Genomic DNA, 67,903 nt, shown 5'->3' with positions numbered 1-67,903 from the left:
TGTCTGCAGTCATGTGTGAAAAGCCAGTTATCCTTAATATTTAGATACAACCTTAAAGTAAATAGAAATCGCCCTAAAATGTAAAGCTTCCAACCTACCATCCTTTGGTTTACTATTTATAATGTATAAAAGGTAAAAAAAAATATCCTTTATAATAGAAGTGAGGCTCTCTATATTTTTACAAAGCTCCTAACCTCCACCCTTTTATTAATACCTATTGGTGTTAAAGTGAACTAAAAACTAAAGGAAGTAGGATGGGAACTTGACAACTGTTAACGTAAAATGTTCAGAGAAGTGACAGATCATAAACACTTGTCCCAAGTTAAGACGTTTCACACAAATGACAGATCATAAACATTTGGCCCAAGTTAAGACGTTTCACACTAATGACAGATCATAAACATTTGGCCCAAGTTAAGACGTTTCACACTAATGACAGATCACGAACATTTGGCCCAAGTTAAGACGTTTCACACTAATTACAGATCAAACACTTGCCCCAAGTTAAGACGTTTCACACTAATGACAGATCATAAACACTTGCCCCAAGTTAAGACGTTTCACACTAATGACAGATCACAAACACTTGCCCCAAGTTAAGACGTTTCACACTAATGACAGATCACAAACACTTGCTCCAAGTTAAGACGTTTCACACTAATGACAGATCACAAACACTTGCCCCAAGATAAGACGTTTCACACTAATGACAGATCACAAACACTTGCCCCAAGTTAAGACGTTTCACACTAATGACAGATCGCGAACATTTGGCCCAAGTTAAGACGTTTCACACTAATGACAGATCACGAACACTTGTCCCAACTTAAGACATTTCACACTAATGACAGATCACGAAAACTTGTCCCAAGTTAAGACGTTTCACACTAATGACAGATCACGAAAACTTGTCCCAAGTTAAGACGTTTCACACTAATGACAGATCGCGAACATTTGGCCCAAGTTAGGAGGTTTCACACTAATGACAGATCACGAAAACTTGTCCCAAGTTAAGACGTTTCACACTAATGACAGATCACGAACACTTGTCCCAACTTAAGACGTTTCACACTAATGACAGATCACGAAAACTTGTCCCAAGTTAAGACGTTTCACACTAATGACAGATCACGAAAACTTGTCCCAAGTTAAGACGTTTCACACTAATGACAGATCACGAAAACTTGTCCCAAGTTAAGACGTTTCACACTAATAACAGATCACGAAAACTTGTCTCAAGTTAAGACGTTTCACACTAATGACAGATCGCGAACATTTGTCTCAAGTTAAGACGTTTCACACTAATGACAGATCACAAACACTTGTCTCAAATTAAGACGTTTCACACTATTGACAGTTCATGAACACTTGTCTCAACTGGTGGTAATTTAACATATCGATTAAATTCAAAGTTGTCATTTTGCTCTGGCCAGTTGTAGTTGAGTTAAATTTCCCTTTCTTTCAGCCTTATTTCTTTCTTGACTTGTTCAGTCTTCAGATGTTTAATTTCTCTTTCCACTTCGATACAGGCTTGCTCTTTCTCAACTTCGATACGAGACTGTTCAAGTTCGATTTATTTGGATTTTAATTGGATTATAACTTATATTTCCCACTCAACTCTGATCGGTTAGTTGAAACAATATAGTATTTTCCTGATGTTTCTGCAGACAATAAATCATCATCAACTTGTATTTCAATAACACGATTTTTAGCTAATTTCTTTTCATTTATTTTTAATACACGATTTTTAGCTAATTTCTTTTCATTTATTTTTAATCTCTAATTCTAAAATTTTGTCAATTTCGAGCAATTCACTTTTGTTTTGTTTTCTTTAGTTGTTCGAAGGAGAGTGATTCAAGAAAACTTTAGTAATCAGACATGACAAAAAATTTTTGGCACTGATAAATGAAAATTTAATCGTGACTTGAATTTTAATCTAGAAGGAATTTTGTCTCTGATTTAGATCTCGGACACGAATCCCCAGTTTATTATGTTACGTATTATAACTTATCCTGGAGGAGTCACTGATTCTTTGTTACGTACGTTACGTATTACAATTTCAAATAACCAGAAATTTTAATTTTAATTTAGAAGTTAATTAAATGTAGATATGTATTAAATTTACAAACAAGATTGATATACACAGTGTTCTTTCTTAACACAAGTATAGTTTAATATACAGACAGCAATACAATTTATAGTAATAGTTCTTACAGATAGTAATTTTATACACAAAAGTTTTACAAACTTACAAGCAATATTAAGTGTAGAACTGAATACTTTGTCGACGACTCTTTAGGCGCAAATATTGTTGATACGTAGATACATTTCAGTTGAGGAGAATGCTAGCTAGATCTATATTTTTCACATGCGACCTAAAAATATTTTACTGTCTCTTGGCGCGTCGAGTTAAGATATTCAGGCAAAATTTTCGAAAGTCCACTTGGCAACAATATTTGAATATACGTTAGTACTTTCATGAAACATTGTTGATTCTTACTCTCGAGAATCTTCTACAAATTTAGAGAACAGGCGGTACTTGCGTAGTATACATTTAACAATATTCGTTACATCTATTTCTAAGTATATATTAAACTGAAACAATCATAGATATTAAAATAATATTAAATCCATAACACACAGTATCTATGTGGTTCCGATGTAAAAATTAAACTTTTAACTTGCAATGTATTATTTGAAATATGAAACATTTCTTTATTTTCCATTTACAGAAAATCTATAACTGTATTTTCTTGATGTTTATTACATCGAAGCAATCGACTTATATTCTATATTCATCGTAATTCTATGCATTCAGTACCTTTAATACCAGATATTGTTACGGTTGTTACCTATATAACTATTTTAAAACGGAGTTCCACATGGCCGAAAGATCGCAAATAAATATACTTTAACTTAAATAAAATTCCATGTATAAATGTCCATATTAGCTTGCCTACGTTATAAGCCTTAAACAACATTTATTGGAGGCTAGTTAAACACGATGGAAAATATCGCTTACCTCTCATCGTTGCTCGCTCAATGTAAAGTGTTTTCTCAGCCCAAACGAGCCGTTTTGTAGAATGACCTTGCTCGCTCAAGAAGAAGGATTTGCATCAGTTATATTTCTTTTAACTTTGTTTTTGAAACTTTTTAAAATAAAAGTCATTATTACCTGTGCAGCGAAAACAAATTTGACTTTGTTTCAAATTAGTTTTTCGCTGCACGGGTAATAACGTTTATCTTAATATTTTTTCTGTCAGTTTGAAAATCAGAAATACAAACGAACAAATATTTAAACATGACATTTATCGCCAATAATATCAATTCTAACACTTCATACGTTTTCTAACGTTACAAAACTGTTATTATTATTAAATACTTTGTCCTAACAATTTGTTGTACCAAGCGACAGATGGCACCAGATACTTCTCTCTTTTTCTTTTTGGTTTTATAGATTTGTTTGTTTTTTAATTTCGCGCAAAGCTACACAAGGGCTATCTGCGTTAGCCGTCCCTAATTTAGCAGTGTAAGACTAGAGGGAAGGCAGCTAGTCATCACCACCCACCAACAACTCTTGGGCTACTCTTTTACCAACGAATAGTGGGATTGACCGTCACAAAATATAACACCCCCATGACTGAAAGGGCGAACATGTTTTATGCGACCGGGATTCGAACCCATGACCCTCAGATTACGATTCGAACGCCTTAACCCACCTGGCCAAGCTGGGCCTGGTTTTATTGGTATAGGGCAAAATTATACGCCCAAAAACTAGCAAAACTTTTTTCAATAAAATTAACGCCCAAGTCTAACACCCTCAGTATGCGTACAAAGTTTCAGAACACTAGAATATCTCCCCTTGGAGCTATGGCGCTAACTAAAACCCAGACTGTTTTATTAATATAGCTAAGAGTTATGAAAAATTACTTAAAGTATAATTTTGTTTTTGTGGTCATTGTCTTAATAAAGACGATATGAGTTCTTTCATTTTGGTATCCATGCTTTCATGCCCTATAAAACATATCTTTATTTTTTTCCTTGAATAACTTCGTCTATTTACGTTTATACAAATAGATGAATAAAAATATTAAATAATTGTGAGTTTAATTTATTGTTCACTTTTTAAATTTCGCGCAGAGCTACTCGAAAACTTCCTGCACTATGTTTCCCTAATTTTATTTACCGCCACCGCCAACTCCTGCGCTACTCTGTACCTACGAATAGTAAGATTGTTTGAACATTATAACGCCCTCACGGATAAGAAGACGCGCATGTTCGTTGACATATTGCGAGTGCCCTAACCACCTGGTTACGCCAATTAGCTGTGAGAACAGATTTTTGTTCTTTCTAGCGAGAGGATAAATTTGTAACAAAAGAAAAACAAAAATAATTTTGAAAACAGTTTTAGACTAATAATAATGAATGATTAAATAAATTAGAATTTTTTCTACCATGTTATGTAAACCAAATTACAACCTGTGTTCAATAAAAAGTAGCCTTAAATGACGACAAGAATTATAGTGGACAAGTTTAAAGTCCGACAAAAATGGCGGGGCAAGAACCACCACTTCAGTCACCCCATATTACATACCCTTACTGACATAAATAGATTTTGCGAAAAGGCTTAACCAACAAAGAGGCAGAAAAGTGGAACTTAGGCAATCAAAAGTCGATAAATTCTTTCATGAGCCAATCAGAATTAAGATCATTCATGAAATGAATTCATGGTGTATTCATAGAATAATTATTGGTAAACATTAGCTAAATTAACAGGTTTTATTATCCAAAAAAGCTTGTTTGTTTTGGTAACGTTACGTTCTAACAATTGTTTTATGTCATGTTGCCTAGCAACAAAAGTATGATATAACCTAACATGGTTTTGAGTCTATGAACTGACAGTATTAAATTAAAGGTAGAAACAACTGAACGGGAAAATATATCTGATAATTTCTTAATTTAAAATCTCCGTTCATTAAAGGTTTTTATATAAAAAATGGTAATATAACATAGAATAGCTTAATTCAAAAACAACTTAAGTTTAAAATTTGAATTGATGTTTTAATTTTCATAATTTTATGCACTTGGCTCTAAGCTAGGTGATCCCACACTACGTCTTTACTTTAGGCTTTTTATACAAACACTCACTACACTTATAACGTTTCATATCACCTCGCCTCCTAACGGCCCCATTACAATCCCGCCCCTAAAATTGTAATGGGCAGACAGTTATTGAACTATTCTACCTGGATAAATGTATTTTGGCTTTTATGACTCTTCCTACCTCGAGAAATCAAGCGTAAAGTGACACCCACAATCCACACTGGCTTGTATATAGGTTAGAATACTTCAGTTTAGGAAGCTCGTGCGAACGACCCTCTGTGAGCCAGTATTAAGTTCACAAACTTACAGCGTTAAAACCTCGAGTTCGATTTCCCGCGATAAACCTGGCAAAAATAGCCAATTATGTTATATAGTTTTGCGCTATAATAAGAACCGCACATCCTATTAGAATTAGTAGAAAGTATTGATATTCTTGTGACGGACTCTGGTGTCTAATATTGAAATTACTTGTTACAGGAACTCGTTTTGAATGATTATTAATTATAAAAATATGAATTATCATTTTAATAATAGATATTTTTATCATACAAGTGTTGTATCTTCTATCATAAACATCGTATACAAAACATGCGTGTGTTTTCTTATAGCAAAGCCACATCGGCTATCTACTGTATTCACCGGGAGGAATCGAACCCCTGATTTTAGTGCTGTAAATTCGTAGACTTACCGCTGGCCTAACAACATAAACGTTAAAACATAGATCTTTTAGTGAGTTTCTAATATAAAAAAATTCAAAAAGAAAAACATTATTAAAACCTTTTTTTCAAAATAGCATCCAGTTGACTTTTAAGATGTGGAAAAATATTTTAAATCATTTTGGCAACATTCCAGCCACCTAGTGGCCTAATTTGAAACAAAAAAGCGAGGTGAATGTTCTCTAATTGCCTCAGTTCCCGCCCCCTTCTTATTTTATCTCTCTTTGTTTCAGTGCTTGTATTTTTAACACATCTTAATTGTCGTCATTTTGTGTCTGTCCCTTTACGCTCTTTCTGTAAATTCTTTAATATCAACTAAAATAATTCAACTTACTTAATAGCCAGCTTTTATATACTGAGTTAAGTTTCCTCTATATAAATTGAAGTAATACATTTTTATGAAATATTAAAACAACTATGATCATAGGTTTGGAAAGATTAACGTACCTTTATATATACATGTATAAATTGTATCAATTATTATTTATAATCTGTAATACACACACGGTTTGGTTGTCATTAAGCGTTCACCTACATAATGAGCTGTTTGTGTTCTGCCCACCACGAATATCTAAATTAAAACTATAGCATTGCAAACCCGCAGATTTTCTGCTTAGACACTATGGAAAGAAGCATAATATGTAAGTCATTTTATTAATGATAGGGTTAGTAAAGTTCGTATTTCACGCCTCGTTATTGGGGCACATGACAGCAATCCGAGATCCGCGGGTTATAATCCTTGTCGCAAAACAAGCTCACCTTTAAGGTGGGCCCGGCGTGGTCAAATGGTTAAGGCACTCGACTCGTAACCCGAGGGTTACGCGTTCGAATCCCCGTTACAAAACAGGGGAAGTTATCATTTTACAGTCAATTCTCACTATTCGTTGCTAAAATAGTTAGCGGTGGATAATGTTGACTAGCTGCTTTCCCTCTTGTCTATCATTTTCAATTTAGGGTGGGCCCGGCACGGCCAAGCGTGTTAAGGCGTTCGACTCGTAATCCGAGGGTCGCGGGTTCGAATCTCCGTCGCACCAAACATGCTCGTCCTTTCAGCCGTGGGGGCGTTATAATGTTACGGTCAATCCCACTATTCCTTGGTAAAAGAGTAGCACAAGAGTTGGCGGTGGGTGGTGATGACTAGCTGCCTTCCCTCTAGTCTTACACTGCTAAATTATAGATGGCTAGCGCAAATAGCCCTCGAGTAGCTTTGCACGAAATTCAAAACAAACAAACAAATCAATTTAGGGCAGCTGGTACAGATCGCCCTCGAGCAGCCTTTCGCGGAATTCAAAACAAACCAAATTTTATAATCTTGTTATGATCAAAACTAACTTCAGGGGTTTTGACCCTTGTATACAAGAATAAACATTCCTACCGGTGAACTCCTTTTCTCCCCCTTTATTATCCTTTCCATCGCTTAAGGTGAGTAATATTAATACTAATACTACACGACCAGAATACCTCAGTTTATAGAACACTTTTACCTTATTTGAGTCTACTTTGTTGTTGTTTTTTGCTACAAAAGTGTAAGTTGCTTAGTTTATGGTCCAGTTTGTTGAACAAAATTTTCGAAACTTTCTACAGATCAAATATTCCCTTAAAGATTTGATACAGTTCGTGTACCCTCTCACTCAAACCTTATTTTTTATATTATTGGTATTTTTAATTGCTTAATTCAGTGGTGGTCATAATAAGTCACGAGCCTCATATCAAAATAATAATTTGAGCCCCGTTTACAACTCTTTGTTGCCATTTAACCTCTGACCAATCAGTTAATGTAGCATTGTGTCACTTTTAATAATCAATAATTTTTAACTTGATCACAACACGGAATATTTTGATAGTTTAAATGAACAGCGTTAGAAAGTTATAGAAATAATACATTACTGTATAGAATCTAAAACTATTGTTTCTACGGCGACATACGGGGCGAATATACGTACTATTGTGGAATTTTCACTGACGTTTGACAGTTGTTGACAAATGAAATATATTGACGTAATGAATAGAGTGGTCTCCATAAAGTAGGTCTGCTAAGCGTATGTTTAAATATTGTGGGTGCTTTAGGTGTTTGTTTATGAAAACGGTAATTTACAAATGGAATATTAATTTACGATAATAAATAGACCAATAAACAGCACCCTCTAGTGATTTCCTTTTATTCAGTGTTTTTTCCGCAATCATTGAAGTGACCTGTATTCCAGCTATTACCTATTGCTGATCGCTATAGGTAACTGTGTGTCAGTGACCACCACACGTGTACCATCATACTCTGAACCTAAATTCCCAGGTGAAAACGTACATCTATTTGGTGTAGGAAACCATTAGGTCTTGTGGATTGTTTACAAAGAAGGAAGTCAGAGTTGTGCTTCCGTACCAATTAAACATTGTCGATTTTCAGCAATCTACACAACTGATACTAACCGATAGCGAAGATTCCTATGGAGCTAAGCCTACAGTAACACTCAACAGTGTATCGTTTACTTGAGTAATTAAATTTCGAAAAGCAAAGATAGAAAAAAGTTAATAAACTAAATTTATAATAAAATGTTTCAAATTCTTCTAAACATAAAATGTTAGCGTGAACAATTCATAAAAAATAATAATAATAACAATAGTTTTGATAATTTATAATTTCTTAGAAAAAGTATAAAACATTAAAGGTTTACGGAAATTACCACCCGAACGCCAGCACTTACCGCCTAAAGTGGCCATTTCTAAGAGTATAAACTCAAGCGTGGCCCGTTTGGCAACGCCCTGAACTATGGTTCTATCAATCATGCCCCATAACCGCCCAAATTTTAAAACTAATTCTTGCTCTGTACTTTGAGGTCGTGAGTGCATTATAAAGTTAATGGTTATATCGTATTATTATATATGTAAAAAGACTGGTATGGGAAGAGGAAAACTCTAAGTAGAGAAGCGAACAACGTTTCGACCTTCTTCGGTCATAGTCTGGTTCACGATGACGATGACCGACGAAGGTCGAAACGTTGTTCGCTTCTCCACATAGAGTTTTTTTCAACCCAAACGAGCCATTTTTACATATATATTTTTTCTCTACAAGTGGGTTTTCTCGTCATCACGGATTATATCGTATTATTTTTCGGTCAGAAAGAGGATGCTATTGGTTGGCTGCCTTTTCACTGGTCTAGTCAATCAATTTATATCTTGGAACGTCTAACGGAAATAGTCCTTGCGTAGAATTGCGCGAATACAAACATATCTATAAAATAGAGTGAACTTTTAAAACAAATTAGTTTATCAGCTAATTTGTTTGGAATAAAACCTGATATTAAATTTTGCTCACTGAGAAGAAAAACAAACAAAATACGTAACGTGTGAATCATATTTATGAAATTAATCAAAACCTTCACTCTGTAAATATTTAATGGTCGTTCAACTTACAGAATAATACTGAAACTAAACGACAAAGTTTTGAATGTTACACATGTGTTATTAAACATATACACGTGTGTGTAAAACGTGCAAACTCTTCAGTCATTTTATGTGTTAAAATCACCAATCTGTAAGCTTTGTGAAAAACCCAACCAAACTTACTTTTCACAACAATTGTTTTTCAAACAGTTTGTAACAGAAAGGTACAATAATAAACCACATCTTGACAAACATCGCCGACCTTACTGTTTCTGACCTCGTTCGTTGATCAAAGCAGGTTAGAAAGTTTTCTATTGTCTCACCAGTTTAATGACCTGTGTGACAGAGTGGCACATATGACGGTCAGCAACACGTGCTTGTTAACCCTGGAAACGTGTTCTGCAGTGCTGGATATATCTTTTAAGCCTAACATACATTTACTCTTATACACATTCATAAATATTATCATTGTTGTTTCTTTTATGTTAATATTAATTTAGATTTGTTTAAAGGAAAATCCTATAACCTGTTACATTTGACCTAACAATCATTAGTAATCAATTTTTACTGAGTCAAAAACATTGTTGTGTATTAACCAATTCCTAACTTTCGACCTCTTATATTTAGACACCACGGAAACTAGATATTAATTATCTTAACCCTTTAGACGAGGAAAGAAACGAGAAGTACAATATATGTTTGTTTGTTTGTTTTTAATTTCGCGCAAAGCTACACGAGGGCTATCTGTGTTAGCCGTCCCTAATTTAGCAGTGTAAGACTAGAGGGAAGGCAGCTAGTCATCACCACCCACCAACAACTCTTGGGCTACTCTTTCACCAATGAATAGTGGGATTGACTGTGCCATATAACGCCCCCACGGCTGAAAGAGCGAGCATGTTTGGTGTAAAGGGGATGCGAACCTGCCACCTTCAAATTACGAGTCGAACGTCTTAACCACCTGGCCATGCCGGGCGTATAATATTTAAACGGTTCATTAGAAAAAATTCTTATAATGTTTTTAAAGTAACTAATAAATAAATGGAAAATATGATTAACATAAGAAAATGGCTACTTTCTCAATATTATTGGGTTGCAGGTATCATAATATTTGGTAAATAAATAAAACACGGTGTAACTTCAAAACAAAAACCAATATCAGCAAATCCTTAGCATGCGCAGAGAAGAAGGGCATATAGAGAGCAGTTTTTAAACCCGTTGTATGTAGTGTCAGTTTTAAACCCGTTGTATGTATGTGTCAGTTTTAAACCCGTTGTATGTATGTGTCAGGTCAGTCAGGGGTAAATCTAAACAAAAGGCTCCTTTAAAAAATCCTACACAACTCTACTGACAGGATACGACCTCTCCTATACTTGAAAGAGCTTTATCGACTTTATAAAGGAATCTCTATTTATTTGTTGCAAAGCTCAAACCTGCACTGTGGGCTATCTGTGTTCTGTCTGCCAAGGGTATCTAAACCTGATTTGTAGTGTCGTAAAACTACTGACTCTCCACTGAGTCAGATGGGGTTCAGAAGAAACGAGACTGATGGGTATCAGAGTACCGTATAGTGTAGCTAGGAAAAGTAAACTAAGGTATATCGATGGTATAGTACACCACCAAATGGCCACTTATATAACGTCAGTAAAGAAACTATTTTACCTTCTGCAAGGAAGCCAGTATCCACATGAGAAGTCAGCAACCTAATAACGTTTGATTAATACACAAGTACATATACATAGTTGTAGACATACAAACAGATTTGAAAAATGTCTTGAATAATAGCAACAAAAACATAATGAAAAAAAAGATATACAAAATGTTTTGAGATATTTTCTAGCATATCACGACACTTACTAACAATACAAAAACATATTTGTATATTATACAGCAATGCTCTTCGCTGTTAGATACTGTAACATACTTTGTAAAAGAAACAACAACAGAGGCTTATGTAATTCAAATTATTCAGTTAAAATGAACTTGAAGTTTCTATATCATTGTATTAGTGATATAACATTACATATCTTTAGAAGATATAATTCACGGTCGGTCTTTAAACTCACTGATGATAGAAGGAAATCATGCTTCAAACTTCACAAAAGCAAATAAATTCAACCTTGTATTTTTCAGTATTCCCAAGTTGTTACTATAGTTGTTTTCGTTATATGGCAAAATGATTTAATATCCCTATAATTTTAAGCCTAATCTTTGAAATACTTCGATCTGCCCAATTTATAATATTATTTAACTTTTTAGTGTACAAGGGTGGTACATGGGTGTATGTGTAATTGTTGGGTGGGTGGTTTAAGCTGTATTGGTGGATAATATATTTCTTAACAACTTTAAATAGGTGTAGATTGTTATGGTTAAGCCTCCCAGTGGTGAAGCGTAAGTCTAGAAGCTCATAACGTTAAAACCAGGTTTCCATACCTGTAGAAAGTATAACATATACAGCAAATTGTGTAGCTTCGTGTTTTAAAGACAAAAGAAAGGAAATATTACAATTTTGTGATTATGTATACGAGGTATCGCACTCACTTTGAATAAAGATTGGAAGCAGTTCCTATAGTAGTTTTATTTGTGTTATTAAAGGTTACCTAATATGCCCACAACTAGCTGCTGATAGTAAGTGTAAGGACAGATTAAAAGCATCGTGGGTCGAAGCACACGAGTCTTACCTATTAATTGAGCCACGTGTGCAGATCTACTCTGCTACCAGATGACTTTTGTGAACGACAGCAGGTAGTACTGACCAATCATACCCTACCTGCTATGCTATCACGTGATCATTACTATTTACAGTAAGGTAGCACTACTATTCAGTACGTTTGAAATTATTTCTCCATACAAAAATAGTTTGTTTGTTTTTAAGTTAACAAAGCTATTTTTGGGGAGCAACCCAATTTTAAAGAGATCGCGGTGTTAAACATAATACTTGTGTATATAAAATTAAACAAGCAACAGAGTCAAGCAAATACAAGTTGTGGGAAACATGCCATCTAACTCATCTAATGATGCGAACTCAAAACAACCAGGTTTTCTCAAAAATGTTAAGGGGACCAATAAATTGAAAAAGCTAAAATTGGTCTAAAGTTTTAATAAAATGGTCATTAAGATAAATCAAATTAAATGTAATAGTAAATAGAAGTTTTATTTTTTATATTAAACGATACAAAACGAATTTGTTATATATAAAATTTGAAAAATAATGTGTGATCAATATGCTTAAATTTTTAAGGGGGACGAGTCCCCTTGACTACGTTATCTTTCCATTATAAATAAAATAAGGCTCTCTCTATTATCAAGTGAACATAATATGTAATTAATATGCCGAAATTTTGCATGGGGGGCAGGTCCCCTTTACTACGCTACCGTTCCATTATAAATAAAATACGTCTCTCTACATTAAGAAGTGAATTTAATTACGGCAACGCTGTAATGAGGCCATTCTTGATACACGTACGATCAGTCCATAGTTATGTTACGCTTGTACTTAAACAAAGGCACTAAAGGAACTTTTCACATATGAAATATACATCACTTAACAACTCTGATAGATTTGATTAATCACTGCTAACCCCATTATATCTCTTTAGATGGGTAAGCTAAATTATTTAGTTAACAGCCTAATCAAAATTAGTTCGGTATTTCTTCAGTAGGTGAGAACAGAGTTCTCAGACAAAAACAGGGAAAATGTCGGTGGCAAATCTATAAAAAATAATACTGCAGCGATTTTTCTTTCCAACTCCAAAGTTTACGGTGCCATGAATGATTAATCGTTGGATGATAGTTTTACATAAGTTACTAGACAAACGGCTGATAGAGCCACAATAATACTGGACAACAAAATTATCTAAGCCTTTGTTGCTCAACCTTCATTTCAATACCAAGGACCTCCCTAATCTGTGGGACACTAAAATGCAAAAACAATAAAAAAAAACATTACGATTTACATATAAATCTTCTATCATTGAAAGCTTAACTGAACCAATAAACTTGAAACTATAGTGATAATACAGAACATCTCAAAACGAATATATCGAAAAAATGAAAGCTGAATATTTTTTTTTCATTATTTGAGATAACAACAAAATACCTGAAGGTTTGTAAGCTTTATTTAAGTAAATATTATCTCTGTTACTCGCACGATTTATATTTATTAAATACTAGGATATAACCTGTCAAAAATGACGGAACAAGTACGACCATTCCCGTATTATACCATTACCTCACATTTCGTAACCGACTGAAATAAAGAAATTTTGCGAAATTAATCTTGGCCAAAGAAAAGGAGGTTTTGTTTTCGGAATTTCGCACAAAGTTACTCGAGGGCTATCTGTGCTAACCGTCCCTAATTTAGCAGTGTAAGACTAGAGTGTAGGCAGCTAGTCATCACCACCCACCGCCAACTCTTGGGCCACTCTTTTACCAACGAATAGTGGGATTGACCGTTACATTATAACGCCCCCACGGCTGGGAGAGCGAGCATGTTTGGCGCGACGCGGGCGCAAACCCGCGCCCCTCGGATTACGAATCGCACGCCTTACGCGCTTGACCATGCCGGGCCCCAAAGAAAAGGAAGAAACGTGCAGACGAGGCAGTGAAATGTCAGTAAAACAGATAAGAACGTAGAAAAACTTTTAAATAGCTGCCTTATTTTATAAATAGTCTTAAGTAAAGACGTGATGCGAGATCATCTAGACTAGAGCCAAATTTATACAGTTTATCATAAATATAAAAATATTGATTCAATTTTAAACTTAAATTGTTTCTAAATTAAGCTACTTTATATTATATCATCAACGTTTTTAGTAAAAAATGGAAAATCTCTTTAGTCAATAGAGACTCTAAATTAAGAAATCAACGAACAGTTTTTCCAGTTTTGTTGTTAAACTTTGTCAAATATAAAAGACTGTTTGGTGTACGTAGTAGTATTAATTGATTTATTTCGTGTTTGTAATTAATTATTGGGCTCGGCATAGCCAGGTGGGTTAAGCCATGGAGACGTTATAATGTGACGGTCAATCCCACTATTTGTTGATAAAAGAGTAGCCCAAGAATTGGCGTTGGGTGGTGATGACTAGTTGCCTTCCCTCTAGTCTTACACTGCTAAATTAGGGACGGCTAGCGCAGATAGCCCTCGAGTAGCTTTGCGCGAAATTCAAAACAAACAAAGGAACAATCCTTAAATTAATAAGTAATGACAAGTGGAAAAGCTGTTCTAATTGTCACACTACTACATGCATCAATTTTTCTACAATAATTCTGTAATAATTAATCTAAAGTCTTAACTATGTAGTATTTCTGACAAGAACTCTTAATTATCCTGTGGTTTTAACTAAATGACGTACAAATAATAGTAAATATAGTTCAGGAAAATTCCTATGGATTAATTCTTCCCCCAATCCAAAACATTAATGCGCAATCAGAACTGGAAAAACTTCTATTTGTTACATTTTCCACTGTGTTAAATCATACCAACACTCATTACACCTATAAGGTTTCACGGCACTCTTTTCCCGCTATGGTCCCCTAGCAGTCCGTCACTAAAATCGTAATGGCCAGATAGTAATCGAATTATTTTATCTGGATAAATAGATTTTAGCTTTCATGTCTCCTCTTATTTCGAGAAATTAAGCGGGGCGTAACACATACTGGGTTCTATAAGGTTATATGAATGTTTTGTATCTCAGACCAGCTCTCTTTTTGAATTAAAAAGAGTTCCCACTTTGGACTCTTATACTTGTGAATTTTTAAATATAGACGTCTACCACAACAAACCAAGGGATCTTGAGAAACTTGAACTTCATATGCGTGATGCTAGCTTATCCTTTCTTTTATTTGTGTTGGAAAACACGTTCTCAGAATTTGAACACAGAATTAGTAGATTGATTACAACTAGTGTTGAAAGACATGTAGGAGTTTGTTAATTAGATCACATAAAACTTACAAGCCTTCAGAAGATATTTCGTCCTGAATATTGTTGTTATCTCAAGTAATAAAAATGTTGTTCAAGTGTGTTTTTGGTATATTCATTTTGTGATATTTTGTATGTGCAAGGAGCATACTTTGCTGTTTAGAGCTTCGAAGAAGACAGGTTGACCTTATTAGAAACAAAAGTGTCACCAGTTTTCGAAAAATAAAAACATCTCACTGGAAAGAAAAACTGTTGGATGAGAGCCCATCACATTTTCAGTTGAGACAGAAAGAGCCAGAGAAACAAACGGTATGTAGAACAACAAAGTTCAGATACTTTATCAGACCTGAATTACTTTCATACGTGATTATATTTAGTACAGACTTTCGGTTTCGATTCACCGAATCAAGGACGCCAGTAACACAGTGCTTATTTCATTATTTTGCTTTCTAGATCGCCCCCATTAGCTAAGCGGTGAGTTTGAAGGCCTATAACGCCAGAAGTCAGGGTTTGATAGCCGTGGTGGGTACATCCTAGATAGCCCAATTTGAAGCTTCGTGCTGAACAATAAAACATATTTCTCTAGTAAGAAACGTTACAAATGTTCGTGGATGTTACAATGATCTCATTACTGATTAGATGTTATTGTTCATTGTTAATCACAAAGCTACAAAATACATTATCTGTGCTCTGACCACCACGGATATCGAAACCCGGTTTTTAGCATTTTATGTCCATTGTGTTACTGGGGAAGGCTTCAAATGTCTACGTCTCTTAACTTGGTACGAAACTAAGGTAAGCCTATGATTGTCAAAATAAAAATTCTTACCTGATATATCTTTTATAATGATCAATTATTATCGTATTTCTTATTTACACAGTTCAGAGTCTACATAATAAAATAAAACTAAAACTGTCTTTTGAGTGAACAATTTTTTTTTTTAACTTCGCTAATCTTTTTTTTTTTTTTCCCCTTATAAAAGTTGTTTACGCTGATAAGACAGGAAGCGGTAAACGTGGTAATCTCGCATCAAGAAAGATTCTCAAAGAAAATAAAACGTCTTAAGCAAGAAGGAGTTATACCGATAATGAAGGTCAAAGTGTAAAAAAAAATCCCATGGCAAGTGTTTAGTTTCAGAGAAAGATTAACTTTTCACCTGGGTTGTTCAGGGATATTGATATACCCCCCTTCACCCCGAACACGATAGAATTTTGATGTGAACATTGAGAATTTGGATTAAATTTTCGGTCAGGCTTATTTTTGTTTAACTCGATTGACATCGAAGATTAAAGTAGTTTCAGAGAAGAACGAACGTAGGAGTCCAATCGGATCAAGATGGTGGGCCTCCCGCTAGTACAGCGGTATGTCTCCGGATTTACAACCCTACAATCAGGGGTTCGATTCCCCTCGGTGGGCTGAGCAGATAACCCGATGTGGCTTTGCTATAAGAAAATGTATGTATACCGATAAACTGTGATCTAATATTTGGAAAGTTGGTGATGCTAAAGTCTACGAACTCTAAACAATTGAGAACAATACCAATATATTGACATCAACACTCCTGTGTGATTCCAGCTTCCTGTACCGTGCAGTTTGTGAGCTATGATGTGTTGAACTTTCCTTGCATTCATCCTTTACTTTATGGTAACTTTACATTTTATATCCTGGCAGCGACATTGGTTATCTCACTAGAGCACTGATCCTGTTGTTAAGGCGTCATCTTTCATTTGACTCTAATTCTCTACGTTTGTATCTGTCGTTGACCTTTGGTGTTTGTACTGTTCTATAATCTACACGCTGTTCATACACAAAAGCTGCTTTCGTCCAAGCAGTGAGGATTAAAAAGAATGGGTTTACAGAGACAGGACTATTTTATGTTGAACTCTAACACAAAAGGAACTGTATACGTGTCATGGAAAGGTCATGAGCAAGTGGTAGCTATACTATCATATTTTATCATTGGTAACTTTATGGTAACTTTATTTACCAAAACGTTTGTTCGTTTGTTTTGAATCTTGCAAAGCTAAACCAGGACTATCTGCGTTAGTCGTACTTTAATTTACCAACGAATAGTGGGAGTGACCGTGACATATAATGACCCCACAGCTGAAAGGGCGAAAATTTTGGTGTGACTGGAAATCGAACTTGCAACCATCATATTACGAGCCGAGCGACCTAACCACCTGGCCATACTGGGCTGAGTTGTCAGGAGATTGACGAGTAGGTTAATTCTCTACGTCTTGAGTGCATTGGATAGAATTTGATACCCACTAAGACACCTTCATATAATACATATTTGTATTTCAGTCACAGGAGCTATCACGTAGCCGGTGAGGAAGTGTTCCAGCAGTGGATGAAATTTTTGTGAATGTTGTTGCTAATTGGCCAGAAGCAAAAGTGACGCCCTCATATGGAGAAACTGGAGACTTTAAATAAATTAGAAGATGACCACATTATTGGAGGTGTTCATTAACCCCACTCCAAGTCCAATTCCAACAAAGAGATTACAAAAAAAAACAGAATATGTTCTTGATTCGGTGTATGGAGGTCACATTCATTGTGTCTACATATATTTGGTGGATCTCTTGTATGTATGCCAGAATATCATGGCATTATTATAACTGATATTTTAAAAACAACTGCAGAAACCAAACTGTATTTGTGTTTATATCAAACCTACTAAGGCTATCTGCCCTAACGTTTAATTACTGACCAACAGGAAGGCAACCAATCAACAATGCCCTATCAGCCATCATCCACCCGAAGAGATTCACTTCGGGTCGTTAACTGCCATGTGGTTTCCTTTCTAATAATAAAACACAATAATAAACCTAAGTTGATACCTTCCTTTAGCTGTGGTAAACAACAAGGCTAAATACACAAGATCATTAATGACCTTGTGGTTCCCATTCTAATGACTGAAATCATACAACACAGTAATAAACCTAAGTTGATACGTTTTCTGACTGTTATATACATAGATTCGTTCAACAGATTCAAGATTCGTTATTCATTACAAACTGTGAACCGAACATATTAACAAACAGCACCAGCCTCCTACATGGCTACTCTTAACTGAATAAAGAAACTGGCTAGTTATTTTATAATGTATTCACATTCCAAACCTTGTGGAGCATGTCCAGACTGTACCTTCCAAACCTTGTGGAGCATGCCCGGACTGTATATTCCAAACCTTGTGGAGCATGTCCGGACTGTACAATCCAAACCTTGTGAAGCATGTCCGGACTGTACAATCCAAACCTTGTGGAGCATGTCCGGACTGTACATTCCAAACCTTGTGGAGCATGTCCGGACTGTACAATCCAAACCTTGTGGAGCATGTCCGACTGTACAATCCAAACCTTGTGGAGCATGTCCAGACTGTACATTCCAAACCTTGTGGAGCATGTCCGGACTGTACATTCCAAACCTTGTGGAGCATGTCCGGACTGTACAATCCAAACCTTGTGGAGCATGTCCGGACTGTACAATCCAAACCTTGTGGAGCATGTCCAGACTGTACAATCCAAACCTTGTGGAGCATGTCCGGACTGTACATTCCAAACCTTGTGGAGCATGTCCGGACTGTACAATCCAAACCTTGTGGAGCATGTCCGGACTGTACAATCCAAACCTTGTGGAGCATGTCCAGACTGTACAATCCAAACCTTGTGGAGCATGTCCGGACTGTACATTCCAAACCTTGTGGAGCATGTCCGGACTGTACAATCCAAACCTTGTGGAGCATGTCCGGACTGTAAATCCAAGTATTCATAGTTTTCACCTGTTAATTGAGTTTCCTCTGTTCTTTAACTTCAAAATCAGGGAAACTTAGGTGCAGATTTTCCTTGTGTAGTTTTTTACAAACTTCATAAAGCGACACTTAAACTAAATTCAATTATCTTCCAATATTTTAATCCACAAGGGAACAGTTTAAACAAACCAAAACTTGAACTGGTGGCCCGATGTGACGTATATATTTACTATGATTCACAAAGATAAATTCAAAAACAATGTTTACGTAAGTCTATTTTATTGAGCAACGTTTAGCACTTGGGATAGTTCCCTTTATGTGATCTTAAAATTTTGTATACACGTACCACATGGTATACATATCTATAATACTGGAGAACAAGGTCAAACACTCTGATAAATCCGTGTATTTAACAAGAAGCTCTTCTCACTAAGCTGAATCTCTTCAAAGGTTATATTTATATTTCTGATATTCTGCAGGTACGATGTGAAAGTAACCATTGTTTTATTAAAGAGAAATGTACTGCAAAAATATTAATAACTGTCATATAAATAATTATCTCTAATGCTATCACATACATTGAAGTGAATGAATAAGCGCTATCAAACAATAATGAACTTAATACAAATCAAACGTTACAATGAAACTAAAAAATAAACAATTAGTTTTCTATTACCAATCTTTAGTGTCTTGTCATCATTAAGTGATAATATTTGTGGTCAAAGAACCGAAACTCACTGGGGATATTCCATCTATCAGACAAGATCTAGACGACGATATCCAGCAACTAAGAAGAATCAGTTACTGGGGATATTCCATCTATCAGACAAGATCTAGACAACGATATCCAGCAACTAAGAAGAATCAGTTATCCTTGATATTCCATCTATCAGACAAGAACTAGACGACGATATCCAGCAACTAAGAAGAATCAGTTACTGGGGATATTCCATCTATCAGACAAGAATTAGACGACGATATCCAGCAACTAAGAAGAATCAGTTACTGGGGATATTCCATCTATCAGACAAGAACTAGACGACGATATCCAGCAACTAAGAAGAATCAGTTACTGGGGATATTCCATCTATCAGACAAGAACTAGACGACGATATCCAGCAACTAAGAAGAATCAGTTACTGGGATATTCCATCTATCAGACAAGAACTAGACGACGATATCCAGCAACTAAGAAGAATCAGTTACTGGGGATATTCCATCTATCAGACAAGAACTAGACGATATCCAGCAACTAAGAAGAATCAGTTACTGGGGATATTCCATCTATCAGACAAGATCTAGACAACGATATCCAGCAACTAAAAAGAATCAGTTATCCTTGATATTCCATCTATCAGACAAGAACTAGACGACGATATCCAGCAACAAAGAAGAATCAGTTACTGGGGATATTCCATCTATCAGACAAGAACTAGACGACGATATCCAGCAACTAAGAAGAATCAGTTACTGGGAATATTCCATCCATCAGACAAGATCTAGACGACGATATCCAGCAACTAAGAAGAATCAGTTACTGGGAATATTCCATCTATCAGACAAGAACTAGACGACGATATCCAGCAACTAAGAAGAATCAGTTAAGGGTTAGGACTTGAGTGCCTACAACGTCTCAGTTTCTGGTGCCTTTCTGTGTCTAGAGCCAGTTATAGGAAGACAGTTACCCTTAATATTTATATATAACCTTAAAGAAGATTTAAGCCACCATAAATATTTTAAATGCAAAACTCCAAACCTTTTTTTTTTTATATGATGAGAGACATACAAGAAGGCGTGTGTGTTTTTCGTATAGCAAAGCCACAAAGGGTTTTCTGCTCAGCCTACCGAGGGGAATCGAACCCCTGATTTTAGCGTTGTAAATCCGGAGACATACCGCTGTACTAGCGGGGGGCTACAAGAAGGCAAAATATTCTTTTTGTAGAAACAGACCATCCTATACACAATCCCACTCTCCACCTTTTAATTTAATAATTAGAAAACAAAACTAAAACCCAGAAACAGACCATCCTATACACAATCCCACTCTAAACCTTGTAATTTAATAATTACAAAACAAAACTAAAACCTTTGCAGTAACTTAAACCTCTACCCCCCTTTTCTCTTTAAAACTTGTCGAAGTATAAACTAGAGAAGCAGAAACAAACTAAATTACTTTAATTTGGTCTTTCCGTCCTACTATACTGAATAAATACTTAAACATTTTAAAGTTAGTTCATTACAAGCCACGGAATTTTATTTTTTAAAATAAAAAACCTGAAATGTTATTGTGTACAATAAGTCAGATTTAGTAAGTGTATTTAATGAGTTTATATTAAACCTGAACTCAAAAGGAGTTTCATGTAATTTGTGAATTGCACATAAATAAGAACAAATATATATTATATTTTAATGACTTTCTTTAAATTAATAAAAACTATATTTTAAGTGTTTTTCTACAGGTGTTTGTGGTATTGATTTCATTAAATACAATTTTGAACATAAGTTTTTACATACAAAACCAAAATTAGAAACAGTCTTATCAGTAGGGGTCATAATAAATTGTTCTTGAATTTCCCTTATTTTATATTTAGATACGTTTAAAGTTTTAACTGGTTTTCTATGGATTAATACAATAGTTTCAGTTGCAAAAGGAAACATGAAGGATAATGAAAAGTTTTATTTATTTTATACTCATCAATATTTTTTCCTAAATATTTTAAGATTTCACTTTTTTATTTTATCTAAAGTCCTAAATTTAGTATCTTTTTCCTAGAAGCGATCTTAAGCCCTTATTATTTATAATTCCCTGGAACCATGTGATTATGGTAAAAAGTAAATAAAATAATTATTGGTACAGTTACAAAATAATTTTTCAATTTTTTTAACTTTAGTTCTTGAACACATTTTATAGTTAATGAAAAGAGATCATATAGGTTAATTATATTTAAAACTAATTAAAAGTTGTTACGATGTCATGGAGAACATTTATTCTTTAATACCGTTACGAACTAAACAAGGCAGAGATAAATCATCATGTGTTTTATTTTTAAATATATTACCATACAATACTTTTTGACCAAAATATTCATTGAATTTCTATTCCATTTTCATCAAAATTTAATTGAATTTGCAATTATATCTGTAGTATAAATATGTTTAAATTCAAAGTTTAACGTATATTTTCACAAAAATTTAAGTTTAATGTCGTTTAATTCAAAATGACTGTTCTATCATAAAATTTAAAATATTAACTGGTCTGTCAAAAGCATAACTTAAATGTTTACAGAAATTCTCAAAATTATTTTTTTTATCTTTGCTACTATAATTAATTTGTTTAATGTTATAAATATTTATCTGAAATAAGCGTCTAATACAGATATATTTACTTAAAACTTCAGCCTTTCTTCTTTAAAAATCCTGGTTTAATCCATGAAGATAAAGATATTATCTTTTAACATGATATTCTTACTCCGTTAATAAGTTCACATCGTGTATTTTTTCTAAGATACTAAATTTTATATCAGCAAATGAATTTAATTAAAATGGTCTACTTCAGAAAAGCGAGGAAAAGCATTATTAATTTGACATCCATTTATAATGAGATGGAATATTCCCAAGGTGCTAAGGTGATATGGCTAGACACCATCCACTATGGCTTAATTATTTCATTGAGAACTGGTATTGAAAAATTAATTGTTCAATTTTTACTTTCATTGTAATTTTGATTTATATACACATACATATATATTTGATTTGTTTGAATTTCGCGCAAAGCTACTCGAGGGCTATTTGCGTTAGCCGTCCCTAATTTAGCAGTGTAAGACTAGAGAGAAGGCAGCTAGTCATCACCACCCATCGCCAACTCTTGGGATACTCTTTTCCCAACGAATAGTGAGATTGACCGTAACATTATAACGCCCTCACGGCTGAAAGGGAGAGCATGTTTGGTGTAATAAGGATTCAAATTCGCGACCCTCGGATTACGAGTAGAATGGGTAACCACCTGGCCATGCCAGGCCCACACGTACAGAAGGGTTGCCTTTTTCGCCCAAAAAAGCACATGATTATATGCAGTTAGCACAGAAATTTTTTTTGCATAGAAACATTACATTTTTAGCATGTTGTCACTGTTGTTTATAAAAAAACATTCATTTCTATCCTCTTGTAATATTATGGTGTTTATTTTAAATGTATCACTTTTTCTGTATAGGTACAGTTTTCACAGTGGTTGAACAAGCTGTTAATTAAGATGATTTCTTTGTTCCTTTGTTGTTCTCAAGTAATTAGTACCTGTTCTGTCAGAGGAGGGAGATACTGCTGCAGAGATGTTCACAATAATGTTCTTTAGTAATATTTCAAGTAAATATTTCGAGGTTATAGCCTCAGTTTTGTTTGAATACAAGCATCCAGTCATACAGTTAGCAGTATTTACTTGCGCTAAATAGAACATTTAGCCAATAAATCCAGAGTTTAGTCAACCTGGTGTATGAATTCCGATTGTACATTTGCATTAAGATGTGACTGTTTTATAACAAAAGAATAAACCCACAAACTTTGTGCTTTAAATGATATACATAACCATCGCTTATTTTGTGTTTCATTTTATACCCAGTAGACTTATTTTTTTTGGTATTAAGAGTCCAAAAACTAATGTTTTTTGTGTAACTAAATATAAAATATTTATTATTAGTTACCATAATCTAAAACTTAACACCTGTAACTGATAATAAAACTTCTCCTTTCGTTGTGCCAAAAAACGTCGTTTTTTTGTGTTTTTACTCTTAATTTAGTGGCACAGTGTGCCTTGGAATAATTATTTTTTCCATATTCTAAATTCGGTCATTCAAAGATATAGCATTACTTCGTAAGCAGTACATTGACTAAATATCCCTTTATTAACTACACTTATTCCATTGATGTAAAGGTGATGAAATTTAGCGTGACCAGGTGGTTAGGGTGCTTGACTCGTAATCCGAGGGTCGCGGGTTCGAATCTCCGTCACACCTATCATGCTTGCCCTTTCAGCTCTGGGGGCGTTATAATGTTACAGTCATTCTCAAAATTCATTAGTGAAAGAGTAGCCCAAGAATTGACGGTGGGTGGCGATGACTAGTTTTACACTGCTAGGTTAGAGACGGCTAGGGCAGATAACCCTCGTGTAACTCTCCGCTAAATTCAAGAACAAACAAACAATACCTGGACCACCCTTGTATGTTAAACAAGCATCAACCCTTAATATTAAATATTAATATTAAACTGGAAGAATATAAACACTGAGAATGAGAATATACACCTATGAATATTTAATTTATTTCACAATGTTTCATCCTATTATACATATATATATATATAATTTCAGCTTTATCATTACTTATATATATATATGTATTATTTCAGCTTTATCATTACTTTTATATATATATATTATTTCAGCTTTATCATTACTTTTATATATATATATTATTTCAGCTTTATCATTACTTTTATATATATATATATTATTTTAGCTTTATCATTACTTTATATATATATATTATTTTAGCTTTATCATTATTCTTATATATATATTATTTTAGCTTTATCATGACTTTTTATACTGTGATCATAGTAATCTGATGTATATATATGTTACTTTGATTTCGACTAACCCACTTGTTATGACCCATTTCTTGTACTTTCGTGGAAGTGGGTTACATGAAACTGGTGCTCACACTCACATACTGAACGTAAGACACGATAAACTTCCAATAATTTATTACTCTTGGACTGTTGGTATATTTCTTTATCGTCACTCTTCTTGCTAACCTATTGTTTAACTTAGAGGAAAGATAAACATCACAATAACTTCTTCAAGCACAGAGGGCGTAAGTTATCTTATGTTATTCATTATTTGTTTATATTTTGTGTGAAAACTTTGTTATCACCGTTGCGTCGTACAAAGATAATTTATAAAAACATGGGCAAATCTAACTATACAGAGGAAGTACTAAAGAGATGGATAAGCTAATAATAGTAGAAGAAAATTCTACTGAGTACAGTGATGCAAGTTTCAAGTCAATAAACAAAACTAATAGATTGTGATGTTAGTTCAAACACTGTGAAACGAACAATAGTGTAACCAGTTCCTTAAGACAAGTAAACTTTTCAGAGTGTGAAAACATCAAATGGTCACTGTTTTCGTTTACAACTGAATAAAAGAAATATGCGAGGCACCAGAGCAGAACAGAGACATACATTGTGGCTAAAGCCTACAGTGGAACCATATGTCATTCGTGAGTCTTATGCTAATTTACTTATCGTAATGCAATTACACTAGTAGATGAATCTCTAAAATATGGGAACAGTGGCGAAGCACAACTTAGACCTACAAGCCGTACCAAACATATAGAGTGGTTTGGCAGATCTTCAGGTGGGGTGAACACCTCGCCGTACTCTATTACCAGATGGTGAAAACAAATCACAGACGTGTGCATAATAGGTAGCACACGCCACACAGCATGTGCTGAAGTTTGAAGATTTCTATCTAATAACACCTCCATACATCTAGTGATAGGAGACGTGAATGTCAGCCACCACCTGAGTAAACACTAATCAGAACAACTTGAGTAGATTTATATCTGAAAAACGCCTACAATAGGATTCAGCTATGCATTCTTGCTGACAAAATGTACAGAATAGGAATCAGTATGCGTAAGATGGATTGTGCCAAAAGATATATCATTAAGTAAGGAAACTGGCAACCAGATGGGAGTACCATAAACAGCAGTCTCTCTCAATAACAATCTCTTCAATATTTACATCATTAGATGTAGCATACCTTGACTATTCGATCACATTCAATGGGCTAACCTTTGTAGATGGCATTTTGATATACAACGCAGGCTATGGTAAAGATGAAATCAAAAGTAGATCCATCTATCCATCAAGTCTGCCTCAGCAACAAACATCGTGAAAAGTAAAACTGATAACATTCTTTGTGGGCACTGCCATTTCTTTGGAAGAAATACTTAAGTAACTGTGATTAATCTTCAACAGACATCCAATTTTCATCAGCCACACTAACATCATGATAACCAAAGTCATCAATACATTAAAAGATGCATCAGAAAATAGAGATGAAGAATATAACCTGCTTATGCTCTACCAAAGTTTTATTTGCTCCAACCTATACTATGCACTACTAATTACCACTATGGATGCTGGGCAGTTATTAAGAATAATAGATATGAAACACTTATTTAAGACTGATCATGAAATGAGCTTTAACATCACACTTCACAATTGAGACTCTAACTCCCAAATCTCAACATATCAAAAAGCACCAACAACACATACAAGCAGTTTTCCACTAGAATCTTGCATTATAAAGGTCATTCATTTAATCCTTGGTTCACTGCCCTTTTAATAGAGACATTTCCACTTCATAATTACTTTTCAGACATCAACCATCAATTACCAGACAATTGTCTCAGGAAACATTCATAAATGAACAGGTACCATGCAGCCACCACACCACTGAGAAAACTGGTCACCATCATCTCTCAGACATCCCGATATAAAATAAACATCCAGCGCCGCTGGAATCTGTGGAAATCATTCTACATAAAAAGCACAAAGATTGAGTAAAATGTGAAGTAAAAGAAACGTTTCAGTGACTTAAGAAACATGGTGAACAAGTCATCATAGTCACAAAAGCATACTTAAGAAACATGGTGAACAAGTCATCATAGTCACAGAAGCATACTTAAGAAACATGGTGAACAAGTCATCATAGTCACAGAAGCATACTTAAGAAACATGGTGAACAAGTCATCATAGTCACAGAAGCATACTTAAGAAACATGGTGAACAAGTCATCATAGTCACAGAAGCATACTTAAGAAACATGGTGAACAAGTCATCATAGTCACAGAAGCATACTTAAGAAACATGGTGAACAAGTCATCATAGTAACAGAAGCATACTTAAGAAACATGGTGAACAATCACCCGTCATCATAGTCACAGAAGATTCCAGCACTAAGGTCTTAGGCAGCTTGTTCTGCATTACTTTTCTCAAGGAATAAAAACATCCTACATAAGATTGGTCGATGAAATATTAAAATTCCCCAGAAGAAGCAAAAGAATGAAACAAAGTCTCCTCCATATTGCTAAAACAATAAGCCATAAATAGATAGTGCATAGAATAGAAAGTAGTTAGTTCCCAGCTGGATGGTAAAAACAAAGTAACTACATGTCAAAACCATCAGCCTGATGTATGTGTTAGGCCATTAGAGGGTAAAGCCAAACAAAAATCCTAACAAGGTCAAAAGAGAAATTCTTATATCAACTCTGGCACAACACCATGTAAGGCAAACATTGCAATTATGGAGGGCTTTCATCAACATTCAGATGAAACAAGACAGTTGGACAACAAAGTACGTTATGGTGTCGCTAAGAAAGCAAAAGATAAGGAATCAGTAGAACACATTATAGCCATAAAGCCACCAATATTATTATTCATGAAAGGTCGGTATCTGTTGTTGAAACTGTCTTGAACTGTCATCTAATACCCAACCGAACTGCAAGTGTTCAGTGAAGTAAAGCATTGATCCAAGAAAACTCAACAACATTCCAAGCAAATCTTTCTGAGTTGTAGCCTGTGACTGTGGAAACAAGATATCGCCAGTGACTTTTTGGCCAACACCAGGCTGATACGGTGCTCAAGGTAGGATTTGTGTCCAGGGAAGAGTTATTCTAGTAAATACTCCGTCCTTGTTTGTGAGAAACAGAATACCATAAAGAGCTCTTCTTCTAGTTTCATATAACAACAGGATTCTTCATGAATAACTATTATTCCAGTAGCATTTCTCCCATCCTGGAAAATCTCTTATCTATCTGATGTATCACCATCTTTATATTCAGTACCTGCAGTATCTCTTAGTGATGAGACTCAAACTGTAGACTTAGTTTATTAACAGCACCTCCACAGTATCTCCTGGTGATGATACTCAAACTGTAGACTTAGTTTATTAACAGCACCTCCACAGTATCTCTTAGTGATGAGACTCAAACTGTAGACTTAGTTTATTAACAGCACCTCCACAGTTTCTCCTGCTGATGATACTCAAACTGTAGACTTAGTTTATTAACAGCACCTCCACAGTTTCTACTGGTGATGATACTCAAACTGTAGACTTAGTTTATTAACAGCACCTCCACAGTTTCTCTTAGTGATGAGACTCAAACTGTAGACTTAGTTTATTAACAGTACCTCCACAGTTTCTCCTGGTGATGATACTCAAACTGTAGACTTAGTTTATTAACAGCACCTCCACAGTTTCTCCTGGTGATGATACTCAAACTGGCAAGCATGTCTAGCATTATGTTATTGTTTATGGATAAGAATGACCAGGGTTGTATTCAGGCTGTTTTGACCATTGACAGTCTGTGCGTCTCATACAGACATTTCCGCTCAATTTAATGAAAACTTGAAAACTACACAAAGGTTGATGGGACTATTATAAACATGTAGTTCTGGTTATAATATTACCAGGATAGCTAACTTGAAAACTACACAAAGGTTGATGGGACTGTTATAAACATGTAGTTCTGGTTATAATATTACCAGGATAACTAACTTGAAAACTACGCAAAGTTTGAGCATCGGGTCAGTTAACACCACACACAAAAATAAGCTTCGCACTCGAATTTTGTCAAACAGGGAACGCTGAAGGGGACATTACTTTAAAATCGGGAATTATCCCCAACTGTCTCATTCCTAGCCATCATCAGTTTGTTCACAACAAAAATATTTATATTAAAATGTTATTCGAAATTTGACTTCAAATAATACCAACAATTAGTCGATTGTTCTTGTTATGTAAATCAACGTTTTTATTAGTCAAGATGGCGCCATGTCTATTAGGTTTGTTTGTTTGAAATTTCGCGCAAAGCTACACGAGGGCTATCTGCGCTAGCCGTCCTAATTTAGTAGTGTAAGACCAGAGGGAAAGCAACTAGTCAACACCACCCACCGCCAACTCTTGGGCTACACTTTTACCAACGAATAATGGAATTGACCGTAACATTATAACGCCCCCACGGCTGAAAGGGCGAGCATGTTTGGTGCGACGGGGATTCGAACCCGCAACCCTCAGATTACGAGTCGAGTGCCTTAACCACCTGGCCACACCGGGCCTTGTCTATTAGAAATAAGGAACTACTGATACAAATAAATATCAAATACACTTGTGTACTCTCCCAGGCTTATCTGTGCAAGCGCAGAAATCGACTCTGGTTTTGCAAAACTGATGAATCAGCATAACCGAAAGAAACCTTATATAGATGTTAAATTATTGTTCGTGCGTCATTAAGAACTCAAGATATTATAGTTATGTCGTAAATATTATATATGAGATGCAATATCTTTTTATTTTACCCTTTTAGGAGGGTGAAATTATAGCAAGACAAGATTCTAATATTTGATAAATTTTGTGCAGTAAGTAAAATATGAGCTGTCAAGTCTCTCTGCAGTAAACAGTGTTTATTGACAACTTTGATTTAAATCAAACTATATTTAAACCAAAGGAGGCAGCAGATAAAGTAGTTTGATTCTTTAAACCATACTGAAAACAATACATGTTTAGTAGTCTATCTATGTATATAGCGCTGTCCTACAGTCTGGTGTCTCAAGTTATTCTGAGAAATTGAATCAAGTTTAAATTTATTATGAAACTCGGACGGACAGTCTTAGTGTGATAACTATGCCATTTTTTTCAGTTTGGTTGCCGCGAATAAGAGTTCAACTGAGGGAAGATGTCGGTAGTAATACAGGGTGTTCGGAAAGTCACTATGCACTTATATGTTTATTAACAGACATGTTTGAATATAGAATACAGGAGGTAAATATGAATGACAATTATAAAAAATGTTGAAAGTGACCCCCGTTGGCATCAATACAGGCCTGGATCCTTCTTATTTTGTTTCTAAACACTGCTATCAGTTGCTGACTTAAAATAGACTGAATAAAACATGATTACAAAACTGCACAGTGACTTTCCGAACACCCTGTATAAGTGAAACCGACGCCAAACGACAGTGACGTTTAATATCACGCGTAGCGCGGGTACCTTTATATTCTACTAATGATTCTTGTGATAAAGCTCAGAATAATGAAAGGGGACGACCCTCGCTCACATTAATAGCATAACCTTTGAACCCGAAATTACTGGGTTTCTTTGCTAATGCTTAAATGTTTATGAGCACGAGTGGTTTTTTTTATATTCATAAGCAAAAAAGAGGCACAGTATTCAACTCAAGTTGTTTTTTTTTACATTGAATCCACATTTTTATTAAATTTTTCAATGGGAGGTCTTGTTGGGGAAGTCATTTAAACTTTTTTTTTAATCATATTAGTCGTGTGTAATCTTAGACCTACCCAAAAAAGCCTGACTTACCTACTTCTGTTAATGGGAATGCCAGATGGCATATATTACGTATGATAACACCATATTTGATTGTTAGTTCCGTATAAATTAATACCGGAAATTAATATTTATTGTTATTAGAAATATAAGATTCTAAGTGAAGTGAATTAAACGTGTTACGTATTATAATTTATCTCGGGCAAGTCTCTGATTTATTATGTTACAAACGTAACATATTACGATTTCAAATAACAGGAAATTTAAATTTGAATTTATAAGTTAATTAAATGTTAACATGTATTAAATGTATGAAATTTACCAACAAGATTGACACATTATTCATTGATAAATTATTCACGATTTTCTTTCTTAACACAAATACATTTTAATGTACAAACAACAATACAATTTATAATAACGGTTATTACTAATAGCTATTACAAAAAATGATTTAAATATAAGAGTTTTACAAATCTGCAAACAATACCGAGTCTTCTATTCGATCTGGAACTAAATATTTTATCGACGGCTTACGGAAATCGAATTAATTCTACCTTGATACACAGACTAGTTGAAGGCTAGTTAGCTTGAAGCACACATGACTTTTTTTTTTTCTCGACAGAAGTATCTAATGTCCAAAGTTAATTCACTAAAGCTTATAATGTTTGAAATCTATAAACATTCCTTGTCAAATATCTGTAGTTTTCCGATTAATAAGCGTTTATCACAATCATAGCTTTCGAGACTTATAGTGTACTGACTGTAACAAATAAACAATATTCTATATTCTGTCTCTCGATGAGCCGATTTCAAAATTTAGGCGAAATTTTCGAAAGTTCATTTGGCCCAACAATGTTAAAAGACACGCTTGTGTTTTTGTAAAGCGTGTATTGTTAATTCTTACTCTCGAGAATCTTCTACAAAGTTAGAATATACATTTAACAATATACGTTACACGCATTAAACTGAAACAAACGTTTATATTAATATAAACGTATGACAGTAAATCTATTACAACTATATTATATACTACGAACAGAAGATGATGGTTCTGGATCACTGTGGACTTTATGTCCATTATTTTCCGTCGTAATACTTTTTCTCTGGAGCATTTTGCTAGGGGCAGTTACTATTTTTACTTTTAATACATCACTGTACCTGGAAATACCATTCTGTCACGTGACATTAGATGTACCAACTCAAATCTTAAACTAGTTTATATATCTTTATTCACTTAAATCCAGATATGTTTTTATACTTTTTCATACAGTTTCTGCATGAACTTCGACACACGCATGGCATGGTCAGATGGTTAAGGTGCTCGACTCGCAATTTTAGGGTCGCGTAATCGAATCCCTGTTACACCAAGCATGTTCATCCTTTCAGCCGTGAGAGCGTTATAATGTTACGATCAGTCCCGCTTTTCGGTGGTAAAAGAGTAGCCCAAGCATTGGCGGTGGGTGGCGATGACTACCTGCCTTCCCTCTAGTCTTACACTGCTAAATTAGAGACGGTTAGCGCCAATAGCCCTCATGTAGCTTTACACGAAATTCAAAAAACAAATTTCCTTACATCCGCATTGCGAGCTCAAGAGCACGAGGTAGCCTTTCTACACAGGTGCATGCAACATATTATAATCTGTGTTCTAAGATCTGGAGCTCCCAAGTTCGCGTTTCTGTATGGACTTCTAGTAATATAGCCTAATCAAACAGACAGTAAATAAAGAACTTCAACTAGCTTCCGATGACTTACAAACGTTTGCTTAATACTATTGAGCCTGGGTTTGGGGTTCCTTTAGATTTCTCTAACGGATTTCAGTGTACGTCCACACAGTTCTCAATCTAAAGTTTATGTGTTAACAGTCTTTAATGAACACACATGAAAGCAGTTGATGCTCTGTTTGTTACATTTTCAATTACTTTTAATAATTATTGTTTACTTCGAACTGGAAAATGCTGTATTTCATACTAGAGGTATCCTGTTTGAATGGTTGATGTTCATGTATTTATTTATCAGCACATTACGTTCTTGGGTTGTAAGTCGTATGTACGCTTTCAGAATACACTCGTTACACTTTACGATTATACATTTGTACGTCAGTATGTTTAAGGATTTAAAAAGTAATTTTCCAGTGCAATCATTTATATACCACTATCAGCTTCTGATAATAAAAGCCCCTCCCCCCCTTCAGTGGCACAGCGGCATATCTGCGGACTCACATCGCTAAAAACTGGGTTTTGATACTCGTGGTGGGCAGAGCACAGATAGCCCATTGTGTAGCTTTGTGTTTAATTCCAAACAAACCAAAAGCCGAACTGACAAGAAAAACTAAAAACTATATACGAACAAACACGAGAACTCGAAACTTAGGGCTATCTGCGCCAGCCATCCCTAATTTAACAGTGTAAGACCAGAGAGAGAAGGCAATTAGTCATCACCACCCACCGCCAACTCTTGGGTTACTTTTTTACCAACGAATAGTGGGATTGACTATAACATTCTAACGCCCCCATGGCTGAAAGGGTGAGCATGTTTGGCGCAACCCGTGACCCTCAGATTACGAGTCGAGTGTCTTGTCCACTTGACCATGCCGGGGCCCAACCATAATGCATTTATTTTCTTCTGCTCTACTTCTAGCACCTGTGTATTCAAATACATTGTTTTGATATTAATCTAACAAGAACTGCATCAAAAGTATTTCAAATACATTGTTTTGATCCCTCTTACTTAACTCATTACAGATTCTAAACGAAAAAAGTTTAAAAATAGTACATCAACTACAGTTTCCTGAGTTCATAAGCTGGGTCATGGGTCATATACTCAGAGAGCTTACGAGGTCACTGCTTCTCAATGTTATCATTGGCAGTATTCCATATACAGCTGTCTTAAGGGAAATGCTGTTCTATCTATCATATGATTAAATTTTCTCAGTTTGTAATGTATTATGTTACGTTACAAAGTTCATCTGATTGTGGTAATATTCTGTATTGACGTAAATGCCACAGCTGCGCATGTGTTTCTATTTTGTTATTGCTTTGATTTCAATGTTGTTGTTGTTGTTTTTTTATTGCTGATGGCTCATTTCTGTTTCACTAAATAACAAGTGGTTTATCAATGTCGAATATCGGTATAAAACAATCTAACATAATCTTCTAAGTATAAATATGTTAAACACAACTTCACCAATACATATTTCAACCACTGTCGTCACAATTACAGTTTTACATGGTCGAGAGCCGAGAAAGACCTATTGGAGAATGTGTCTGTGAAGCTGAAGTTCATTGGTTCGCGCACTTTTATGCGTTATAACAGTTACCGTTACATCTCACTGTTCGATTTGACAAGAGTAGCCCGAGAGCTGGCGACGGGTAGTGTTAATTAGATGTATTCCCTGTATTCCGTCAAAGTTTGAGACGGCCAGCGCATATACATTTAAAGCTCTACGTGAAATAAAATATATAAAAATCCATCGAATCAACTGAGTTTAATATGACGAATTCAAACATAAAATTGACGAGTAAAACAATAATAATAATATGTAAAACGTAAAAGTGCGTCTCTTAACTTAGAAGAATGGGCTTGTCTTCTTTATATGGATCTTTAACTTGAAAAGAATTACATTTCTTGTTTACTTTTTGTAACGGATTTACTAATGTATATTTATTTTAATATCTATCTATGTTTGTTTCAGTCTAATATGTATTTAGAAATGCACGTAACCTATATTGTTAAATGCCCATCTGTTCTCTAAATTTGTAGAAGATTCTCGTAAGGAAAAATCAACATTACATATTTTACGAAAACACTTAGCCGAGCCACATTTCATAATATTGTTGGTCTACTACAGTCAATATACTATAAGCATCGAAAGCTATAATTATGACAAACGCTTATTAATCGCAAAACTACAGATATTTGACCAGAAACGTTTATAGATTTCAAAGCGTTCAACTTCAGAGAATTAACTTCAGACGTTAGTATTTCTACGAGAACATTCGATATTTCTACCGAGAAAAAATCTCATGTGTGAAAAATATAGCTAGCTAGCATTCCCTTCAAGTGAAGTGTACCTGTGTATTAACATAAATGTAAATTGCGCCTCATAAACTGTCAGCAAAGTATTCTGTTCCATACCGGATAGAAGACATAATATTCTTTGTAACTTTATAAAGCTTTACCATAAATATTAGAATTAATTCGCTCTCCCTGAACAGCCGATGAAATATTCAGTTCCAGACCAGATCTAAGATTCAGTATTGTTTATAAGTTTTGAACTTTTGTATGTAAATCCTTATTTGTAATAATTGTTATTATAAATTGTATTATTGTTTGTCTATTAAAATATATTTGTGTTAATAAAGAAAACTGTTTGTATAAATCTTGTTGGTAAGCATCATAAATTTATATACGTATCGACATTTAATTAATTCTAATGGCCCGGCATGGCCAGGTGGTTAAGGCCACTCGATTCTTAATTCGAGAGTCGCGAGTTCAAATCTCCGTCATACCAAACATGCTCGCCCTTCAGCTGTGTGAGCGTTATAATGTTACGGTCAATCCTACTATTCGTTAGTAAAAGAGTAGCCCAAGAGTTGACAGTGCGTGGTGATGACTAGCTGCCTTCCCTCTAGTCTTATACTGCTAAACTAGGGAAGGCTCGTGCAGACAGCGCTCGTGTTGCTTTGTGCGAAATTCAAAACAAAAACCAATTAACTTCTAAATTAAAATTAAACTTTTCGGCAATTTAAAATCTTTAACTTAAAAAATGAGCAAGTTCTCTTAACGTAAATATTTCTTTGCAACAACACGTCTTACTATATGTGTTAATATGCAGCATGGAGTTCACTAGTTTTGAGCTGCTAATCACATTTTGTCAAGGATTTTTCCCTTTAGTGATTTTGAATCTTTCCATGGGCGATGTCGCTGGAGACTTAATTTACACTTCTAAAATGGATTCTTGTGTCGAATCAGTCACATAGACGTTCAGAAATATTTAAAGTATTGTCTTCCCTATCTTTATTAATAGTAATGGCCAAGTGATGTTAGTGACCCTGGAATACCTGACGTTACCCAAATATTTATGTTGTAGGTGATTCTCTCAGTCTCCTTCACGTGTTTTGTTTAATAAAGATTCTTTTCATGTTTGAAAAGACAAACGTTTGATCATAGTTTTATTCGTCAGACATTCATTGAATTCTGTTGTTTGCTTTATCAAACACACAGATAAAGTATTTTGTCTCATTGTGGAATTTACGACTAATCTCTTTCTTTAAATCTCCTAGAGGATCAGTTGCATGTTTACAACTTACCACGCTAAAATCCTGGGTTAAATTATCCGTGGTGGACAAGGCATAGATAGTCAATAGTGTAGTTGTGCGTTAAAAAATTACAACTTTATTCAATTAATCTAATTATAATTAAATTAACTCAACGATAATTTTATCGGTAGTAAGTTTACAGACTTAGCACCCTTAAATTTCAGGTTAAATTTTCCCTGGTAGACGAGAAACCGATAACGTAGCTGTGTGTTAAAAAAACAAGACAAAAAATAACAAAGTACACATAGACCAGAAGTCTTTTATTTGATTTATTCTTCATATAATTTCGTATCAATTAACCTTGAGGGTGTTTTTGATAGTACAACCCGCCTAACGCTATCCAAGGCCATATCTTGCACTAATCAAGTAGGGATAAAAACCACGAGCTATTTTTCAATGAATAACAAAGTACTGAACAATGGCCATTAAGACCACTTGAATTATTAGAATATGATTGGTTCGTGAAACATCATGTCATTCAGACAGTTTCCTATTATGATTAGGAAATGGACGAAAATGACACCTCGTATGTATATATACTTGTACATTAAAGATAAACCTGGAACATACTGATAAAACAGGTGCATGAGGTTTATTTGTTTGTCTAGTGTTTGATGTATAGCATACAATATTCACGATGACAGTGCCCACCATGTTAACTTCAGGTAGTTACAATAGTATACACAATACTTATTTATATCTATTTCTAGCTACCATTATATTAATATAATTTTGTTTATCGACGTATGTTAAGAATGTTTGTGAAGAATACAAATATTTATTTATTCGAATTATCCAATAATTTATTTTTGTGCATCTAAATGTTTGGAAATTTCCGTAACTTGAAATGTATAAAAAGCTTATATGCTAATTACTCCCAAAATATGTCAAGAATTATTCTGATAAGTGTTTGCGAAACCCATGAATTTAGAATCTCTATTAATTATACACAAAATATGTCAAGAACGTTTCTCATTAATAAAATTTTGGAGATCTTATAGGTCATGAACGTCTGTTAATTATTTACAGAATATGTCATGTAAACGTTTGCAAAACTCCTGGGTTAAATATATCTGTTAATTATTCAAAGAACATGTAAAAAATGTTCTAGTAACTAATTGTTGATTTTCTAACATTAACGCTGAAATACAACAGAATACCTATGGGCATATGAACACCTGGGTGGATGTGATGAAACTTTGTAGAATGGACGACAACTGCCTGTTGCGGAGACACAAGTGTAGAGGACGACGTTTCAAAAGTCTTCCGCCTTTCGTCTCCACAACAGGAAGTTGCCGTCCATTCTACAAAGTTTCATCATGAATACTCTGCCTAAACAATCTATCAAAGGATGTAATTATAGTTTTTGAATACTCAAACACAAGATATCAGATCAAACCAGCTTATCTTTCTACTCAGATATTCTTACCCAGTATTTCTCAAAAATAGTAAGCCGATTAAAATGCTTGTACAGCTCGTAGATAGGCCTAAAGTGGATTTGCTCAAAATGTTTCGGAACAGTTTCTTAGTGAAATGAAACTTCTAATGATTGGAGATAGCGTTAGCACTCTATATGTAAGTAAGGTGCGGAAGCCCGTTTAAAACAATACAAAAGTCATCTCGATTTTCTCTTCTACAGGTCATTAGAAGCTAGATACCGAGAACTACTTGACACACTTGCTCTATCTCCGGTGCATATATCGCTTATCAGTCATCTAGAGAGTCCGAACGCCGAAAACCGGCGAAGAGCCAAAACAAAATTACTTATTTTCGTTCATCAAGGTACTGGTTGAACAATAATTTGATATTCCCACATGATATAAGAATTAATTTTAAATATTTGAGCTCTATATTTAATCTTTTAATTTACATATTTGCTGGAGAGCACATAAAATTAAGATCAAAAAATTTCATATACGTTAAGAATCGAGAAGTTTCGTGGAACATGTAGAAACAAGAATACGATATAAACAGGAGTAATATGTGAGTGAAATATTGAATAAGTGACACAGTTCAATGTTAATAGTGCAAATAAATTTATTTGAGATGGACATTCAGTTAACCTTGGAATATTGTTATTTTTATAACACTATTAATCCCAGGTTTTAAAGATAAAATTCTTATTGGTTCAGTTAATGTATATTCTTGATGGGTAGCTTGTGTAATAATACACCTGTTAATAATTTTTAAACTAATCTTTCTATGCAGGCGTTAATATACAAATTCTAAATACGAATGAGTAAGACAGCTAGAAACAGAGGACTAATTTGTGAATACTTGCTCACTGTTCTATGTCTTTCAATAACCTTTGAATATATACATATATTATTTGATTCATCATTTATCACTGAGTTATATACAGATTTCGGGGAATTCCACCCCTAAACAGTAACCCTGGACAATGATGAATCGGAAAATTCATGCTAGGTTTACTTTGGTAATACTGCAATAGAAAAAGCAAAAATTTGTCTAATATTCAAAGACCTTGTATCAAACTTTCCGCTTCAAAATATTTGAATTGCTTTATTAACATATTGCATTATTTTACCTACAGTGGACTTTCATCTTAACCTTTTAACAGATATTTATAATATCCCTTTTATACACCATTCTTTAGAAAAGCTAAAACGTACTTCACTCATTTTTCTATCATTAATTGTTGGTTTCACGAAAAAACGAACGCCTATATTTCAGAATCGGTTCTTATTATTGTGGAATGTCCCCACGTGTTTACATCATACGTTAAAAGAGAGTCACGAGGCAATCACACCATCCTACCTCCGCCTTCTATGACGTAATTGCTAGATCACGTTTTTGTATCATGTATTACGTTTTGCAATGACTCATAGTAAATATTATTATTATTTTGAAATAATATCTAGTTGAAACATTTTACAAAAAGTTGTTACCAACTATATTTAATATTACTAATTAACAACTTTCATTTCCCATTATATTTAGGTTGACTTTAACGTCATTTTTTGGCAGTAATCCATGTTCGATCTCTTAGCAACCACATGATGTCAGAACTCCTAGCCAATCACTAAAAAGCGAAGTGTAATCAATATGTGGAATTCCACAGCACGTGCCTGCTTATATATAACGTTCGAACTAACTGAAAGCTTAAGCCTATTCTTGAATTTACCCATCTAGGAGTAAGTCGAGAGGTGGTGCGAGTGAAAAGTATAAATTATGATTATCGAGGTTCATAACAATTTTAAAATGTTAAACAACGGAGAAGAATATAATCATTTGTCTTCACCTCCAAGTCGTGATCTACTTGACAGCAACGGTTCTAGAAATAAAGGATTGTCGTTTCTTTCAGCCCGTACTAATGAGATGGACGGAGAATGCTACGATTCCAGCTCGTCAACAACAGGTAGCAGTAACGAGGGAGACAAAGACTTAGAAAATAGAAATTCTCTTGGTTATTACAAAGAATATTCAGACAGTGATAAAGGAAAAGACTCTGGAATAGAATGTTCACCCACTACTGATGAGGATTTTCCAGAACCTAACGAAGACTTGATGAAAAATATCATAAAACAGGTTGAGTATTATTTTTCCAACGCTGGCCTTCTGAAAGATCCTTTTCTGTTAAAGCATGTACGTCGAAATAAGCAAGGATACGTAAGTTTAAAACTTATAGCTTCATTTCGAAAAGTAAAGAGATATACCAAAAATTGGAAAGTTTTGGCTCATAGTTTAAAACGATCAGAAAAGTTAGAAATAAATAACGATGGCACCAAGGTTCGAAGGAAAGAACCCTTACCTGATTACGATGAAACAGCGCCATCTAGAACTATAGTTGCATTCAAGTTACCTTTCGAAAAGCCCACGGTCGAAAATGTTGGAGAAATATTTTCGAAGTGTGGCGATATTACTCTCATCAGAATTGTTCGTCCTGATGGAGTAATTCCCACTGATATCAAGAAATTTCTTCATAAACATCCAGAGATAGGCGCTAGTGTTTGTGCTTTGGTTGAATTCGAGAAACACGAGAGTGTGGCTTTCGCTTCAAAGGACTTCCTTTCTAAGCATGTTGATTGGCGTTACATACATGTTATTCCTCTTGTTGAAAAAACTTCTTTGAACCCGAATAACGATAAAAATGACAAGAAAGGCAAAGGAAATGAAAAGAAAAAAGAGAAGCGGCAGGATTTGTTAAGCCAGCTTAGAAAATCTGAATCATCCAAAGTCAGTAATTGCTCAGAGAAGGAACATTCATCTTCAGACTTTAAATACTTCTCCTTACAAAAATATAGTCAAGAATCAGTTATTCGTCCCCACAGTTTCAGTTATAACCAGAAAGTCTCTGAGAGTCGTAGCAGTTTCCAAGAAAACGTTTGCAAGCCCTCAATACGCAAGAAATCTAATAGTTATTCTGATGGGGATTCGTCCAGTCAAAAAGTAACTTTGGTTAGCCCATGGGTGCAGCGACGTATAATGGCAGCCAAAGAAAAAGGTCATAATGGTGCTGCTCACAATTCTCGACTACTTATTCCTGATGGGGTGATTAGACTTCCCAGAGGTCCTGATGGTACCACTGGTTTCAGTTGGAGCCAAATAAAACTTCGCACCCAGTCTGCCTCTTCCTCGATGTTGTCTGTTGAGGATAAGAACTGAGAACGTATTTAATGTACATTTATAAAACATGGTACCCCAGATTGTATTATATTATTTGTTCCGTTTTCTTCAAAGATCTGTTTTCTAGTCTGTCGGATATTTCATTGTATTATATGGTAAAACAATGTAAATATGTTTTTGTTATTTGTTTGTTTTTTATACAATAATATCAAAATGTTTACATTCAGAGAGAAACGTTATGTAATGTTATTCCTTATGTACATAGTTGTTTAATAATGATATATTAAAACGTCAGATAATATTTCTGAAACTGAAGCTGTGTATCAAATTGATCCGTCAAACATTAATAATTAACTTAAAATCGATAGCTATTGTTGTAAATCAACATATAGTTAATATTATTTATTTGTTTTTTTATTCAAGTTATTTGCAGCTTTATCATCAAAATGTTGTTCTCTAGTTTTTAAGTTTTTAAAAAAATTAACATTTTATTGTGTTAAGTTGGCCAAAGTATGATTGCAGAGTAGCTGTTTCATGGATATTAGTAAATGACTAAGTAATAACTAATCATTTCTGACCAATAGAAAGGAAGAGACATTGTAATTCCCATGTTTCTTCTAGCCAATCGTCATGAAGTTTGGAGAGCTTATACCTTGGTTTAATACACATAGATGTTTCGATTGTAAGTGTGGATGGAATCAAAGTTACAAAAGCATATTCCATCCTACAGTTTCCTTTATTTCTCTCAGTCAAATGACACTTGGCACAAACGTACCTTGTAATAAACCACACACAAGAAGTACATTTATTTAGAATTTGTACATTTATCTTAATTTGACAGAGGTCAAAGGTAAAAAAAGGAAAATTCAATGGATATAGCAAGGATGCTGTTTAAATGTCACAAAGTGTTTTACCTATTCTAAACGAAACTGCATATACTCCACTGAAGGAAAAGCCTTATTTGGCCAAAAATTTAGTGTAAAGTTTAGCCGTTGGTCAATAACTATGTTTACGTAGAAACTGCATATAATCTCCATCGCATCTTGCTCCCGAGTGGAATGTCTGTGGACTTACAACGCTAGAAACACGATTTCGATACCCATGGTGGGCAGACCACTGATAGCCCATTGTGCAAACCATTATAATAAGATTACAGTTTATTTTAAACATTATTTGTGATGGTACTTAGTTAAGATTGTAACGAACAACATGTACTCCTTGTATATCCAATTATAGAAATAGTTTGCATATTTCTCAAATCTTCTCGATCAACGTCGTGGAAAGGTGTGACCACTTAAAAAACGTTTCCTTAAGACATATTTTCAGACTGTTTGGGAAAGTGGAACGACACTATTGTTCATTAAGAAAACAGCCTTAATTTGAAAAACAGATGTGAAAATGAATTATTATTAATATAACCGCTTGGCTAATTGGCAGTGATGCCGAATCTAATAATTTAGATAGGAATATGTTATTTTAAAATTTTTTTACTGAAACCTGTAATAAGGTTAATAGTGAGAAAAAACCAACCTCGACCATGTCCAAATTTAAATTTACTGAAACCTGTAATAAGGTTAATAGTGAGAAAAAACCAACCTCGACCATGTCCAAATTTAAACTAGCTTTAGTACTACTTAGAGTTGGACTTTTTTCTTACGTAGATTAACTTGTTACTTTTGCACATTTTTTGCTTTGAAAGTGTTTTAAAGATAACCATGTTTATCATGTTATACATGTGTGTGTGTAAATTCTATTTCGATTAATGCTACTTTATTTGTAAAATACTTAATAAAAATGGCAGCCTAATTCTGTTATATACATAGGTATATAAAGAAATGATCTTTTATGTGGAGATTATTGTAAAATTATTTTTCAATTTTTTACTTGCAAAACTCTTTATTAAAGGATAACTTACAGAGTTGGTACGAGGCGAATCTACGTTCTAACAATTGTAAAAATCTAACAACTGATTACGCATGCATTCGAGAATCTTTTAATGGCGTCCTTGTTTCCGTGTTCAATAAACATCGATATTTTTTCACATCACTAAGACATATTTTCATAACATCACAGAACCTGAAAATAATGTACAACCATTATTGTACATTAATGCATTTTGTTTCCTTCATTTTTCCAAATCAACAAAACCTTCTAAAGAATCTGATAATACCTTATTTATTGCAGGTGTTTGTTTAGAATTAAGCACAAAGCTACATAGTGGACTATCTGTGCTTTACCCACCACATGTATCGAAACCGGAAGTTAGCAGCGTAAGTCCAAAGACATAGCATAAAGACTTGAATAATGCTGAGTTATGATTATATAACTATTTGAAAGTCATGTTTTAAAACAATAAAATGACATTATTAGCAACATATATATACACACACATACATAATGATTGTACATTAACTAAAATCTGTACTTGAATCTACTTAAATGTATGATATTAGTTACATATCACCACATGTTCTAACAAATGTACAATTTTCATACCACAGGTTATTTTACCAGATGTAACAACTGAAAACATAATTCTCTATGCAGTTCAAATGTTTGGAATGAAAGGTTACTTGTTCAGTTTTTATTAGAATCCTACATTGTCCATAAGAACAGACAAATGGTTGGATATACTGACCACTGAATGTTCAGCATGGTGTTAGTGCAGTCTAGAAGCATGGTTGTCCAAAATATATTTAAAAACTAGAAGCTCTCTAATGCAGTCTTCTACTTTTTTCTCTCCTTTATATATTTTTTCCACTATATTTGACAGACAGGGTGTCTTTAAATCTTACAGAGGAACAGTCAACTTTCATAAGGAATTTGACAGCCCTGTGTGTAACCCCATTAACAACAGTTCCTAATTTGTTGTGTATCATTTACAAAGTTTCTCATGGAATAGAAACCACATTAATCAATTCTCCAACTGCTGACTTCACCACTCATGGCTTACTACAAGCAACTCTGTTTCTGTCTTCAACCATTCTCACCTGAATGTTTTAAACCCAAACATCAAATTTTCTAACCCTTGCTTCATCATGCTGCTATATGACCATTTTAAATTCATCTTTGGATTAAGCTAGTGTGTAAATCTTCTGTGTGAAGAAATCCATGCAGTAAACGGCATTTTGTGAGATGGAGAAAATATATTAACTGGATTGTGACTGGTGAACAATTTAATGGTTGCATAAAAAAATATTGGAATGTCATTGTTGTGAAAGAACGAAGTTTGCAGTTTTTATTTAGGGCAGTTTGACTTTCAGTGTGTTTACTTTTATATATATTATTGGAACAGTGGAATAAACAACAAAGAATTACTGCTCAAAAATATTTCTGATGAGCCTCAAGATCACGAGGCAACATTTAAAAGGTCAGAAATCTTTTGACTGGCAAAAAATTCTCCCCCCCTAATCTCACCAATGAATTAATTAAGTTACATGTACTCTTTAGAAATATTTTATTCTATATTTGTAATGGTAAATTGGCAAACAATGATTTGTAAACATAATAATATGATTTATTTTAAGGAGAACAAAACACTTATCTAGCTTCTTCATTATGTTTAAAAATCAATTTTTGCCAACTTATTATATTAGCATAATGGGCTTCCCACCCAAGTAGCATATATTTGTACAGACATCTTATTTAAAATAATGCATGTGATATCTACCTGGTTATCCAGTTGACTCATTTAAATTGTTTGAAGAAAGTAATATATAATGGTATTGCATAATTATAATCACATGCTAAAAATACAGGTAAAATAGTCAGTCAGATATTTCATACATGTTCAATTTTCTAACTTCTTTAAAAATGTAAATAAAATTAAAAAAGAAGTTAATACACTTAACTTTAAATTAAAATTAATTAACCAGTGAAATATGCATGATAATTAAATAAGAAGTAATTATTAATCCTTTTCCTGCATAGCTCGGATACATTGAAAGAAACATTTACCCCGTGGCTACTAAAAAAATTATACTTCAATTTTATGTTGGATAAATGACACTTCTTTTTTAAATTAGCCAGAAACCTAACAACACAATGGAAGGAGTATGTGTCTGCTTTATTCTTATACAGAATTTTCAAATCAATTGATTTTTTAAACATATAATTTAATTACTTGCTGCAGGTACAAACTACTTCAAAACTGTATGTGCTTTATTATTAAACATCAAGCTGCACCTTGCCAACTGATGTTCAGTGTTTAAAAGTAGGATCTTGTCATTTAATCAGTAACATTATGTTAGTTCACAATGTTTATAAGTAGGATCTTGTCATTTAATCAGTAACATTATGTTAGTTCACAATGTTTAAAAGTAGGATCTTGTCATTCAATCAGTAACATTATGTTAGTTCACAATGTTTAAAAGTAGGATCTTGTCATTTAATCAGTAACATCATGTTAGCTCACAATGTTTAAAAGTAGGATCTTGTCATTCAATCAGTAACATCATGTTAGCTCACAATGTTTAAAAGTAGGATCTTGTCATTCAATCAGTAACATCATATTAGCTCACAATGTTTAAAAGTAGGATCTTGTCATTCAATCAGTAACATTATGTTAGCTCACAATGTTTAAAAGTAGGATCTTGTCATTCAATCAGTAACATTATGTTAGTTCACAATGTTTAAAAGTAGGATCTTGTCATTCAATCAGTAACATTATGTTAGTTTACAATGTTTAAAAGTAGGATCTTGTCATTCAATCAGTAACATCATGTTAGCTCACAATGTTAAAAAGTAGGATCTTGTCATTCAATCAGTAACATTATGTTAGTTCACAATGTTTAAAAGTAGGATCTTGTCATTCAATCAGTAACATTATGTTAGTTCACAATGTTTAAAAGTAGGATCTTGTCATTCAATCAGTAACATTATGTTAGTTTACAATGTTTAAAAGTAGGATCTTGTCATTCAATCAGTAACATCATGTTAGCTCACAATGTTTAAAAGTAGGATCTTGTCATTCAATCAGTAACATTATGTTAGTTCACAATGTTTAAAAGTAGGATCTTGTCATTCAATCAGTAACATTATGTTAGTTTACAATGTTTAAAAGTAGGATCTTGTCATTCAATCAGTAACATTATGTTAGTTTACAATGTTTAAAAGTAGGATCTTGTCATTCAATCAGTAACATCATGTTAGCTCACAATGTTTAAAAGTAGGATCTTGTCATTCAATCAGTAACATTATGTTAGTTTACAATGTTTAAAAGTAGGATCTTGTCATTCAATCAGTAACATCATGTTAGCTCACAATGTTTAAAAGTAGGATCTTGTCATTCAATCAGTAACATTATGTTAGTTTACAATGTTTAAAAGTAGGATCTTGTCATTCAATCAGTAACATCATGTTAGCTCACAATGTTTAAAAGTAGGATCTTGTCATTCAATCAGTAACATTATGTTAGTTCACAATGTTTAAAAGTAGGATCTTGTCATTCAATCAGTAACATTATGTTAGTTTACAATGTTTAAAAGTAGGATCTTGTCATTCAATCAGTAACATCATGTTAGCTCACAATGTTAAAAAGTAGGATCTTTTCATTCAATCAGTAACATTATGTTAGTTCACAATGTTTAAAAGTAGGATCTTGTCATTCAATCAGTAACATTATGTTAGTTTACAATGTTTAAAAGTAGGATCTTGTCATTCAATCAGTAACATCATGTTAGCTCACAATGTTTAAAAGTAGGATCTTGTCATTCAATCAGTAACATTATGTTAGTTCACAATGTTTAAAAGTAGGATCTTGTCATTCAATCAGTAACATTATGTTAGTTTACAATGTTTAAAAGTAGGATCTTGTCATTCAATCAGTAACATCATGTTAGCTCACAATGTTTAAAAGTAGGATCTTGTCATTCAATCAGTAACATTATGTTAGTTCACAATGTTTAAAAGTAGGATCTTGTCATTCAATCAGTAACATTATGTTAGTTTACAATGTTTAAAAGTAGGATCTTGTCATTCAATCAGTAACATCATGTTAGCTCACAATGTTTAAAAGTAGGATCTTGTCATTCAATCAGTAACATTATGTTAGTTCACAATGTTTAAAAGTAGGATCTTGTCATTCAATCAGTAACATTATGTTAGTTTACAATGTTTAAAAGTAGGATCTTGTCATTCAATCAGTAACATCATGTTAGCTCACAATGTTTAAAAGTAGGATCTTGTCATTCAATCAGTAACATTATGTTAGTTCACAATGTTTAAAAGTAGGATCTTGTCATTCAATCAGTAACATTATGTTAGTTCACAATGTTTAAAAGTAGGATCTTGTCATTCAATCAGTAACATTATGTTAGTTCATAATGTTTAAAAGTAGGATCTTGTCATTCAATCAGTAACATCATGTTAGCTCACAATGTTAAAAAGTAGGATCTTGTCATTAAAATAATATTTAGTAACATAATTTTTCACATCATTTCATTTTTTCCTTATGTTCCATATAAATTTAGTACCAATTATTTCCATAAAGAATTGTATATACTGTTTACATGCGTAAAGTTTCACAACTTTACAAAGCTGAAATACTGACGTTTCACAAAAGAATATTTTATCTCAATAAGAGCTTAGAAACTTTCACAATTGATGAAAATATTTTTCTTTTAATATTGTCACATATTTTTATTTCTTCAAATTTCATGTATGCTGCTACGTATCCTGAGCCACATAATACTAACTGGCATCAATTTCTCGCTGTCTTGTCTTAAAATTTTAGTAATAAAACCTTATTCCTAATAGATTTTTGAAACTTGATGCACAACTTAAGGCAGTAGGTTTATATGAAAAAGCCTTTATAATTACGTAACACCAAATCAGTGACATGCACATGTACATTATAAAAAATCTGTGAATATACAGAGTGATTGCAATCCAAGTTTCAGTACATTATTAGTTGTTGGTAACTACAATGTGATAATATCAACTTTATTTTAAGATATTCAGATGTTTTGAGCATTTTTCTTCTTGAAATTTTGAGATATCAAAAACATTTTACCATTATAAAGCATCTGGTAGTTATTTATTTCCCACTAGGGGTAATTATATGTTTTAGTAGTTCTGTAGAAAGACTTAAATGCTGCTTATAAATAATAATGCCACAGCTACACTCCATCAAAAACAAATCAATTCACCATACCTAAACAACAGCCCTTCAGATCTAGACAACAACCCAAAATGTACTACACAAAAATATCACAATCATATTTTCTGCTACACTCAAGAACTTCTACATTTCAGTTAAGTACAAATATTTTTATTATATATTTGCATATTTATGAAATTTTGTAGTTTTTGGAAAAGTCCTATAATAGGATGTTTTCTCATAAGAAAACTATTAAAACATTTCTTGTTTATTAAAACTTGTATTATGGGTTATTGCCAATGATTGTGTGCTGAAATGTCCAATAATATCAATAGTTTTATTTTCATGATGTTAGAAAAACACGCAAGTTCAAGAATTTTGATAAAAATCAATTTAACCCTATAACCAAAGCACTTTCAAAAGGTGTACTTTTTCTTGTTCTAGTTTTATTTTGGTACTGTAGTTTGTGTTGCTTCTTATGACAGACATTCTGTACTTCAATTTTAACATTGTGTACGAGGCATTAGTGTCGAAACAAAAGTTAAAATATAACACAAAATTTCCTGTGTTGAAACGTGGTTTTAGAAATGAATGCTTTGGTTTGCTGCTGGTGAAAAATTAGATATTTTGCAAAAGTTTTAAATCAAACTACTACAATTACACGATAAATGATCAAGTCAGCATAAATCAATTATAAAATATCAAAAAGATATGACAGTTTAGTACAGCTGGTTGGGTAAGGGAATAACAGCATCTTCTATTTAACTTTCAGATAAATAATTGTTTGATTGTTTTTGATTTTTGCACAAAGCTGCATGAAGACTATCTGTGCTAGCAGTCCCTAATTTAGGAGAGTGAGACTTGAAGGAAGACAGCTAGTCATCACCACCCACTGCCAATTCTTGGGCTACTTTTTTACCAACAGATAGTGGGATTGACTATAACATTATAATGCTCCATAGCTGAAAGGGCAAGCAAGTTTTGAGTGATAGGGATTCGAACCCACTACCCTCAGATTATGAGTCAAGTGCCTTAACCACCAGGCCATAATAAATAATTATTCATTTTTTTGATAGAAAGTACTCATACTGATCTGACTGAAATAGTGGTAACTATCACCCACTTTGGATGGTTTCTCTAGAAATATTCTAAGGAAGATGATAAAGACCAAACAATGTAAAGGTGTGCTATTTACAGTAATTAGGCCTTACCAACAACATGCATTAAGCATACTTTTATTTTCTCTAACTTCACTGATGCTGGTGTGTGCTAAATAAAACAATTTCTAATTACAGAACTGAGGACAAACAAGACAACTGTATGTTTCACCAATATGTCATTTATTCACAACCGTGGCTTCACAATTTAAGGTATCATCACATACAGACTAAAATGTTTTGCAGGATGGTTCATGTATGTGTTTAAAACACAGAAACTGAAGTGACCTTGATATTTAACTGTGTGAGAGCTTAAGTTAGTTTTTCTGGATTTGTTTTTATACACCTATTTATTTCTAACATTTCTAGTTGTTTACTTTTTTTTTTGCAGATATGTAAAATTTTGTATTTTGTCTGGCTCAAATCGTTGTTTAGTAAGATGGAATGTAAAGGTTGAATCTATTTTCCTTAATTTCCATCTTTAATGTTCTTTATTTCTCACTTCCACGAAACATGCTGTTTGCCCTACACATACACTGTCATAGTTATGATACAAAAATAGATTCAGCCTTTACAACCATACAACAAAACATTTCAGTCTGTACCTTATGGTACCTTAACTGGTGAAACCATGGTTGTGAATAAATGACATATTGGTGAAACATAATTGTCTTGTTTTTCCTCAATTCAGTAATTACTGTTAAATAATTGGAAAAATTAAATATCTGTTACAAATATAATAATTAAATATACAAATATCAAAATAGGTTTAAAACGAGCCAGTGTACCTTCACATGGTTGTGAAATATTCATACTCACTATTTATTCTAGATCAGTATTTCTTAACTGGTGAAATGCGAGACACAAAGCTATGGACCACCTTAAGCTAACAAGTCATCGACCACACACGTGCTGTGCCAAATAACTAAGTGGTTCTAGAGGTGTAACCAGTTGAGAAGCCATGCTCCAAATAGAGTTGCAGTAAAATAAGGTGATGAACTAAAGCCAGTGAAAATAAAGTGTATATATACTGTTCACTCAATAAGTACGGGTTCATACTAAAATCACTTCATGAATAAAGTGGAAATGTTACACAGCAGAGTGATGGTTTAGAACAGTTATACTGATAACTTGTATCATCCATCCTTATAACAGTTACACCAGTGATAGGTTACAACTGATTATTTTAACTGTAGAGTTTTTCTGCCATTTTACAGGTAATTACATCTTTGTATAAGTGGGTTAACTTAAACAGTATTATTTTGTTGAAGGTTTAGGCACAAAATAAGGTGTTAAATCATGCGAGACATATTTCTGAATATTACTGTATTATGCAAGAGATGAGATTTTAGTTTTTAAATTAATGGTAGACAACTATTACACTATAGAATAAGACAATCACATTTTTATTACGAAGACAAACTAACTATTGTTTATAATGTCTCTGTATTCATCACCATTAAGATCAAGTTAAAACCAATACAATGCATTCAGAAAACATATGGAAAATTCAAAATCAAACTTGAACAGGCCACACTAAAATCATCGTAATATACTTAATATTACCAAAGAAAATTACAAGGTATTTCTTTGAAATCCTTTTATCATGCACTTTAATAACTATTAATAGACCTTAAAGACAATCTAAAAAGTAATAAAAATCAAACATCATAGGAGCTGTAAAATTGTTTTTTTAAACCTTTAACAAAATACACTGCTTGCATTTGTTTTCAAACAAATTCAGGTTTTCATCCAAGGTATAATTCAATAAACTTGAAATGTATTTTAATGAATTAAAAACAAACCCATAATTTCCAGTATATTTTTGTATAAGGACATCCAAGTTTCTGTTTCATCTTGACGAAGATAAACAAACTGTCATTCGTTCTATTTAACCTAATCACACCAAGCTGTACTGTCTTCCCAAATTACACAGTAAACAGGTAGTTGCATGTATGTAATGCTCCAGCATGCTGTAAATCACATTTAACAATCACAAGTGATTCAACTATACATGACTGTGTCTTAGTCACTGACCAGTTACTTTGTCAGCTTACATAAACTGTAATACCATCAATCATGTGCTCTTTCATCAAACACAGTACTCAGCTGAAAATAATTTAGTTTTACAAACAAATTAGCCAAAAATACTGAATAAACACAGTAAGTTGTATACAACCTCATGAACATTATTGTAATTACCTCAGAATTTAGAAAATAATTTATGAAAAATATAAAGTTAGGAAAATTTAATCTAAATGAAAAAGATACAAACTTTTACTGAATTATCTACAGCTTCTTTTGATATAAATTAGCATTTTAGAAAATACAATTCTAGTGTTATGTTTAATAAATGTTAGTAATACATCTATTTATTTTCTATTGTATACATAAGTGAAAAAATACACATGTAGGGAATATTTGTATTATCTGAGTAAAATGTATACTTTAAAAATTAAATTAGTATTCTATATTATGGCAGTGTTATCATTAATGTAATAAATCAGCCACCAAAAAAAAAAAATTATTTATTTGGGTTTTTGTGATTTGTCCACATCCAGTTCACTGCATAGATACTGGGAAGAACCAACCAAGTATCTCACTCAGCCACCGAGTGTGTTTTTTGTGATTTGTCCACATCCAGTTCACTGCATAGATACTGGGAAGAACCAACCAAGTATCTCAGTCAACCACTGTGTGTGTTTTTTGATTAAATATTTTTGCCAATTATTGTTGCTCTCTTGCTGTAAACAGTCGAGAACAAATTGTCTTTCAGACTCACAATTACAAAGAAATCTATCACAAAGTTCATTAGCCAATTCTATCCTGGATTTTTTAGAGCACTTGTTACTCTTGGAGTGAAGTTCACGTTTAAGAAAGGGTTGTAACAAGTTTATGTTCTGATGCTGTGCTACGAGAGACAAAATGCACCTACGATGATACCACAGAGTTTCATGCCCAGGATAACGCTGGATTAGATTTGATACCAGCTTCATTTCTGTACCTAATAACTGACATATCAGAGGGTGTGAACTACAACCGCCACCCTTTATTTCGGAGAAAAGTAACTTCGGTGAAGATTTAACAGAAGAATGACCAATACCTTCAACCAACAGAAGGTGCCGACACAGATGGCCAATTAGAAATTGACGATAATGAAAACCACTGTGATCTGATACGTGACAACATACCCAATCTTCAGTCTTTTGAAGTTCATTTAGAACCACCTGGTGATATAGACAATATAGGTCACTAAAACTTACTAATCTTCACTCTGTTAAAAACGTAACATTCATATATTACCAACTTTACACAAATTATTCCACACTTAAAAAAAAAAAAAAAGACATCTTTTATGTAACAGTACAATACTATTCATATTTATCCACCAAACTTAGAGTACCAGTACTACTTTTTTAAAAAGACTTACAACTTAAATATAAACACTAATCTTTTCTTGAACAAGAATTTGTTACGATGAGCAAACAAATGTAGTTTCATCTATTTTATTTACTGTTAAAGATTGAAAGAGAATCTGATAAAAACATTTTGATTTTTACATCTCCTACAATTCTTTATGTTGTATATTTTACAAAAGAAAGCAAGTTCTAATAGTAACAGATTATTACCTGTGTAATGTCTTTAACAAGGTGCTGTACAACCCATGCACGGTGACTCCATGCATAATAGTTACAAGGATATCGACTGGCAGCCTCTTGACAGAGACTGAACTCTGAATCAGTTATATTTCTTGGCAAAGGACTCTGGTCTGTTGGTTTCAGTTTTAACAAGAGCCACCTCCTATGAAAGATTTATTAATATGAAAGTCTATGAAACCTTTATCTATCCCAATTAAAGGTGAAATTAGAAGAAACTAACTTTGATAAATAACTACAGTAGTCATCATAACCAAATGTTACACACCACATATAATTTCTACAAGCATTAAAGTCCTTTACTGATGCACACTTCTGAAAACAAGCATCCACATAATGATAGATATATTAACACTAATATCTCTTTATGTTAATTTGATGCACCTATCATATCGTTTACTTTAATAGATGAAATACTTTGAAATTTCAAATGAGCTCCTTTACAAAGTGCTTTCTCTACCCATACCAGCCGTTTTTGAATGTATAAATTTTCTCTACAAGTGGGTTTTATTGTCATCATGGATTAAAACGAGCTCCTTACAGATTATGTAACTTTTCCAAATTAAAATTTATTTTTAAATAAAATATTTGTATAAATTCAAAAATATTTCATTGTCATATGTTTAAAAAATTAAATGCTTACTTGTACATTTTTTTTACATTTCTTTTCTTATAAGAAATTATAATTACACTTAAAGTGAAAAGGTTCAAAACATTGCTAATTTGTTCAAAAGTATTTTGATTTTCCCCTAGGAGGATACAAACACACATTATCATCAGAAAAATTCAGGAAATTCACAAACATTAATGATTTTGTTACACAAAACCTGATTACAAGATTAAATTATTTATGTATAAAATTAAATATAAATCAAGCTCCTTTTGTATAAGTTTCAATTCATGTTTCTTTAATATGTGGAAGAACCAGTTTATCTTTTGTAAACCTGTAGTAACATGATGAGTAAATAATTCATACCTGTGACCATAAACCTCCAAACACTTAGGTTTATGAGACAAAATCAATGAAGACAGTTTCATATCATTCTCAATTTTTTTATTCTTAGCAATGACTTCTTTTCTACAGAATAAAAAATCCAAAATGTGAGATTTACTATCTTCAGTTCTAGAATACTGGTAAATAAAAGAACAGTTATTAAAATGTAACTACTAGCATGACTTCTAAAATATGTTTTCTTATCAGTAAGGTTTAGCAAAATAGAAAAATATTTTGATATTTGTTACTGCAGCTTATCAACAATATTAAATTTAAATTATTTTTATACAAATTATTTTCCTTATTTGAATTTTTCCAAACTTATTCTTATGAAGTATCTGCCATGTGGAACAAACTATGAGATTAACACAGCAACATGTTTTTATGGATAATTCACAAATACAGTTACACAACAAATGTTAAAGATACCATGAAATGTATGATTAAACTTTTTACAAGCATATATGTACAGGTTTTTAATGTATTAAATTTCAAAGGAATAATTCAGCAGAAACTCACATAGCACACTTAGCTATTCACCTAAGTACAAGATATTCTGCGTGTAAACGGAAAGGACAGAAGAGTTGCAAACATTTTAACTCACGAGTTTCCTCGTAAATAGTATTCTAAGTAAAGCAACACAATAAAGTAGGCCTAACAAGAAAACTTGTACTTTTAAATAAGTAGTAGTTGAAGAAATACTGCTTTCTTTGCTTCCTGAAAAGGTATCTTAAATAGCTTTATACCACATTATTCTTAAGAGCTACAAGCTAACAAGATAAGTTATCACACTCAGAACTGTTATATAGTTCAAGTCTCAATATAAAATCTAGATTAATTAATATTCTTCAACTATCTCTCCAACTTACCTAACATTCCAGGCAATTTGTAGGTCAGGGTTACAGAGTAGCATGGCTTGGGTCCACTGCAACAGGAGCTCTGTGTCTGAGGGTAAGGGCCTATAAATAACGTTTCACTGATCACATAGCTAAACCATAAGATAAACTAAACCCATGTGAGAATAAGTGTTATTTTCTACGGTTATCTATATTCAAGGTTTTGGAATTCAGTTATTTACAACATATTACTTTTCCCAGCTTATTCACAAACCATAATGTTGTTCTCTTGACAGTATCACACAACTATTCATCAATTTATTATTTTTAATTAAGTTGTCAGCAACTTACAAGATAAGAATAAAAATTGGTTACTGACTTTTCATCTTTTACAAATAGTTTGTCTGGGATATCACTCAGCTTAACACAAGAACTATTTGCACTAACCATCCTTAATTTAGCACTAGAGGAAAGGCAGCTACTCAACAACACCCACAACAAACTCTTGGACTACTCAACAAAAAAGTGGGATCACATTACAATGCTGGCTGAAAGAGCAAGCATTCTGGCTACAATGATTCAAACCACCAATCACCTGGTCACTTTTAACAACTGAAGAAAGAAATGAAGCAAATCTTTCAAATAACTACTTCAATAAATTGAAAAGCTAAGGTACATTAAGATTTTTAACAGGGAGTAGTTCAATTTGTTTTATCAAAGTAAACTAATTAACATAACTACAAATATTTATGCATAAACTCTGATTTCTATCTATTTACCTAGTTAAACCAAACTGATGGAATGTTCCCAAAAAACACATTTTCTAATGATATAGAGTTTCACCCAGTTTGTTTTTAAAATAAAATCAAACTAACAAGTTTTAATTTAAATGTTTAAAGGTTATTCTGTAAAAGGTATATTATCCAAACCAAAATTAGTTTATGCAATAAACTTTACTATTTACTTACAGAAAATGTGTTTTTGTTTTTGAATTTCGTGCAAAGCTACACGAGGGCTATCTGTGCTAGCCGTCCCTAATTTAGCAGTGTAAGACTAGAAGAAAGGCAGCTAGTCATCACCACCCACCGCCAACTCTGCTTTTTCTTTCTTGCAGTGATTTTATTTTTATTTTTTATTCAGAATTTTAGTTTAGAATCTATTTCATAGATGGTGTCAGAAGTTAAATGAAAAGCAGAGGTGGCTTGATATTGTAAACATGCCATTTTTATTTCAAATGTTAACCAATATCTAAAGTTGCTTATTTAATGATATTGAAAGAAATGTCTGTAAATATGATTATTTATAAAAGAAATCCCAAAACCCACTAGGATTCGAACAAAAGTCGGGTGGCGTAACCACTGAGCTACTGTGGCGTCCAGTGTTTTAAATCCAATGTTAACAACTTAAAATATTACCATATTCATGTGTTTTAATGTAAATATGATTAATTATAATAAATTTATAACTGTACTGGTATTTGAACACAATACTTCCTCTTGAAGTTCAAACTTTAAATCACAGAAGCAGTTTGAGTGTTACTGACACAGTAGCTATTATATATCAAGAAACTCTCAATGTATCTTTCAGTAGCGATAATTGTTCCTCAATTTTACTTTAAAAATATAACTGCACACGTTACCTTTTACCAATCTTCCATTATTAAAAATCAGACTTAACCTACATTCAAGTTTTTTGCTAAAAACGACACTATTAAACTTTATATTCATGGCATTACCTGCTTTTTGTTCACCTTTCCTCCAAGACATCAATCTGGAATAGCAGTACATGTACAGATGTTTGACACACCAGCTCTCTAGAGCCACCTTGTGTTCCATGTGAATGATGGGACATTTATTAATAACAGGGTCACTAACAGGAACGATGTCAAACTCGTCACTATTTGGGGAAAATTACCGTTAATAAGATAACTAACTCTACAGGTACTTTAAAACAAATATTATCCCACAAAGAATAATTACATGTAATTAAACACTTGGTTGAGATATCAATTAAAGAAACAACAAAAAAACCTTTGATACTCAAAAAAAAAAAAAAATATTTTAGAATTTTTTGGTGCAAACCCATATAGGTTCTTTGCAATAGAAGTTACATTAATGCAAAACTGTGCATATATTACATCATAAAAATTGCCTATATGCACAAGATAAACAATTTTAATATTTCTTATTTTAACATGCATGTTGGACATAATAGCAGTAATTTAATTCATGATGTATGATCACTTGAATAAATTCTTTGGTTTCATTCGGTTTCCTTCTTGTATCCAATGACAGACTGTCTAAACAGTCTGATGAATACAACAGAGATCTGTTGTAGACTTGCCAGTACTGTGTATCTATCCCTGATAACTGTCAGTACAATATAATTTGTGATTCAATAGAGCTAGACATAAGATTAACAACAGAAAATTGTTAATTTAGTTGCTGGTTCAATATATTTCTTTAAAGCAATGGTTGTATATATTTCTCTTTTTTTCATAAACTATATCATAATTAATTGAGCAAAATCCTTTATTGTACACACAAGTACTGGTACTTTTTTCTTGAAAATTTCACCCCTGTTAAAAATTTACAAATTAAAAATGTTAACTAGAATTTAAAAAAAAAGTTAGGAAGCAAGATTCTTCAAAAAAAGAAAGATGTTTCCACAGCTTCTAAACTTCTCTAACTTTACCATATTTGACAACACCACTACCATGGTAGAAGTTTAAGAAACAAAACCCAATAACAAGTTTCTATTTTTCCTTCCTCTTTCTTCTCAATTACTGTTCCTTTTCCCCAGAATTCTTCTTGATTTTTCTAAATCTTTCATAAATCCTTCTTTCATGTCTTTAAAACTAAAAACACTGTCAATTTTGAAAGTGGAATACACAAGAAACCATAATTTTGTTTATACTTAAAAAGAAGTGGAAGACATTAATTTATTTTTTAAACTCAAATTTCACCAGCTTTATGTGTTGAAAAAATGCATCTTATTTTAAATCAGGTTTCCCAAGGATATTTGATTCAGCCACTAAAATGTTCATGAAAATCAGATATTTCAATAAAGTATTTTTTCTAAAATATGAAGTATTTCATTACTAGTCTGAGTGTAAAGTGATGCTATGTTGAAACAAATTATTCTTCCCCAAAAACCTAAGTATTATTTGCATAATCACTGAAACCTCTCAAGTATAATTCAAATGTTTGTTTTCAGTAAAACTTCATGTTTTATGTTATACTCCATATCCTAACTGTGTTGTCTGTAACCACCATAAAAAATTAGAAACATAAATTACTCTTTTTTCATGCTTAAATTACTACAGATTATAACATGAAAATACAAAAGTTTAGACTAAGCAGCTTAAGCCTCACAATGCTATATATTTATTTTTTATTGCATTGACCTTCCAATCATGCCTAGCTAACATTACATAACTTGCATTGATGTGGTGCATGTGCACCCATGTTGTGTCCAGCAATATAAAACTGACCTTTAGTCTTCCCTGTCATGGCTGTTTTAGTGGACTAGTATTTTGTAATATACAGTCAATTATTATATATATTACCATTTAGAAATAAAATTATTAAACTTATTTTTCTTAAAATATATAACAATAAATAAAGTAGTAAAACAATTATCTCTTCCAGCTATGACCTTTGAACTTGGTTGCTGTTGAACATAGGTTGCTAAGCCTTTGCAGGTGAAGGATATAAAGAATTTTTTTAGGTTATATACACACACAAACATTTGAACAACCAAAAAATCATAAGTAACTACATTGATACCATAGAATTACTATAATATATGTAGCTTAGTAACTAAGTTGTTTTCAGGTTTGAAAAATATGAAATTTCGAGCAGATTAAAGACACAACCTACCTTCTTGAAGTATTAGATCAAAAGTACATGTTAGCATTTTCACAAATTAAAATGCCTGAGAAAACCACTAGGGAAACATTCTAAGCTGTCAATTGGTTATTTGTGTCATATTGGAGTAAGTGGATATAAGAAACCATTTTCAAATATGAAAAGATGTGAAACAATGTCACTGTGCTCGATGCAATAAATAATCCATATCTCAGCAAGATAAAAAGATACTAGGTTTTTATTTTACGTTCTAGCTTGTTAACCATAGACATATTATTTTAACATCACAGACATCTAATTTTAAATAGTGCTGCATTCAACACAACATGTGACTCACTAAAATGTATATTTAGGTGTTTTCTTTTAATATTTACTTTTAAATAAAAAATTAACTCATGTGTATTAAAGTTTGAATTATAATCTACAATTTGATTACAAACTAATTCACATAAATTAATAAAACAGTAGTTCAACTGACTTTTGAATGCAACTCAACAAACATCATGACATGGCCTTTGACTTATGACCCATGACAAAAGGGTTAATTTGTTCAGATGCTTCAGCTGTTCTTTTTTAAAACCATAAAAGATAAAACATTGATATCCATTGATCAAAACTCACCATTGACTCCTATGCTGTGCTATCAAAAGCTCAAATGTTGAGACCAATGTAGCAATGCGAAGGTTTTTGAGTACATTATACCAAAATACCAGTTCAAAACAATGTTCATGACACTCACTAAGGATGTTCACTGCTGGCACTTACAGTTGACCCTAGCCATAATTCATCAGTCAATTCACTCAAATTCTGTCCAAAAGGAATCCAGAGCTATGGTCACCAAAATGGTAAAAACATAGGTATATGTTTCAAACTTAAAAGGAAATTAGCTGCACATGTAACACCTTCCCTGGGAGGCACTCTCGTCACATACATGAACACACAAAATAGAACTTTCTCTGGAAGATCATCCTCATCACATAAAAGAATCCACAAGACAGTACCTTCCCTGGTAGGTCCCCCTCATTATATAAAGAACCCTCATACGAAGGGTAAGGAATGTTTTTTTTTTATTATTATTCTTGTTTATGTGGTTAGTTATCTTGTCATTACACTGCCATTCTGGTATAAAATCCATTTTAAAATACATGAAAACTACTTGTAAACATTGCAAATACAGTTGACAAGCCCTTAGGAATAAATGTTGAAAATGATACATTTGTGGAACAATGACTACTACAGGCTACAAATATGTTTCATTTCAAAATATACAAACATCAATGTTCAACCCTTCATTCTGAAGCTATTAGATTAATTGTTATCATGATCAAAACAACAAGAAAAAATAGTGTTCAAATACTTCATATGATACATATATGGTCATTTTATGTACAAATATTCTTACTTGTGGTTAGAAATAATAGTTCACACACGTATTCCCATTTACCTCCCCAAACTATTAACTATATACAAAACATCTACAGGTAAAAACCTACACAATTCATTCAATAGTTATACTCACATTTCAGGGTCCTTCTTTAACACAGCATTCAAGTCTTTTAACAAACGTTCACCTAATGAATTTGAATCCACCATTTCTGTAACAGATGCTACTAATAATGTCCTATTTAAAGGTATTCTAGGAATCTAAAAAATAAAAATATAAATGTTAAACATAATTACTAAGTATGTTGTAATTACTGAAATATTTGAAGTAAAAATTTGAGTTTTACAAGTAGCATTTTATGTCAATAGTTCTTATGAAATAACTGTATCAATATATGCCAAAAACAACTGTAAAGCTTTTCTTAAAAATACAATCCACATACCACTTCTCTTGGCTTTCATCGGGACAAGCTATTGCAAGTCTTAGATCACAAGAACTGAGATATACCACAGAATAAATAAAATCAAACTAGAAGTTATGAAAAGCAAACTGGGAAAGGGACAAAAACTGGAGTGTTAAGGGGAAATACAATAGCAAAGATCAGACAACCATGATAGAGAAGCAGAAACTGGAGTGTTAAGGGGGGGAATACAATAGCAAATATCAGACAACCATGATAGAAAAACAGAAACTGGAGTGTTAAGGGGGGGAATACAATAGCAAAGATCAGACAACCATGATAGAGAAACAGAAACTGGAGATGTTAGGAAAGAAATAGCAAATATCAGACAACCATGATAGAGAAACAGAAACTGGAGATGTTAGGAAAGAAAACACTGACAGAAGATGAAACTGGAGTAGTTGTGGATGAACACAATGACAGAGATTATACAGCCATGACTTGTCCAAGACCAATTTTTGATTATTTCAATATCTGTTGATATTAACATCAAAGAGTAGCAAATAGCACAAGAATGTTTTGAAACTACTGTTTGGTTGTTGTTGCCAAGTGCAAATATGCACAACAGAATATCTGTACTGAAGGGGTTGAACCCCAAATTTTGTGAATATTATCTTTCAAGTTGTACAATTTGCAGATAACTTTAAAAAAAATGATTTTATGTTAAAATAGTTGCATCATAAATCACACAACTATACTCATTGAACTTGCTTTGAATTAGTTGGGTTTTTTTAATTTATGACTTGAAGAAATAACCATGCATTTTCCCAAGGTTTTTAGATCTTGGAATAATAAAACACTGTGTACAAACTTTGTCACAGATAAGCCAATGTTAAGAAGAAACCAAGTGAGTAAAAACTGTCAGTCAGAAGAACAAAACCCATCCTTTAGTTACCTTTATACAACTTCTCAAACATAACAGTTTATTTTCTACTGTCTAAACAAGCTGTAATCCCTTACTTCCTACAATAATAAAAACTAGTAAAACACTAAGAGGGAAGGGTCCCTTTCAAGATATTTAATATTAGCTTGAAACACTAAGCATAACAACAAAATACTTTACTTTAATTGGCATTTCCTGTGTAAAGGTCTTGAGTATGTTGTCTAGTTATCATATGAGTATACACTAGGCCCTTTTATAGTTGAGGGGTTGGAGACATGCTGAAGCAACAGTTACACTGAAAACAGTTTTGGTACACTCTCAGAACTTATGACCTGAAATTAACACCACAACGTGAAGTTGTCTACAAATACCAGAAACCTTCATGCAAACTATTCCACAACTTAACAATAGCAGCAAATTAGAATTATAAAGCCTGAATAGAGACTTGCAAAGCTACTGTTTATTAAATGTAACAATAAAGTTATACTACTTGCTCCACCTGCCCAAATATAAATAGTTTAATTACCCTGGATTTTCTTTATACTTAACAAAAATAACTTTTTAAGCCTTCATTATTTAACACATTATGGTAGGTGTAGCATGCATACATATCCTTTCCAGGAAACTTGTATTCCTGCTGTATTATACAACTGAACTATACTGCATTGGGTCTGATTAGTCTCATAAAAGATGAAAATAAGCTTAAATATAAAACATTGATATTAGACGATCAAAAAGCAGCTAAATTTGCTGATGACATTAAGGTCTTGGGTGTTACTAGCTGTGAAGATGTCTTGTAATTATGGTAAATGTATGGCAATTCATGTGGGTTAGCACAAATTCAATTATTTTAAATAGAATAATCTTATCACATAAATGGATGAAAATTATCAACAGTGTGCTCATTAGTAGCACAAAGAATGTTTAAGTTTAATCTACAAACATACTGAATAAAGATCTGAAGAAGTTATATAATTTTATTTAAAGTGTAGTGTTGCCTTGGATGCCTTACTTTAAAAACATTTATAGAAGTTTGTGTAACTCTGATTCTCTGTTAAACAGATATCAATACATCTAATAAAATACCACCTAAGAATAATCTAACACAAGTTAAATAATCTCTAATCATTTTCATAAAAAATTGTTATTGTTTTAATAAAAACAAAAATATTACAGTTTCCAAAAGTAAAAAAAACAAAACATATTAACAATAAAAATGTTCAACAACAAACCAAACTATTTTTAGGTTTAACAGAAAATTTCTAGTAAATATTTCTCAAAGGCAAACAGTAAAGGGAACAATAGTAACTGAAAAAATGTTTGTATGGTATGAACTGACAAAGTATAAAACACATGCAAGCGTTGTATTCAGTTCAACCTTCTTTCACCCACCCAATGTGGATGAGAGGAGGTTGTTTGATTCAAGGAACCACACAAGATGAGCATTAACCATTCTCTCTTATGTCTTACAGAGATAGCTCGTCAAAGCAATTGGATGGAATTTGAAGGAATCTTGGGATCCTTCCCAGGCTTAGAGAAAAGTAGGGCAACAGCCTGGCACCAAGCATCAGGAAAAACATTCTCCTGCCAGATCTAGTTAAAAACAATCTGAAGAATAGCAAGAGAAGCAGGAGATAGATGGTGCAGCATTTCATAGTGTACATTAACCAACCGATGTATTGCCAGACCAATGAAGGGCCAGTTTGAGTTCCACTAATGTAAAGGCATGATCACTGTCATAGAGACAATCAGCTCAAAATAGAAGAGGTGATTGTTCTGCCCGAGTCTTGATGGCCAAGGAGGTGGAGGAAGAGGTAGAAGTGCCAGATACCCAGCAAAAGCTTTCACCTAGAGTACCAGCAATGCTCAGGGTATCAGCTACTTTTTGGCCAACAGAGAGCAAGATCAAAAGAGGGACAGAATTATATTACCCACTGACCCAATTTTGTCCCATGTGACTTTGAAATTGGTGGTAGAAGATATGCTGTTTGTGAACTTAATCCAAGATTCCTACCGACTTTGATGTCTTACCCACCCACCATCTGCATGGGCCTACTGGAAAGCGATGCTATGCGAGAGTGCGAGATATCTACGAAAAGTATCCCAGGCTCGTATTTGGGCTTCCAGTGCCAATATGGCAGGCAGGATTCCACCACAGACGAGGATATCATGGAAAACGTGTCAAGGTTTTAGGAATACACTTAGCAGCTGCTTGTATAACACAGTCAGTCACTGCTGCCACACAGATGGCTTACATATGATGGCAGGATCAAGTTCCACGAGAGCAATGAAAGGGAGACGGTTTGTTTCATCCAGCTTCCACCGGGACATGTGGGTCAGGTAGCACTGACCACGACCTGTCTTTCTCAAAATTATAAGAAAATGGTCACTGCCTCATAGGTTATTGTCAACCATCCATGAAACATGAGAGAATAGTGAAGAGGAACAAACTGAGAGATCAGTAGCAGTAAAGGACTGACTAGGTGCATGAGAATAAGTAGAAGAACCAATATTGAAAAGAGAAAGATTGTGACCAGAGAGCTACGCTCTACAGAGCAACCCCTCCTATCAATATCAGCACTTCTCCAGAGGGGATGATGTCCATTAAAGTCCCCCAGGATTAAAAATGGAGACGGTAACTGTTCAATGAGAGCATCAAGGTCTGATTGATCATATGTCTCTCCAGGTGACAGGTAGAGAGAACAAACAGTGATGATTAGACCCAAAGAAACACGGATGGCTACGGTCTCCAAGGGTGTGTTGAGTGGCAAAGACAAGATGGGCACATGCTGATCAACTAACAGTGTCACCCCTCCATGCACTCATCCATCACACAGCCTGTCATTTCTGTACAAAAAAAAAACGTTGAAATGTGATTGTATGGGTAGGTTTTAGAAATGTTTCCTGTACGGAAGCAATCAGTGTTTTGATGTCATCCAGATTAGAATGTAAACCACGAAAATTCCATTTTATCAAGGTGGCAATTTTTATTTATGTGTAAGCGAAATGGGTGGAGAACCCTTCTGTTTGTGACCACATCTTTTTTTCTTTACTGTCTTTATTCGAGGGAGAAGATAATATACCCAACGAAATGCCCATACCCAGAACCAAAGAAAGTGGATCTTGGGAATTGCTGAAATGTATGTGATGATGGATGTTGAAGTTAATTGATCAACGTTTTTAACCATGGAGGTCAAAATACTTTACATTTGTTTTGAGAATGATTCTTTTGGAGATACAGAGAGATCCATCTGCACTCCCACTGTAATAGTGGAACGAAGTGCAGCAGCACACATCCAAGATGAAGTGGTGGACAGCAACTTTTGAGCCTTAGGGTGAGTAATGTTATGAATTGTTTTCAAACGCTGCACCTCTTTTTCTTCCATCCATTTACGGTAAGAACAAAAGTAGGACAGGTGAGAGCCACTGCAATTGTTGCAAAGAGGGTCCTTTTCACACTTACAGGCATCATGGTCCTTGCCACTGCAACTAGCGCACATAAAGGAACCAGGACATGATGTCTTCAAGTGACCGAACCGCTAACACTGAAAACATCCAAGAGGGTTTGGAATGTATGGCCATACCCTGCAATTAAGATAACCTGCATTGATGGTGACAGGTGATGTAAATGCCAGAATGAGGACATTGATACGCCTCGCTGCAAAAACTCTTTGGGCAAAGAAACCAGCAGGAATCTCTGACTTGGGGACATTCTTCAAATTCCTCTCAACAATAGTGTGTGAATAACCAATAAATAGCTTATGTCCCCAGAGTGGTTTTCTCAACCTTTTCAATATGTGAAAAGGCTACTACATACTTTCGATCTAATATTTCAAGAAGATACGTTGTGCCTTTTGTCTACTCAAAGTTTCATATTTTTCTAAATCTAAATACATTTTAGTTACTAACCTTGATAAATTATACTGAAATTCTATGGTATCAGTGTAGTTATGATTTTTTTGGTTATTCAACTGTATCTATAAAACCTATAATAAGTTTGTTTGATGTCCTCCATGTGCAAAATTTTAAAAGACTTAGCAACATATGTCCAGCAGTAACCAAGTACAAAAGGTCATAGTGAGAAGAGATAACTGTTTGCTTTACTTCTTGATATATTGTTTTATATTTTAATAAAAATAAGTTTAATAATTTATTTTTAAATAGTACTAATGTATACATATATAATGTATAATTGAAATGTAACTATATATTACACAATACTAGTCCACTTAAACAGCCAAGACAGTAAAGGTTAATTTTATATTACTGGACACATGAGTGCAAGTATACTGTGTCAATGCAAGTTACATAATGTTAGTTACACATGACTGGAAGGCCAATATAATAAAAATAAATAAATATGTAAATATATAATGTTGTGAAACTTAAGCTACTTGTGTTTTTATATTATAATATGTATTCATTCAAGCACAAAAAAAACTTATATTTACATCCTAATTTTTATTATGTTTACAAGGTTGGTTAAGTGACATGAGTATACAAAATAACAAAATATAAAGTATTATTGAAAAGAAGTGTTTGAAATGTATTTAGAATGCTTTAGATATTACAAAAATAATTTTGGGGATGAAGAATACTTTATAATCATAACATAAAAACCACTTTATATTCAGACTAGTTAAAAACAGATTATTTTCACAAACAAATCCTAAGTTAGATATTTTATTAAAAATTTGAGTTTTTGTATACAAATACTTATTACTTTTACTAAAAGTCTATCATACTTTGTGAAGATACACATTCTGTATCAAAAGTTACAGTACAAATACCTAACATGTACAAATATGTAGACAAACATATGTATATTATACAGAGCATGTAGCAAAAGGGTTAAAACAGTGTCAGTTTTCTAACAGGATTACTGGTGTACGGAATGAGCTGCTATTGGAAATAGTGAAGATTACTTTACATGAATTTGACAAGATAGCTGATGATTTCCTGGGTAATTATAGGTTTAAATTTTAGAAAAGTAGGGAAGTATTAAACTAATAATGGCCAAATCATCTCTCTTTGTGTTACACATGTTGGGACTGATTAGGTTAATTTGTGTCAAACTGTAACAGACTTAATTTTAAAATTACTTTTCTATGTTTTTAAGACAAAATCCTATGAAAGCAAAAACTTGTCTTGTACAACCAATAAATTAATATAAAAATTTTGACTTTGTTACGCTTAAACTAAAGACAAAGAATGATTAAATCCGAGGTGAGAATAAGATAATGGGACATTATCATTTATAATCACAATTAGTAAAATTCAAAAAATTCTTTAAATTTTTTCATCTACAACTTACAAGTACTTAGTGCGATTACGTCTTCACATTACTTCAGCATTTGTATCATATTTTACAACTTAAAATTAACAATTTATTAGTATTAAGACAAAGTTGTAACTTGCGACTTGTACTGAAGAACTAGAAGTTAACTAGTACTAACAGTAGTTAGGGTTACTAGTACAGTACAATTATCATTAAATAATATTAAGATATACAACTAATCAGACTTATTTTTATCAGATAAATATTTTTTGCATACACACAACAAATAAAGAACTTACGTTTTGAACAAACTTGAACTGTTGAAGCTCACAATTGCGCAACAGAAATCACCGCGAAATACTGTATCTTATTGTTTATATGCTTTCAAGCTCAACCGTATGTGAATTCACTATACAACTCTACAAATATCTTGATTATAGCGTCCTCTACTCAATAGTTATATTTTTATTGTAATTGAGAAACTGACTAAAAATGGAATTATAGTGTATGTTATTTAATTGTTTGTTTTGTTGAATTTCGAGCAAAACCACTCAAAAGCCCTATATGTTAACGGTCACGAATCTAGAAGCGACATGAAAAGTAGCTAGTCAACAAGCCTTGTCATTTTTTGGGCTATTCTTTACTAATTATTTCATGATGTACTGAAAACACGTAGGTCAAAGAAGTCTTGATAAAACTGAAATAGAAACCCTTATAACTTAACTAAATCTTTATATATCACTCGTTAAATTATACTGAGCATTTCCAGATTGTCAATGAAGAAGAAAGGTCCCACTTTTCGAAAGCGCTCTGGTTATTAAGATTTCTATTTCAGCTTTACTAATAAATAATATGTAGTTGAAAGGACGAACACGTTTGGTAACGCCTTTTGGCCTGGCATGGCCAAGCGTGTTAAGGCGTTCGACTTGTAACCCGATGGTCGCGGGTTCGAATCCCAGTCGCACCAAACATGCTCGCCCTTTCAAGCGTGGGGGCATTAAAATTTCATGGTCAATCCAACTATTCATTGGTAAAAGAGTAGCCCAAGAGTTGGCAGTGGGTGGTGATGACAAGCTGCTTTCCCTCTAGTCTTACACTGCTAAATTAGGGACGGCTAGCGCAGATAGCCCTCGAGTAGTTTGCGCGGAATTCAAAACAAACAAACAAACAAGTAACGGCTTTCGATTTCGTGACTCATAGATTACAAGTCGCGTACCCTACAACATAGTCATGGCAGACCAACAACACATATATAAGTAGGAGAAAATTAATCTCTTTGAGAAAAATCATTCAGCTGTTACAATCAATATTTCATTTTACGTTGTCTTAAGTATTTACCTTCGTAACGATTTTCTTTCAGAAAACCCAATATAGCCTTGCTAACAACAGGGAAAAGTAAATATCTGAACTATTGCTGGAATACGGTATTTAAATCTGTCAATAAATAAATAAAAAACGTATGGCACAGTTAGTTCTAAAACTACGCCTCAACTCTAACAAATTGCTAATATACCCTACGAAGTATATTTCTCAACTTATTATAATATAATAATAATCAAAGAATACTTACCCATGTATGGCAAATTTATAATAGTAGGTATTTATTAACTTTGTATGTGGCTGCTTTACTAAATTTTCGATTATTATTCAAATAACTATGAAGTAGACTGCCAGTGATATAAATAGAAAAACAATATATGTTTGTTTGTTTGTTTTTTTAATTTCGCGTAAAGCTACACGAGGGTTATCTGCACTAGCCGTCCCTAATTTAGCAGTGTAAGACTAGAGGGAAGGCAGCTAGTCATCACCACCCACCGCCAACTCTTGGGCTACTCTTTTACCAACGAATAGTGGGATTGACCAACACATTATAATGACCTCATGGCTGAAAGGACGAGCATGTTTGGTGAGACGGGGATTCGAACCCGCGACCCTCGGATTACGAGGCCAACGCCTTAACCCACCTGGCCAGGCCGGGCTGCCAGTGATATAAATAGGAAAATTATTTTTGCATCAAAAGTTTTTGAATTCTTTATGTAAAGCTTTATAACTGCTAGAAATTCTAAGGTCATGATGGACTAAAATATTTAACAACGTTTTCTTTGA

General features: G+C 33.3%; 2 protein-coding genes across 5 annotated transcripts; one reads left to right on the top strand and one right to left on the bottom strand.

Annotated features, from left to right (window-relative positions):
* The first annotated feature begins 36,153 nt into the window (after window positions 1–36,153).
* LOC143240598 (la-related protein 6-like) lies at window positions 36,154–40,491 on the top strand. Its single transcript, XM_076483306.1, has 3 exons — window positions 36,154–36,259; window positions 37,234–37,376; window positions 38,556–40,491. Exon 3 carries the CDS (start codon window positions 38,787–38,789, stop codon window positions 40,218–40,220), a length of 1,434 nt encoding a protein of 477 aa, XP_076339421.1. The 5' UTR covers window positions 36,154–36,259; window positions 37,234–37,376; window positions 38,556–38,786; the 3' UTR covers window positions 40,221–40,491.
* A 412-nt stretch (window positions 40,492–40,903) lies between these two features.
* On the bottom strand, window positions 40,904–66,944 carry temp (protein prenyltransferase alpha subunit repeat-containing protein tempura). Of its 4 annotated transcripts, XR_013021839.1 has the most exons (9): window positions 66,097–66,944; window positions 59,312–59,436; window positions 55,659–55,819; window positions 53,957–54,032; window positions 53,070–53,171; window positions 52,067–52,238; window positions 49,257–49,436; window positions 41,778–42,257; window positions 40,904–41,711 (listed from the first exon to the last, which is right to left on the bottom strand). XR_013021839.1 is itself a non-coding variant. In XM_076483307.1 (7 exons), the coding sequence occupies exons 2-7, from the start codon at window positions 59,383–59,385 to the stop codon at window positions 51,083–51,085; spliced, it is 1,167 nt and encodes a 388-aa protein (XP_076339422.1). In that variant the 5' UTR covers window positions 59,386–59,436; window positions 66,097–66,944; the 3' UTR covers window positions 49,826–51,082. The 4 variants fall into 4 exon arrangements, 2 of the variants coding, with proteins under 2 accessions (XP_076339422.1, XP_076339423.1); XR_013021840.1 differs by lacking the exon at window positions 49,257–49,436; XM_076483307.1 differs by lacking the exons at window positions 40,904–41,711; window positions 41,778–42,257; window positions 49,257–49,436 and adding an exon at window positions 49,826–51,664.
* Between the last annotated feature and the right edge of the window lie 959 nt (window positions 66,945–67,903).

This window comes from Tachypleus tridentatus, chromosome 13 (assembly GCF_004210375.1).
Source record: "Tachypleus tridentatus isolate NWPU-2018 chromosome 13, ASM421037v1, whole genome shotgun sequence".
NCBI lineage: Eukaryota > Metazoa > Arthropoda > Merostomata > Xiphosura > Limulidae > Tachypleus > Tachypleus tridentatus.
This window is presented reverse-complemented; position numbering and strand designations above follow the sequence as displayed.

Coding starts and splice junctions, on each gene's coding strand:
- LOC143240598 (XM_076483306.1), top strand. CDS start 38,787: ATGATTATCGAGGTTCATAACAATTTTAAAATGTTAAACAACGGAGAA.
- temp (XM_076483307.1), bottom strand. CDS start 59,385: ATGGTGGATTCAAATTCATTAGGTGAACGTTTGTTAAAAGACTTGAAT. Junction 55,820..59,311: donor TTAAAGAAGGACCCTGAAAT/GTGAGTATAACT, acceptor TTCCCCAAATAG/TGACGAGTTTGACATCGTTC. Junction 51,665..52,066: donor TTGTTAAAGACATTACACAG/GTAATAATCTGT, acceptor CTATATCACCAG/GTGGTTCTAAATGAACTTCA.